Source organism: Coptis chinensis, chromosome 7, assembly GCF_015680905.1.
Source record: "Coptis chinensis isolate HL-2020 chromosome 7, ASM1568090v1, whole genome shotgun sequence".
Lineage (NCBI taxonomy): Eukaryota > Viridiplantae > Streptophyta > Magnoliopsida > Ranunculales > Ranunculaceae > Coptis > Coptis chinensis.
In genome coordinates, this window is record NC_141462.1 from 95,558,312 (window position 1) to 95,625,879 (window position 67,568).

General features: G+C 35.2%; 4 protein-coding genes, 1 long non-coding RNA gene and 1 pseudogene across 12 annotated transcripts; 4 read left to right on the forward strand and 2 right to left on the reverse strand.

Moving 5' to 3' along the window:
* The first annotated feature begins 20,136 nt into the window (after nt 1–20,136).
* Nucleotides 20,137–22,880, forward strand: CYP79A2 (phenylalanine N-monooxygenase-like protein). Its single transcript, XM_086570996.1, has 2 exons — nt 20,137–21,320; nt 22,097–22,880. The coding sequence occupies exons 1-2, from the start codon at nt 20,265–20,267 to the stop codon at nt 22,724–22,726; spliced, it is 1,686 nt and encodes a 561-aa protein (XP_086427122.1). The 5' UTR covers nt 20,137–20,264; the 3' UTR covers nt 22,727–22,880.
* Nucleotides 22,881–25,270: 2,390 nt separating this feature from the next.
* LOC147490235 (B3 domain-containing protein Os07g0679700-like) lies at nt 25,271–37,660 on the reverse strand. 4 transcript variants are annotated; one of them, XM_086570024.1, is made up of 13 exons: nt 37,446–37,593; nt 37,223–37,366; nt 35,842–35,923; nt 35,657–35,758; nt 34,850–35,502; nt 34,630–34,726; nt 33,880–34,054; nt 33,636–33,712; nt 33,107–33,526; nt 32,056–32,105; nt 31,272–31,385; nt 31,096–31,163; nt 25,271–25,340 (listed from the first exon to the last, which is right to left on the reverse strand). In XM_086570024.1, exons 2-13 carry the CDS (start codon nt 37,339–37,341, stop codon nt 25,333–25,335), a joined length of 1,965 nt encoding a protein of 654 aa, XP_086426150.1. In that variant the 5' UTR covers nt 37,342–37,366; nt 37,446–37,593; the 3' UTR covers nt 25,271–25,332. The 4 variants fall into 4 exon arrangements, with proteins under 4 accessions (XP_086426150.1, XP_086426147.1, XP_086426148.1 ...); XM_086570021.1 differs by lacking the exon at nt 25,271–25,340 and adding an exon at nt 27,903–28,973 and having other exon boundaries at nt 37,446–37,660; XM_086570022.1 differs by lacking the exon at nt 25,271–25,340 and adding an exon at nt 27,903–28,973 and having other exon boundaries at nt 37,451–37,646.
* A 4,053-nt stretch (nt 37,661–41,713) lies between these two features.
* Nucleotides 41,714–42,256, forward strand: LOC147490236 (protein FAR1-RELATED SEQUENCE 5-like). The gene has a single exon (XM_086574832.1). It carries the CDS (start codon nt 41,714–41,716, stop codon nt 42,254–42,256), a length of 543 nt encoding a protein of 180 aa, XP_086430958.1.
* A 5,496-nt stretch (nt 42,257–47,752) lies between these two features.
* LOC147490237 (uncharacterized) lies at nt 47,753–50,534 on the forward strand. The gene is made up of 2 exons (XR_015202517.1): nt 47,753–48,744; nt 50,042–50,534. It is a non-coding gene; the product is annotated as an uncharacterized LOC147490237 (long non-coding RNA).
* A 393-nt stretch (nt 50,535–50,927) lies between these two features.
* On the forward strand, nt 50,928–55,254 carry LOC147490238 (cation-transporting ATPase). 4 transcript variants are annotated; one of them, XR_015202516.1, is made up of 8 exons: nt 50,929–51,588; nt 51,683–51,800; nt 52,233–53,339; nt 53,686–53,748; nt 53,831–54,051; nt 54,242–54,351; nt 54,492–54,712; nt 54,927–55,254. XR_015202516.1 is itself a non-coding variant. In XM_086573271.1 (7 exons), the coding sequence occupies exons 1-7, from the start codon at nt 51,517–51,519 to the stop codon at nt 54,601–54,603; spliced, it is 1,803 nt and encodes a 600-aa protein (XP_086429397.1). In that variant the 5' UTR covers nt 50,928–51,516; the 3' UTR covers nt 54,604–54,919. The 4 variants fall into 4 exon arrangements, 3 of the variants coding, with proteins under 3 accessions (XP_086429397.1, XP_086429398.1, XP_086429399.1); XM_086573271.1 differs by lacking the exon at nt 54,927–55,254 and having other exon boundaries at nt 50,928–51,588; nt 54,492–54,919; XM_086573272.1 differs by lacking the exon at nt 54,927–55,254 and having other exon boundaries at nt 54,495–54,919.
* Nucleotides 55,255–56,492: 1,238 nt separating this feature from the next.
* On the reverse strand, nt 56,493–60,666 carry LOC147490239 (U-box domain-containing protein 62-like; annotated as a pseudogene). Its single transcript, XR_015202894.1, has 8 exons — nt 59,898–60,666; nt 59,483–59,792; nt 59,301–59,382; nt 58,740–58,797; nt 57,624–57,715; nt 57,286–57,385; nt 57,168–57,234; nt 56,493–56,613 (listed from the first exon to the last, which is right to left on the reverse strand). The product of XR_015202894.1 is annotated as a U-box domain-containing protein 62-like (transcript).
* Between the last annotated feature and the right edge of the window lie 6,902 nt (nt 60,667–67,568).

The window sequence follows — 67,568 nt, forward strand, 5'->3', positions numbered from 1 at the left end:
TCTTTTAAGTTAATTAGTTTCATGGAGTTGCATCCGTTTTCGATTTCATGTAAATTATTCGATCTCTTATGTTAGTTTCATGTAGTTGCATCTAGTTTCGATTTTCAGTTAATTATTCTTTGAGGTTAGCTTGATTTAGTTGCATTCAGTTTTCGATTTTCCATTAATTATTCTTTGAGGTTAGTTCAATGCATTTGCTCTTAGTTTCCGATTTTCACTTAATTAATTTATGACGTTAGTTAAATGCATTTGTATCCAATTTTTGATTTTCCGTTAATTATTCTAAGGTTAGTTGAATGCAGTTGCATCCAGTTTCCGATTTCCCGTTAACTATTTTTTAGGTTAGTTCAATGCATTTGCATCGAGTTTCCGATTTCCAGTTAATTATTATTTTGGGCTCGTTCAATGCATTTGCATCCTGTTGCCGATTTCCCGCAATTTATTATTTTCTGAGGTTAATTCAGTGCAATTGCATCATATTTCTGATTTTTCATTAATTATTCTTAGATGTTAGTTTAATGCATTTGTATTCAGTTGCTGATTTCGCATTAATTATTCTTTAAGGTTAATTTGTTTCGATGTATTTGCATTGAGTTTTCAATTTCTCGTTAATTATTCGTTGAGGTTAGTTCAATGCACTTACATCCAATTTCCGATATCTCGTTAATTATTATTTGTAGTTTGGTAAATGCATTTGCATCCAAACTAGTTTCCAATTGCGCGTTTATAATTGTTTGAGTTTAGTTCAACATTTGTATCAAGTTTCCGATTCCCCCTTAATTACCTATGGTTGTGTGTAATAGCAACTTCTATTGATTCTTATGTAGTGTCCTTGCAAACATGACATTAAAAAAATAATAAAAAATTAAATTAAATTAAACATGATTTGCTATATGGTATATATCATCAAAGAGACAAAATTATCTATTTTACGATAATAACATAAATCCAAATTAAAAGGTTTTTTGTTAGGCTTTTTTATGGTTTACAATATTTAATCACATTGAAAATGGAAACACATTAGTCTTTAGGCTTTTAGACATATCTCAAATGCTATTTAGGCTTAGGCTTTTAGAGAAATGAGAGATCTAAAGTGCTACACCGTGGGATTTGAAAAAATATTGTGTTTCCATTAATGTGCCTTGACCATACCATGGTAGCAACATTGAACAGTTGGTAAGAATTGCATCTCATGAACAGTTGGAGAATCAAGTTGTTGAGCAAATATATTTTATAGAATATGCAAGTATAATTTTATTTTTCTTAATTATATTTGAGTGTTTAGAATGAAGAAAAAGAAAAAATGTGAGAAAAAGCATGTGATAGCATTTTCTCAATATTTGTCTCTTTTTTTCTGGTAATAATGTTTGGTTTTTTTGGGAGCATATGTAAACTTCCAATTTTCTCACCTATTTTCCCGTAATTAGGCAACAAAAGTTGGAGTCTCTATGAAAGCTCCAAAAAATAGAGTCAAGAGGGTATAACTATAATATATATATCTCATTTTTTTTTTTTTTTTTGTAATAATGTTTGGTTTTTTAGAGTATACGTAAACTTCTAATTGTCTCTCTTATTTTCCCGTAATTAGGCAAAGTGTTTTACAAAAGTTGGAGTCTTTATGAAGGCTCCAAAAAATAGAGCTAAGAAGGTATAGCTATAATATATCTCTCATTTTTTTTCGATAATAATGTTTGTTTTTTTTTTAGAGTATATGTAAACTTCCAATTTTCTCTCCCATTTTCCCGTAATTAGGCAAAGTGCTTTACAAAAGTTGGAGTCTCTATGAAGGCTCCAAAAAATAAAGCCAAGAGGGTATATTAATAATATATATCTCCTTTTTTTTCGGTAATAATGTTTGGTTTTTTTGGGAGTATACGTAAACTTCCAATTTTCTCTCATATTTTCCCGTAATCAGGCAAAATGTTTTACAAAAGTTTGAGTCTCTATGAACGCTCCAAAAAAATAGAACCAATAGAGTATATCTATAATATATATCTCCTTTTGTTTTCGGTAATAATATATGTTTGGTTTTTTTGGGAGTATACATAAATTTCCAAATTTCTCTGCTCCAAAAAATAGAGTCAAGAGGGTATATATATATATATATATTTCAGTAACAATGTTTGTTTTTTGGGAGTATACGTAAACTTTCAATTTTCTCTCCTATTTTCCCATAATCAGGCAAAGTGTTTTACAAAAGTTGGAGTCTCTATGAAGGCTCCAAAAAATAGAGCCAAGAGGGTATAACTATAATATATATCTCCTTTTTTTTTGGTAATAATGTTTGGTTTTTTTGGGAGTATACCTAAACTTCCAATTTTCTCTCCTATTTTCCCAGACAAAGTATTTTACAAAAGTTGGATTCTCTATGAGAGTATGAGGCTCCAAATAATAGAGTCAATAATCAAGAGGGTATAGCTATAATATATATTTTTTTTTTTTTCGGTAATAATATTTGGTTTTGGTCAGTGGCGGAGCCAGGAGTTTACCCAAGGGTGAGCCAATTAGCACTACAAATTTTCAGCACAACTCAATTAGAGTGTACACGTGTTTTTCTTGCTTTTCTCTTTAGTGTAATATTTGTCAGTCTATTGCTTTCTTTTAAATGCAAACAGACAATTATTATTTTATTTTGTCAATTTTTCAAAATCAAAATCATTTATAGTTCAAGTAACGAAATTTTTTAATATGAAAGAATAGTCATAACTCAAACCTACTGTACCTCATGGGAGTAAACAAGATCATGAATTGCAAAGAATAGTTCATTAAGTTGTTTTTTTTGTTAATTAATAATCTTTTACCTATAAGGAAAACTCCCCAAGCAACAGTGTTATTTCCATCAACCAGATTTTTCGCTTTCCAATTTTGCCCTCGTTCAAAATTTCTATTTACAATGCTATAATCTGATTTTATTTGTAATTTATTATATTTGATAAGAATGAATATGTAAATGTAATATTCAACTCTAACTAGAGTGGTCAACAATTGCAGCTGGGTTGGAATTCGATGGGCTTTTGAGTGGCCTTTGGTTGCAAAAAATTTAAAATCAATCTTACCACATGGACTGTGCTTTTGTTGGGCTTGCTTTCGTGGCTTAGTTAATTGGGCAACTCTTAATTTCACGCTCATAGAGCGTGCCCAAAATGCTAGTTTTTATAATTAAGGTGTACTATCTAATTGTCTATACTCTCTTTTTTTTTTTTCTCTCATTTATGTTCTTCTTTTGTCAAGCCCCCATATATTGAACAAACTTACAGAAGCACACCATCAAGTACCATATTCAGTTGAAGTGTATGTGTGATAACCCATGTGCCGTGTTTTCAAATGCTAACTAATAAAGGACGAAATGACTTTTAGACCCTTACCATATCTAACTAGAGACACTCATTCTATTTTACATTTGATAGGAAAAATTGACAATACAAAGACTAATGGTATGCTCAAGCCCACAAGGAAAGGGAAATTCTCAGTTTTACCAAGACTAATCACTTTTTATACCAAAACTCAAGGTGAGTCAGGGCGTACCCTGGCCCCCTGGCTCCGCCGGTTTTGGTATAGCTATAATATATATCTCTTTTTTTTTCTGTAATAATATTTGGTTTCTTTTAGTATGTGACTATGTGTAAACTTCAAATTTTCTCTCCTATTTTTCCGTAATTAGGTAAAGTGCTTTACAAAAGTTGGAGTCTCTATGAAGGCTCCAAAAAATAGAGCGAAGAGAGTATAGCTATAATAGCTTATAATATATAAAAATTTAGATTTTTTTTAGAAAATTGGGACTTGGTTTAATTAAGCTAATTTTAATTTTTCCAACAAATTGTTTTAATTAAGTTTTAAAAACCGTTTTTTTCAATTGGGAGAGCGATCTTTGTTTTAATAAAAAATAATTCACATTTTAATTAGATATGCTAGATTTTCCCTTTTCAATGGTGGAGGAATTCCCATTTTAATAGGAGAATGATTCTTGGTTTAAAAGCTAGAATTTATTTAATAGAAAAGGAAGTTATAATAAAATTCCGCTATAAAAAAAGATTATCGTTTTCAAATAGGAGAAATTTCGTTTTAATAGGAGATAATTGGAATTTTAATAGAAAGCTCGAAAAATACCCCTTGTGGAATCTTTTGAAAACAATTATATTTTTAAAAAAAAATTGGGACTAGTTTTAGTCGCTAACTATTTTTAATTTTATAACAAATTGTTTTAAATTAAGTTTTAAAACCTGTTTTTTCAATTGGGAGAGAGATTATGTTTTAATAGGAGAATGATTCCCGTTTTAATTAGATACGCTAGATTTCGCTTTAATTTTCAATAGGGGAGGAATTCTCATTTTAATAGGAAAGGATTCGCTTTTAATTAAAAGTGTTAGAATTTGTTTTTAATATGAGAGTAAGTGTTATAATTTTGTTTTTTGAAAATTTAATAGGAAATGACGTGGAATTTTAATAGAGCTCGAAAAATAGCCCTTGTGGAATCTTTTGAAAACATTTATATTTTTTTTTTTTAATTGGGACTACCGTTTTTTCAATTGGGAGAGAGATCTTTGTTTTAATAAAAAAATAATTCACATTTTAATTAGATATGCTAGATTTTCCCTTTTCAATGGTGGAGAAATTCCCATTTTAATAGGAGAATGATTCCCGGTTTAATTAGAAGTGCTAGAATTTATTTAATAGAAAAGGAATTCTCGTTATAATAGGAGATAATTCCCGTATAAAAAAAGATTATCGTTTTCAAATAGGAGATAAATTCTCGTTTTAATAGGAGATGAATGGTGGAATTTTAATAGAGCTCGAAAAAATACCCCTTGTGGAATCTTTTGAAAACATTTATATTTTGTTAAAAAAAATTGGGACTACCGTTTTTATCGCTAACTATTTTTAATTTTATAACAAATTGTTTTAAATTAAGTTTTAAAAACCTGTTTTTCAATTGGGGAGAGAGATTATGTTTTAATAGGAGAATGATTCCGGATCTTTAGATTTTCGCTTAATTTTCAAAAGAATTCTCATTTTAATAGGAGAAGGATTCCCCTTTAATTAAAAGTGTTAGAATTTGTTTTAATATATTATCGTTATAATAGAAGAGAAATTTCCGTTTTTGAAATATCTTTCGTTTTAATCGGAGTTTTTAATATTAAGATATAGATATATATCTAAGAAAGTCTACAAGAGCATCATGCATACTGGCATACTGGCCCAATTGCGCTTTACGGTCACTATATGTATGCACACAGGCACACTCTCAAGAAAGTGAGCAAAATTGCTATGAGTGCTAGAAAGTAATTGATATTATTAAAACAAAAGAATAATATAGGTTACAAAAGAAAATAAAATAAAAAGTACGTAGCAGCATAAGGCCAATCAACAAGCTAGCCTTGCTTCTCAGTTAACAAAACAGTAGTAAGTGCTATTTTGATTTTCAAGATTGGCCAGAAATCTTGGCCGTACGTATAAGCATCATTAAAATTGATATACACAGAACGCATATCAAGGTTTCCAGTTCCAGCTTATAGCCTCATACATTGCTTGTGAAGGGAGCATACAACAAAGCTTAATGAAATTTTCCAATATCGTATCTACCGGACGTTCACGTAACTGATTCAAGTTTCTTTACGATTTTGTGCAACATATAGGTGTTCTGGCCCTACTTCATGTTGGCAAAAAAAAATTCCGTGAAACTGAATTTTGTAGAATGTGAAGGCATGTAACAAATATTGTAAAGAGGGAAGCATTTCGTGATATCTGTTTGAATATCATATATTTCGACAATTTTACAGATGAAAAGGTAAGCATCTCCATCCCAATCCGGGTTATTTATGACATGTGATACCTTTTGCAAGGTTTGTTGGTGGAGGCTTAGAGCTGACAAGGTTACTAGTGCCGGAAGATTAAATTGTAAAGCTGCCGTGAAGTTTGGTCACTTGGCCTGGGTCTAAGAATTTTTTTTCCCTTGTCAGGACTTGAGAAACTTTTATCAAAAAAAAAAGAGAAACTTTTATTTTTAGAGGAATGCTAGCGAGCCCATGCTTTGCTCATGGGTTCGGGGCCAAGCCACTAAAAGACAGATAATGTAGAGTTGTAGACCTTAATACCATTTTAACCTGTTTTGACTTTTGATAGGTAGTTTAATTGGGCACTCATCAAATTGGATTGGGCAACCCTCTAAAAAAAAAAAATTTTTTAAATTTGCCATATTACAAATTTGCCATCAAAGTCTAAGCCCAACAACCAATTCAACCGGTCTCGCCATAACAAAACCTCCGGATAGTTTGAGTATACACTCAAACGATATCACAATGTCGTTTGAGTATACATCCACGTGGTCTGAGCCTGTCATTTGAGAATTGGCTCCTGGAATCTCCATGGAACGATCTGATCATGTCGTTTGAGTGTACACTCAAATGGCTTGAACATATTGTTTGGTATCACATGCAAGTGATATGGCTAGGTCGTTTGGGGCTGCTATGGGGCAACCTTGGGGAGTTGTTTGGACTAAAATAATTGAGAAATTCTAAACCAAGGAAATTCTTGATTAACCAATGATTAGCCCGATTAACTAATAAAAATTGATTACATACACATCAATTACACTTTTCTTATACATAAACACCGAACATTTTTCTTATAATACAAAATCATTAATCGATCATAATTGTACAATAATTTATTTAAACAATGATATGCAAAATTGAATTAGTAATGATCAATTATCAATGTTTCGACCCCCACCTACGTGGCGAACGTCTATTGGTAGGAATCTCCATTTTATTTGTTTTAATTGGCTAAAGCTCAATTTAATATTTGGATCAATGTACATAAAAAACCTTAGCCACATGGCTTACCATTTATGTACATTTATGTCTAGATTAGTTTTGCATCAATGAGATAATTATCAATTAAGAGTTATGTTCAACACTTGAGCTACAAGAAATCTCTACTCTACTTATATAAATACCAAACTATTTTTCATTCGGAACTACGTTCTTGAGACTTGATCCCATATTGCATAAGGTCTGATCTCATCATTCCCCACCATCATTTTTCTTTTTACTTTAACTTTTCTCGTTCTTTCGTCTTTTTTCATCAACACTTTGGTGTTTTGATCATAAACAAACACATCCCAATTGAATTAGCAAAATTGAAATTCGATTTAAAAAATTGGGTTATGAACAACATAATTAGTTGCACCAACATAATTACATGCACTCTGTACTCTTTATCTGTTATGGCATAATATCTATATAACCAAGTTAAAACATGTAATCAAACATGCCAAAATCTAAAATAATAATTTGTTTTATATATAAACTTGTTATTTTTCATTTTTTTTTTCAATTGTGAATCATAAACTAGTTTGGGGTTTAGGGTTTATGGTTCAAGGTTTACAAATTTCGTACTAACATATTTCACTCAATTATTCAAAATAATAATTTGTTTTATATCTAAACTTGTTATTTTTTATTTTCTTTTTCAAATTGTGAATCATAAACTAGTTTGGGGGTTTGGGGTTTGGGTTTTAGGGTTCAGGACTAGTTTGGGGGTTTGGGGTTTAAGATTCATGGTTTATAAATTTTGTACTAACATATTTCACTTAATTATTGAAATAATAATTTGTTTTATATCTAAACTTATTATTTTCCATTTTTTTTTTTCAAATTGTGAATCATAAACTAGTTTGGGGTTTGGGGTTTAGGGTTCAGGGTTTACAAATTTCGTACCGACATAAAAAAAAATTTAATTTCAAACATATTTCACTCAATTATCCAAATCTAAAACAATAATTTGTTTTATATCTAAACTTGTTATTTTCATTTTTTTTCAATTGTGAATAATAAACTAGTTTAGGGTTTACACACATATTTCACTCAATTATTCGAAATATATCAAATTTTTAAATATCTCTACATAAAATACTCAAGTTTCTCATTTACTCCTTACTCCTTTTTTCATACTCAATCAAATACTCAAGTTTCTCATTTACTCCTTACTATTTTCATACTCAATCAAAACCCAATCAAAATCCTAAATGGAACACGAAGATGAAGAAGAAGCATTTAAGGCAATGCTTGAGGTGCAACAACAAATTAGATAAGGAGAAAATAGAAGAAATGTTGAAGGTGAAGAACAACTAATAGAAAGTAAAGAAATGGCAAAAAGTGTTGAAGGTGAAGGTGAAGAAGTTGAAGAAATAGAAGATGCGACTAGTTGAGCAAATGAGATTCCGAGAAATCATCGACGACAAAGGCAAACAAACCTAAATAATGAGGTAACACTTGATTAGAATGAATACAAAACACTTGATTGAATGAATGAATGAATCTACAAGAGAGCATTAATTAGAATGAATGCAAAACACTTGATTGAATGAATGAATGCAAAACACTTGAATGAATGAATCAACAATATTTAGAACCCGAGCATAAACAACACCTCTGGGTCATTTGGGGACTCTAGCAACCAACATGGCTGGGTCGTTTGGACCTTCTATGGAACTACATGATGGAGGTCATTTGGACCCTCTATGGAATTACATGATGGGGTCGTTTAGGAACCCTATTGGCCAATGTGGCTAGGTCGTTTGGACCCTCTATGGAACTACATGGCTGGGTCGTTTAGACCCTCTATGGAACTACATGACTGGCTCGTTTAGGAACCCTATTAGCCGATGTGGCTCGGGTCGTTTGGACTAAATTTAGTGAGAAGTTCATTTTTTTTTTTTGTGACTTTGAAATCCCTCATTACACAAATTATTTTAGACTATTGTTTTATTCTATATGTAGGATCATTTCCCGCTATCCGAGAACCAATCCTCTGCAAACTCGAATGACATGGATTGTCAACCGATTTTAAATGATACAACAGAAATATTTACTACGGAAGAGGTATGATGGAGTAGGCATTGATTTCATTTTTATTTTTTATTTTCTAAATATAATTTTATTAGTTTATTAATAATAGTTGTTGTTTTTTATGTGTTTAGGTATTTCATACACGTAACAAGGTAATTGGTTGGGCAACCGCTAGAGAAAAACAAGTTAATGTGATTGTAGAAATTAAAAAAGTCGAGCATATATGCTAAAGAAAATCGAGTAGCAAGATTGAATTTGGCTTGCGAGTGGCGGGTGTGGGTCACAGAAGAAGGAAGGCGAAGGGAGGTCTAAAAAGAGAAAGTCGGGAACCAAGAAATCGGGATGTCCATTTAAGTTACAAAGTGTTTTCCAACATGGCACTATCGATAGTTGGAAAATATAAATTAGAAATGGTATTCACAACCATATATTGGCGAAGACCCTTGAAGGACATGCATTTGCTACTCGTCTGACCGTTCCAGAGTTCAAGTACTTGTTAGAGATGAGTAAGTGTGAAATAAAGCTTAAACAAATTTTGGATTCCATCCAGAATAGGTACTATAAAAACATATCTAGTATATCCCAAGTCTACACTGCAAGGCAGAAGGTGAGGAGATTATATATGAACGGTCTCACACAATTGCAGAGATTGCGTGAGTTGTTAGCAAAAGAACATTATTTTGAAGAGTTGAGAGAGGATTAAAATACCAAGGAGATAACGGGATTGTTATGGGCCCATCTAGAAGGTGTTAAGTTGGCTCAAAAATTTTTCAACAGTTTTCATGTTAGACGCTACTTACAAAACTAACAGGTATCGGTGGCCTTTCGTAGAGTTTGTTAGGGTGAGTTCAACGTGGAAGTCTTTCACCATGTGTTAGGTGATGCTTCAGTCTGAAATAATAGTCGACTATAAGTGGGCCATGTGTTATTTTAGTGGCTTGCTTGGTGACATAAACCCATCCGTGATCGTGTCTGACAGGGACTTGGCCCTAATAAGTGTTGTTGATAAAGTTTTCCCTAACGCACACAAGCATCTATGTAGATGGCATATCGCTACGTGCGTCCTTTCAAAATGTTACGATAATTTTCCAAGCACAGAACTTGTAGATAAGGCCCAGTTCTCGTAGAACACTGTAGTCAAATCAAAAACAGAGGTTATTTTTCAGCGTAGATGGGATGCTTTGGAAAAATATTATAGGGTTAAGTACTCTAATTTTGTTAGTTATTTCCGAGAGACTTGGTTTCCTCATAGGAATCAATTCGTATGTTGTCGGACTGACCAACACATTCACTTTGGGAGTACAACGACCAATAAAGTTGAAGGGTCTCATGCTTAAGTGAAGCGTGTACTAGGAAATGCAAACTATCATGATTTTTTGAGTATGTTTAGCTTAATCCACCCGATTCTAGAGATCCAGATGTCCGAGATTAAAGCTACCTTCGAGAGGAGTATGATTGTAACTCAGCACCACCACCAGATTCCTTTGTTTCATGAACTCAGAGGCCTTATCTCATGCAAATGTTTGGACTTGTTATTTGAAGAAATATATACCCACATAAAATGTGTTAAAGATGGAGAGATCAGGTGTTAGTGCTATTTTCACACGAGCCATGGACTGTCATGTGCTCATTAATTAATTGAGTTTGAAGAACAAGAGTGGTCCATCCCTTTGACTGCTATCGACCCTTTTTGGAAAACATTGTCTGCTTCTCCTAATATGTCAGTGGGTGTTGGTCCCGATGTTAGACCTTTGATCGACTTGTTCATGAAAAGGTTTGCAATGGTTTCTGAAGAAGAGCAAAGGATTATGATTATGAAGCTTATGGAGATTATCGTACCATAAAGTACATGGCTAGTACCTCCTTGTGAGGAAGCAAAAACTAAAGGTCGGCCGAAAGGTAGCTGCAAGAGAAAGCTTCCAACTGGATATGAGAACTCTTCAAAGCGAGATCCATCTTATTTTGAACATTCTCAAAGTGACCATGAGGAGTGGGTCTTGTCATAACAAAACACTACGCCCACCCAAAACACCCACACAAGGAAGTCTTCTCCAAAAACACTAACCCAAAACACCCATACCACACCAAGAAAGAAGCATTCTCCAAAAACAATCACCCAAAACACCCACACCACACCAAGAAAGAAGATTTCTCCAAAAACACCAAAAATAACCACACCAAGAAATAAGGCTTCTCCAAAAACAACCACACTATAAAATGTGAAAGATGAGGTAGACTTTGGAAAGACGATGAGTCCTAAGGATTACGGGTTAGATATTTCTGAAGAAATGCACAAATATATTGTTAAAGTTAATGACCCTGTTGGTGATGGCAACTGCGGTTATAGAGCTTTATGCATTGCATTAGGAAGAAGTCAAGAAGATTGGTCGCAAATGAGAAAGGACTTGTACAAAGAGTTTATTGACCACCTCCCCCTTTATTGTACTTTGTACAGTCAAAATAAGGTTGTTTATGTGAAGAAAATAATCCCATATGAAGAAGGTTACGCACCTTTAAATAAGTGGATGAGCATGCCCTTTGTTGGATACCTATTTGCTTTAAGATTTAATGTTTTCCTCCTGTATTTAGGAGCTCGTCAATGCTTTCCTTATCATGTTGTTGAGAACCCAAGCAAATCCTGAGAGAGTGAAAAAAGTGTTGGGTAGCGCACATGTTGGTGGAAATCATTTTGTCAATGTTGAACTTGTTCAAGATTGTTCGGTTCCTCTAGTAATGCGTCAATGGCTTAGAGATCAATATGATATTGATAAAAGTTAAAATTTGGCATTCACAACAAAACAATTGTAGTTTATGGCATTGAACATTCTCAATCTAAAATGGGAAGACAAGCCCGTTGAAGACCTAACAGTACATGTTATCAACTAAGTTGTTCATATGTTGTCGATATGATATTTTGATGTAACTTGTAAATTCATTTTGACATGTTATTTTGATGTAATTTGTAAATTTATTTTGACATCTTATTTTGATGTAATTTGGAACAAGTGTAATTTTATTTTATTTTTATGTTATTTGGAAATAATGTTTGGGCTTTTATTTGATTTGATTTGGAAAGTGATCGACTAAGTTGATTCGAACGGCAATCAAGTGATTTGAAAATAATGTTCATATGTTGTCAATATGATATTTTGATGTAATTTGGATTAAGTATAATTTGATTTGATTTGATTTTACCCCAAACGACATGGTCAAGTCGTTTTACCTTTGACCAAACGATCTAGGCTAGTCATTTAACCTTTGAACCAAACGATCTAAACTGATCATTTGACCTTTAAGCCAAATGGTCTGAGCTGGTCGTTTGAGAAAAGTTCTCTGTTTTTTTATGAAACGATCTGAGCTGGTCGTTTGGGAACTCTCAAGGAACGATGTGGCTGGGTCGTTTGAGAATTCAAAGGGACAACATGGCTGGGTAGTTTGGACAAAAAAAATTAGAATTTCATTTTGTTTTTACAACACTTTTATATCCATACAACCACACAAACATCCATTCATTCCAAAATTCATTCATTCAAATAACAACAAATTCCACTTAACATCCAATCATTCCAAAATCAAAATTCATTCATTCCAATCACCACACAAACATCCATTCATTCCAAAATTTATTCATTCCAATAACAACAAATTCCACGTAACATCTATTCATTCCATAATCAAAATTCATTCATTTAATCTATCCATTCCTTCCAAAGTTACAAATTACAAAGTTAAGAAAGTTACAAACCCTAAACTGAAACAAATCATGAATTATAACGCCCACCACTGTACTTGCACCTAGTCAAGTTGTATGCGTGTTCAAAGGAGGACCTTGCTTCCTCTGGAATATTATCCACAACCAATTATATACCTCTCTCTAGCATGCGACTAGTTTCATCGATGATGTCGTTCTATCGAAAAAAATGAAATCAAGATAAGTTACCAATCGAATGCAAAAATCACAATTAGATAAACTCAATTAAAATCACAATACTCACAATTGGTGTACAGTTAAGAAGTGACTCTATGGAGAAATAAATAGGAGCACGCTCAGGGTTTACTAATCGAATGTGATAATTCCTCGCATACCAAATCATGTAGTTTGGATGACACTCCCTTGGATAAGATGAGATAGGTTCCCGATTGCAGGGTTGGATCACGTGATTCTGCCATGACTCCCAGTAAGTAGGCCCAATATTGGTCCATCTCACCTCATACCCGCGACCTGCTACAGTTCTTGTCCTCTAATTTAGTGTTAGAGGATCTACGGGTATAAGCTCCATGTGACCCAACTGACACACAACCCTTGCGATAGCGTAAAGCTTGACAATGTTGAAAAAACATATCAATCCCTAAAAAAATACAATATCATCGATCGGGCTTGTAGCTCTGACATTATTGTATGGATGTCAATCAACCTTAAACAAAATCAAATATGTTATTAACAACTCCAATGATCAATTACTAAAAAAAATAATATAAACAAACTTAAATACTTACATTGAAACAATTCATATTATCAAGTATCGCTCGATAACGTTGCAATGCATGCGTTGTGTCATCATAGGGCAGAGCGACTACATGTGTGTCTATGAGCACGCGCCTGAGACAAGTTATAGTCCATGTTTGGGATTGGTCTGACTACCGGGAAGTACTCATAGATCCACGCCTAGATATATATATATACACAAATAGTTAACATATTGATAGAGTAATAAAATTAACATTAAAAATAATCTCTAAAATACTAAAGTTTTACCTATATAAAAGTCATATAGCCTGTAACCCCTTTCACCTTCGCACATGTGGCAACCCCAAGACCTCTATACAAAAACACCAAAATTGTTGCCCCCAATACATACTCTTCTATTTCACTAAATTTCAACAACAACCTCAGATAACATAGAGGCACTCCAGTCAGACTTGTTAGTAAAAACGGCACATCCAAAGAAAAACAAGATAAAAGCTCTGACAGCCCGTTGGACTTCCTACAAACTTAAGGCCTTCTCCACCACCTTCCCAGCAGTGTTACATATGAGCTTATCATGAACCTTGTTAGCAAAATGCTTCGAGAGAAATTCTAGCCTTACTTTTGAAGTGAACTTGGTAACTTCCATCTCCGCCTTAATCAAATAAATGGGGAGACCCTGATAGGGTTATATACTAAAAGCATTACTTTTGTATTAACTCTAATTCTTTATATTTTTGATGAGAATCATATGGGCAAATATTATGCATATTATATATGTTATTAGTTATATACATGTGTCTAATACTTTATGTTGTAAATAATATGGTGTGAACACACAGAAGAGATCATATCATCAGTACCTTATAAAGTATAAGTAATCGTTCACAACCTAGATGGATTTGGACAAACCATTGGTACGGTTGTAGTATAATATAGTATTAGTCTATCTTGACTATAGGATTACACTAGTACACTTTGTGTGTATTGAACAGGACCAAGTAAGGTTGTTTCTCTTTATACTAACTATATAAGAGAACAAACGCCTCTGTTATTATGGATGATTGTCCTCCTAATCCGGATATAATAACGGGCACTTACATGCATTGTACATTGCTTTAAATCATCAATGAGTGAGATTCATTTGTGAATCAACAAACTCGATGGATTGGGTAATGACATTGTGTGTAAGGTTTGTTGTTGATTATAGAAGGAATTCATGTCCCGCAAGAAATCGGGTTGATGATGTCCCCTTGAGGAGCTCAAAAGATTGTCATGTAAACCCCGCAGTGGATTTATTCTAACATGACAATGAGGTTGAGTGGTACTACTTAAGGACATAAGAAGTTGATTAATATAGTTGTCGAAGAACTTGACTTAATCAAGCGGACATTCGATATCTTAAACACGGAGAGATCAACGAGCATATAATATGAAGTCCATAAACGCTTAACACGTAATTTGGGATTAGGCGGTAGTGCAACAATGACCTTTAGTGGAATAAGTCATTTGTTCACGGACTTGGGCGTGTGTTCAGGCTTAACATGGGAAGTCCAAACCCCGTCGAGGCCCAACCCTAATTTCTCCTCATGGTCCCTGTTGTAGCCTATAAATAGAATACTCTCTCGGCTGAAATTCACTATTCCTTGGATTATAAAAGAGACAAGGAAAGATAGATCCAAAATTGGATCTAGCTTTGTGAGAAAGAAGGGGATTGGTAGATCATTGCCCACACAACGTCCTAATCTATTCTAAAAGAATACAATAGAAGATCAAGCGGTTGATTGTTGATACGGATTCATAAAGCTTGGATTCTCAGAGTTATCTAAACCAGATTCAAAGATATGTTTTCTATCCAAAACCGTGAACCCAATTGATTCCACTACGCGTGGGTTCTCGCGGTTTGTAGAAATATTCGTTCTGAAAATAACGGTTCCCACAGACCCCCGGTGTAAGAGATTTACCGATTGTTGTAAGTTCAACTCACTATCCCCTTGCACCGCTCTTCCTCTAACTGTGACTCCACAGATTTGCACAACATCGTCCAAAGTCACAGTCATCTCCCCAAATGGCATATGGAAGGTGTTGGTCTCCGGATGCCACCTCTCCACAAACGTAGAGACCAATGGTGGATCCATATGCTCGTGATAACTTGATACGAGATCATACAACCCAGTCCTTCTCAGCTAGTAGGCAAATCTCATAGACTTTCTAAATTCATTCATGAAATCCTATTGGCACAACTTCGCTAAGTGTGAAACACACTTCAACGCTCCGCGATCCTCTTGAAACAACCAAGCACACATTAGACTCAATGAGCAGAAACAAAAGATTTTGTAAAAGAAAATCAAAGTACTAAAGAAAATCAAAATATTACCCTCTTCTCCCAAACATCGCGAGCGACATGCATCGCATAGTCATACAACAGCTCTGACTCATACGGGCTACCCCCATACTCACCACTTTTGAACTCCAAATCATTATTGGATTTTTATTGGATTTTCTCACAAAATCCAATACTAGAGGTGCTTCTTCCACTGGTGGTACGACTTCTACCACATTTTCTTCTACATCATCATCATGTTCCTCCTCCTCCTCCTCATCCCCATTGTCATCCTCTTCATCACCCTCCTCTTCCCCCTCCTCACCCTCCTCATCACTATCCTCTTCCCACGATCCATATTTACATCTAAACCTACATTGTTATGGCTATTTACACTATTTACACTATCTTCACTCGGAACTTCAGGAACCTCTTTTTCTTTGTGGTCCCCTCTACGCAATGATGTAGTGGCGCCCTCTCCCCTTTTTCTCTTTCTTTCAACCGCTAGAGGAACCACCACCAAACAACTTCTTCACACCATTGAATATAGTTTTCACTACATTCTTCACATTCTTTTATCGAGGACCCATTGCTACAAAAAAAATAAAACAAGTATTAGTAATTATAATAAGTTTAATCAAATCTAAATCATTTCGAGCTAAATTACAATTCTTTCGACATTACAAGTGCCACAAAAATCCCAACAAGAATTACTTTGCAACGAAACAAATGTCATAATTGGTATACCACTAAGATTATTAAAAGAAAAATTAAATACCATTAAATTCAAACAATTTCCAATATCATTCATCTTGAGACCTACTTTGAGTAGCATAGATATTAGGACATAAATTTTCTTCTCAGAATTTTCAATCAAGAAAGCAGGATTTATCTCAAATAGCCGTCCAATATCCTTTTTATTGCAACCCAATTTTTCAAGAAAACACATCATGTCATGCATTCTACTCCAATCATATACACTTCCATATAACAAATGCCCCACAAACCAATCACTACTAACTCCTAGATTCAACTTTTCAAGAACTCTAACAAAATCCTTATTAACACCACCAACCAATAACAATGGACTACAACTTACTAACTTAACAACAGTAGGTGCACTCAAACCCAATTTTTCATAACCCCGAAGTTTCAAAGCTAAGACTCCCTCACTGTACTCAAAAATATCTCTCACCTCTTTATACATTCTACCGATTTTATTATTCATCTTGTATTGTATAATAATCAACAATAGAAACCACAAATTGCATTGTATAATTTATCGTTTTGGAGTCCTAACAACTTGCATTGTATAATTGTCAACAATATAAACCACAAATTATTCAACAATTAATACAAAGAATATTCAAGAATATTTTTTTAAAAAAAACATTCAAACGACCTCACTGGGTCGTTTGGGCCATTTCCAAAATGACCTCACTGAGTCGTTTGGTGCATCTTCAAAATGACCTAACTGGGTCGGTTCAATGTTTCTCAAACAATACTTCATTTTGTATAATAATCAACAATAGAAACCACAAATTATTCAACAATAACAAGTTATATAATTGATTCACAAAATACCTGTAGTAGACGAGTGTTGCCCAAACTCAAATTAGCTCAGAGCAAATGAGTGTTTTTAACAATGTCGCTTTCTTAACAATGGTTCACGTTCTTAACATCAATAATAGTGGTTGCCCAAACTCAAATTAAAACGGTGAGAAAAGGTACGGTTTTTTGTTTTTGGTTTTTATTTTTGATTTTTGGTTTTTTTATGAGTGCGCAAGAAAGATGATACCAGTTGAAAAAGTTTTCCCGGTTATGCGCGATTTAGGTAGGGGTGTATTGGGCTTTCTTTTGGACTTCGCTGTTTGGGCTTGGGATGGAGGCTACCCAATCCAATTCCTGTGGCGCCCAATATAGAACTCTTTTAATATCTTCAATGAATGCATAACAGTACCGACAACAAACACTCTACCGAACCCTCATCTTCCCAAGACTAACTGGCAACAAATAACACAGAAAATGACCTCTCTAACCTAAAAGAATCAACTTGTGTTTGCTTCCAATTCAATCAATCTCAACAATTCTACAAAGTTAAGTTATGTGAATTAAAGAGGCTATTGAAACAATGTTTTGGTGTGTCTTTTTTGAATTGAGAGAAGACTATGTATATCATTGATTTATATAGATTACAACTAGGGTTCAAATAGGTAACCACATACAAAAATAAGAAACCATATTAATATAGGAAACTACTAATGTTAGTCGAGTTTAATGTCAGAGAAGACGGGCGAGTGCCCATCTGTAGGGCACTAGATATAAGTGTGCACCTATTAAGTTAGTTATTTATTATTTCAAATCAAATATTTGAAGTTGGAGCCTTTTATTGATTTCGCAATGGTTTCAAGAGTTTCATGGTTTGCAGAGAGTGTGTTAATACATTCATTTAGCAATCATTTTGAAATATATTAATTCTTTAAAACAACTTAGACCTTTTAACTCGTTCATTCAACAAACTTTTTCTTCATGCATGTTAATGCATTAATTCAATAAATAGGAATATGGGATAAATTGAGACATGTACTAGAATGAAAATATTGATTTCTTGAAGTTGTGAGAGAGATAATGTTCAATTTCTCTAGGATTTTTATTTGGTTTGTAAACTATATGTAGTTTTAATTTTAATTTGAAATAATTATATGTTAAAAATTCCGAAATTAATATAATGTTCAATTTCTCTAGGATTTTTATTTGGTTTGTAAACTATATGTAGTTTTAATTTATGTTGGAAAAGGAAAGGAAAAAAATAGTTTTAAAAAGGCGTTTGTTTACCCAATGGAAAGGAAATGGGCTTTTCCATATGGAAACAAAATCATAAAGAATGAAAAGATTTTTGTCAAATTTTTGTGGAAAGGAAAGGAAAGGAAATAGATAGATAGGGATGGGACCCAACAATACAATTATTCCTTTCCATTTTGATTAACTTTCCTTTTTCCCTTTTACCAAACACATACCATTTAAAATTATATTCCATTCCATTCCATAGTGGACCACCCATTTTATTTTTTCCTTTCCATAAGTTTAAAATTGGACAAACGACCCTTAACAAATATGAAATATTTTATATGTTAAAAATTCGAAATTAAAAAACGGATATGGATCGGATTTTGAAAACATAAAATCCAATTATTTTTAGGAAAAAATACAAATATCATTGCCAAATCCGGAAAAATATCGAATCGGAATTCGGAAAAATTGAGTTTTCGGAAAAAAGAGACACCCCTAGCTCAGAGAAATGAATATAGCTGCAGATTTTATTGCTGGACAAGAAAATGACTATGTAACCAATTACTTTGTCCCTTCCTTGTGCTTAACTCTCATGTCTATAACTGAGGAGGGTAAGAATGGGAGGATGTACTTAAGATTTTAACTAATGCAGGTTGGGATCAGCCATAACCCCCTACTGATCTATTCAAAAAAAAAAAAAAAACCATGCGTAAGGCTTATTGGTTTGAGTACTGATGGCTCACTACCTTGCTAGGCGGCGTGGATATATAGTCAGTCGTAATTATACTTTCTACCAATTTGTTTTGGACAGTCCACATGCTGAAATGCATCGTATCAATCTGTTCTTCTAAATAAAGCTTTTCAAAATGAAGGGGAGACTGGTGAACAGCGTGTTCTGCGTGTGCTATCTCAGGTGTCTGCTGACGTTAGTTCTAATGTACTTTCTACATTTTTCTGGTTCAACTATTACCACTTTATTACGATTTCTAAATCAAAGAAGGCAGCATTGCAGAATGACTGATATCATTTTTTATTATGGGAGTTATATATCTCTAATACAAAGATTTATAGATCTTAATTACAATAAATTTTAGAAAGATCTGAAGTAGGTAAAATGAAATTTTTGTTTGGTAGGAGGATCAAGTTCCATATTCAATTTTAAAGTGTTCGAAAATGTTTTCTTATACTAAACGACTGTAAATATAATTCGAGAACCAAGTTTTTAATTTGGTATGAGGTTTTTTCCTCACATTTTTTCTTATAGTAACTATTACATGAATTCCAATATACGATCTTTAATAATGCTCGTTGAGGTCAAGCCCTCCTCTAGTACCATGTACGTATACTTCAATCAAGTTTAAGGTTTGCAGTTAATTAATGTGCTGATTATTAGTGAATTATAGAATCAAACGTGAACCATGTTCTATACTATGAGTTGAAGCCTGGAAGCTAATGTAAATTTCTTAAACAAGGGTTAGTTCACCAGACCCACGGATTTCACGAGGCAACTACTACTGAATTCCATGCAAGATAGAAAAAAATGCTGACCCAAACCAGAAGAGCTACTGGAAAATAAATTTTAGAAAAATGGCAAAAAATCAGAAAAGGTTAGTGGTGACCCACATGTGCAAATTCTCACGTGAAGTCCGTGTAATCTATGACACCTTTAATTCTACTGTCTTTTCTCCATATAAATCAGAACTTGAACACAAACTTTCTCAGCCATCTGGCTTAAACTATAACTCGTACATGCAAACATAGCACACAAAACGTACAGCTTTCACCATCCAAAAGAAATATTTTTCCTCTCAAAAATTACAAGTATCTTGGAACAGCAATGAAGAACAACACATCTACCTTCTCCTCTTCCTCCTTTCTGACTCTCGGGTGGGGGTCAGGAGACGTAAATGTGACCGGTCTAACCAGAATGTTTTTGAGTGCTACTCATCCTACAACTGCACTCATACTGTTAGCATCAGTTATCATATTCTGTATCCAATTTGGATCCAAATTAAGGCATAAGAAGAAGGGCCAACTTCCTCCAGGCCCAGTACCATGGCCTGTTATTGGTAACATTCCTGAATTACTTACCAAAAGACCAGCATACAAATGGATTGAAAAGCTTATGAAGGAAATGAATACTGATATCGCATGTATTCGACTTGGAAGTACACATATTATTCCAGTGAAGTGCCCTATCATTGCTAGAGAGTTCTTAAAAAAACAAGATGCTATATTCGCGTCGAGGCCCATTACAATGGGGACCGAATACTCTAGTCGCGGGTTCTTATCAGTTGCAGTTGCACCATGGGGAGATCAATGGAAGAAAATGAGAAGAGTGGTAGCATCTGAAGTGCTTAGTCCAGCTAGACTAAGGTGGCTTCTTGAGAAAAGAACCGAAGAAGCCGACAACCTAGTTCGATATGTTTATAACCAATGCATGAACACTGGGCTTAATGATGGTGCAGTCGTTGATGTAAGGACAACAACTAGAGCATATAGTGGAAATGTCATTAGAAAGCTAATGTTTAACAAGAGATACTTTGGGAAGGGGAGGAGTGATGGAGGACCAGGAGTTGAAGAGCAAGAACATGTGGATGCACTCTTCACAGTTCTTTCGCTCCTTTACGCCTTTAATGTATCGGACTATCTGCCTCGTATGAGAAGATTTGATTTGGATGGTCACGAAAAGATCATGAAGGCCGCAACTAAGATCGTTAACAGCTATCATGATACTATAATCGATGAAAGAATAAAAGAATGGAGAGATGGAGAAAATGAGTTTAGGTCTGTCAAGAAGGAGCCTGAAGATCTTGTTGATATACTCATTTCGCTCAAGGATGAAAAGCAGAAGCCATTGCTCTCAACGGATGAGATCAAAGCTCAATCTGCGGTAAGATTATTAGCTACTTGAAAGTTTATAATATGCATGAAACACAGCTGTCCAAAAACAAACAGGAATGATACACTAGCCTAACCCATCTAGACACTGGCCTAACCCATCTACTAATGATAATAATTGATTTACATAGAGATACATGTCTCTGTGTATTGCAATACAAACCAGTATTATACAAATAGTGAGTCGCAATTGTAGATCTAAAAAGTAGGCACGTGTAGCACTACTCAAAAACAAATGCACTTGCAACAGTAATGACTTCATATGTTGATGTTTATGTTTCATGTTTAATTAAAACTTAATTACAGTATGTTAAAGTGGAATGTTTTACTTAAATAAAAAAAAATCACAAACTAAAACAATTAGTTAGTTATCTGATCAACTATAGGTAGTGATTCCTATAACTTCATTTCTTGGGAAAGCACGATCATATCGAATGCATATATGTCCAAGACTCCAAGTTTGTTCATATTTTTATTTTTATTTCGCTAATCTAAGTTATAATTAAGTTCATATAGTTTGGTTTTTATTGCTTAATCAAGTGAGCGTCTGTCTGTCTTCAACTTCTCTCTCATTTTTTCTTAATACCTTTTCTCCTTCACCCAACCCTTTCTTTTCCCGCAGCTCCACTCACTCTCCACTGCCATACAGTATACTAGTTTACCAATTTAATTTATTATGCAAGTAGTACTACGACTTCCATGCTACCATACGAACATCTGTACCTAAGCACCCAATCTGATAAGTTAATTCTAATGTTTAATTTGCAGGATTTGATCTATGCATCGGTAGATAATCCATCAAACGCGGTGGAATGGGCCATGGCAGAGATGATCAACCAACCTAAACTTCTCCAAAAAGCGGTAGATGAAATTGACAGCGTAGTCGGAAAGGACAGACTTGTACAAGAATCTGACTTTTCAAAACTCAACTATGTTAAGGCATGTGCTAGGGAAGCATTTCGAATCCACCCTATCGCTCCATTTAACCTTCCACACGTGTCGCACGTTGACACAACTGTTGCTGGATATTACATACCAAAAGGTAGTCATGTCCTGTTGAGTCGGCCTGGACTCGGTCGGAACCCTAACGTTTGGGAGGAACCGTTGGAGTTCAAACCGGAACGCCATTTGAACGGATCGAGTGAGGTCGAGCTCAGTGAGTCAGAATTACGGTTCATATCGTTTAGCACTGGGCGACGCGGATGTGTTGGGGTGCCACTTGGATCGGCAATGACTGTTATGTTATTAGCTAGGCTTCTTCAAGGGTTCACTTGGACTGTGCCATCTGGTCAGTCAAACATCGATCTATCCGAGTCGACTCATGATCTATTCTTGGCTAAGCCATTGCATGCCCATGCAAAACCTCGTTTGCCTGCGCACTTGTACCCAAGGAACTAAATAATTCCTTTTTCAATTCTCTTTTCCGTTTTGTGGCAATGGTTTTTCATACTTGAACATTAATTATATGGAAATATGGGATAATGATGTACTCAATTTTTGTTGTATTATGGAAACTGATCATGTTATAATAAATTTTTATTGTTTCAGTAAATTGTTGTCTAATTAATCATTTAAACCAAAGCACCAATACTCATGATGTCGATCTCTCGAATCCACTAGATGGGAAATTAGGGCCTAATACACACAAAAAACACGTTTTCTAGCTAAAAAACACTGCATGCCTTTAACTTTATATATCGATCATATTAATTCGAATCCTTGCATAGACCATAGTTGGAATGGTAGGCATTTAATATGAGGGATCAGAGGCCATCCGTCCCCTGACGCCGTTTATAGGGGCGTCCAAACATGTATTTCTCAGGCACACTTGAAAAAAATGGAAAAATAAAATAGATTCCCGCCTCTGAGTGTGGTCTGGTCTCCCCTGCATCCCTGTACACTGTTTATTTCGATGTGTGGAATTTTAACTTTTACAGTTGGAGTTGGTCTAAGTAGTTTGATGGACATTGTGCAGTCACAAGATCCTTGATCGTTTGGCATATATACCAATAATCAATTTTGGACTGTCATGGATGATACCTATAAAATAGTAAGAACGCAATTACTTGTGAAAGTGGTGGAGCAATACATCAAAACAAAAGCATAACAATAAGACGAAAGTTACTGTAACTCCTTTCACGAGAGATAGATATATCAAATATGTTTCCTTGGTGCTGCTGCTAGCACTTCTGGTAAGCAACAAGTGAATGGCATGAAACTTCAGAATTATAAATGACATTCACGTACAGAGGAGGAAGTAGTGTTTTGTAAGGGATAGGGTATGTAGAATTGTTCCCAAGTAAAATAGAGAGGCGAAGCAGGTGCCGGACTAGACACAGTCCCAATTTTCTCCCACTTACATTTACCACTAGGTTTTATTTTTAGAGAGAAGATCTGTGTGTCAAAGGACCAAAATTCTCTCTTGAGTTTCATCTTTAAATGTGAAAGATCAATCTCAAAATCCAAGAGCAAGAGTAGTCTTCATTAATCTTCATTTCCCATATGTACAGTAACTTGGATCCCGCAATTCGAGTACTAGTTTCGATAGCTGTATGCTTGGGCGAACACTGATTCTTAACGATGCCAGTGATACTCACAAGTCACAACTTTATGTTGAGAAGAAATCAACGTAACGAAAACTAGCCTCATACCACCTAGTGGATCTTCACAAAGAAGCATCTGTAGGAAAAGGAGGGGTTTGTGCCTACCAAGCAATTTGGGTCAAGGTGAATGAGAAGTAAGTCTTCCTCATGCCTGGAAATCATGACTGCAACAAGATAATTGGGAGCAAAACCTGAAACTCTACCCTGTCGAAGAAATTGGAACTGGAAATGAGCATTTGCTGGGGGAAGATATTACATCTCTCCCACTAGTCGTTTTCAAGCACTTCTTTATGTTTATAGTTATACTTTTTTCTTTTTTTTTCCTCAGTAGTCAGTAGGGGGGGGGGAGTACAAACGTACAGGAGTTACTTACAGTCTACGCACACACAAAACATATAATAGACATGCTCTGGAACCTCCCATTTGGTTATCCATGGGGTTTTACAATAAAAATAAGTTGATCATTGTCTTGAAGACTGACCAAGTACTTTGCCAATTGGTCTGCTATGAAATTGGCTTCCCTCCAAACTGGAGTCAATTTGTAGTAGTCTAAGTGTTCTATGCATCTCTGCCATCGCTGCTTCATACACCAAGGTACACTTGAAGTTCCAAAAGCATTAACCGCAGATGTCGAGTCTGACTCCACCCAGACCTTCCTCCAATTTCTCTGAATAGCATACTCTACTGCCTCTAAAATTGCTAACATTCAACAATGAAATTTGTCTAATGACCAATATTCCTGCAAAGAAGCGCTTGGAACACACATTCATTATTTTAATTCTAAAGCACGCACCATAGCCCGAAGGGCCAGGATTACCACAAGAAACCCCATCGACAATAGCTTTAATTTTATGATGTCATCCTCGGGTGGGTACCATTTGCAATCCTTGATCCTAGGTGCCCTCCGTAGCTTGTCTGGCACCTCCAATTCTTCAAGATACAAGACTCACTACCCCCTCTATTCATCTGACCTGTAGCAAGGCAGTAAGAGAAATGGATATTAGTCCTCAATTGTGCTTTTCTTTGACATAGACTCAGCTGTTCCCCTTCAAAGATGCATCAATTTCTACTTCTCCAGTTGATGACCATGCCTGCTAATACCGCCGACACCCACACTGCTTAACGAGAGAACTGCTTCCTCTATGTAGCCTAATTGCCTCCGAAAAATTTGCAAAGTTTGTTGCCGTTACATCCAAACTGAAATCCAGCCCATTCCCATAACTTCTTTGCCTCCGTACAATCCCACATTCCCACAAAATATATATGTTGGGTGTATCAGCCGCATTACATCCCATGTAGCATCTGGAAACTAGTTTAACACCTCTTTTTTGGAGAGCCTCATCAGTAGCAGCACAGTTCCTCAATAGCCTTATAGATACCAATCTCGTCTTCCTCAGCTCCTTATTCATCTGCATTTAATCATTTATTCAGTCTCTCTCTTGAAAAATTAAGGGACTGAGAGTTAGAAGAGAAAGAGGGAGAGATGGAACAGGATCTTTTCACACGTCTCTTAAAAACTAGACCCAAAATCAGTAGCAGTCTAAAGATAGATAGAGACAGAGTTCAAGAGTGTGTTTCAGTTTGCGAAAAAGGGAAAGGTAAATTTCCATGTTTCTCCTACATGAATCTAGTGAACTCCCACCCAGTCCGCCCAGCTTGCTATTGTGTTTCCATGATTAACCGTTAACCACTCAGGTTATACAACATCCAGCAGGGTGGCGGGTTACTACTGGGTCAAGTTTCAGACGGCAACTAAAATTCACCCTCGCAAAATGCTACTTGCAGTTTTGCACTACAACTTTGAACATCAAACTCGCTTTTGAAGATTTCCCTCTTCTATTGTCCTGTTACAATTCATTGCCAAACAATCTTGGATAAAAAATAATATTAGAAGCAATATCAGTAAGAGTGTTTCTAGTTGGAACAATGTGACAAATATTCAAAGCAATATCAGTAAGAGTGTTTCTAGTTGGAACAGTGTGACAATGGCATCCAAGGAGAGCTTATATCCACTGTTCTAAAATCGGTTGGAACAGTGTCGTTGACTAAAGGCGGACCGAATGCCTCTAGGCGGTCCCAGTCAAGTTTTTTTTTTTTTTTGAATCGAAAAATAAAGGCCCGTGTAGGCTTAAGATTTAAATGAGTTTAAAATACTTAAGTCTAATGTAAATTATGTCATTGTAACAAAGAGTATGTTTTTATATGAAGTTAATATTCTTAAACTATTATACATTTTTGTAATAAGTATTTTTTTTGTGTTTATTTTTTGAATTATGGTAAATGATTTTCTTTATTTCTTGTAGTATGTGTATATTACTATATGCCGGTAGTGTTCCTTAATAAGTTTTTAGAACACTGCTTATATCTTATGAAAGGAATGGAGTTTAGGTCGTGATTTTTGTCTTTGCGATAGATCCCCCCTGCCGGTAGTGTTCCTTAATAAGTGCTGGCATAAAATGAAACAAACAACGTGAAAATGAAACTTCAAAAAAGATGATTTAAACAAGTAACAGGACATTCATACAGGAAGCAGAGTATTGGTGGTGTATGGGAGGACGTAAGAATTTCTATTCACTAGCACTGGTTTGGAATAACACACCAGATGAGACGCGGTTTAATATTTAGGCAGGGAATCTTAGTATTAAGGACCCAAAATCCATCCATTTCATCTCCATCCTCTTCCCTGCACCGATTTTGCAATAATCTTCTAACTAAGCGAAGTGGAAGAATAAATTTTAAATCCCAAGAACAAGAGTAGTCTTCATTTATTTTCATTTCCCAAACGTAGTGATTATACAAGCCTTCTTCGATGAGATATATACGTCCTCTTGATTCTTCAAAATGAAGCCAGCTACAAATACAGTCGCCTAAGCCGAGGGGGGTGAGGCAACTGCCTAAAACATGGTGATTCCACATCGAAACGAACCACGTATCTTTCTTCTCCTCTTACAGTACAATACACCATTCCGCACTACACAATTACTAATTTCCCTTGCATCAGGGCAAAGATCAAAATCTTTTGTTATTTCCCAACTACGACTCTCCGACGAGTAGATTTGGATCTGGCAACTTGAGTACTCGTTTTGGAAACGGAGATCTCCTCCCAGAAAGCGCTTACTGATGATGCCAGTGATACTCACAACTTTATAATGACAAGACTTTAAGGGATCAAAAACTAGATTCATACCGACTAATCTAGCCACAAAACCTGATCCTGGTTTTGCTTTCTGAACATCCACTAGAGGTAATTTTGTGTAATCTTTGGTTAATGGATTACATACAAACACATCGAGAATATCACCAGCATATCCACCGTTTTTCCTCAAGGAAAGGAGGATGAGACCGTTTGAAGCATGTAGAACCCTAAAAAATATGGAATAACCATCCACAACATAATTACCAAGAAATATAAATGAAAAACATGAGCTATGCCATCTGTGATGCCTGAATACGGTGACTGCCAAAAGATACTGGGTAGCAAACTTGAAACTTTACCGTGTTGAAGATAATAAACAGTGTCGCCAACAGAAAGAGGAACTGGAATGAGTTTTAACCACTGCTTGCAACCTTTTACTTGTACAACATCTGCTGGGGGCAGATGTAAGAGTATTTCTTCTACTAGTTCGTCGTTGTCCAGCACTTCCTTTATCTTTATATTATATCAGTATCCTCATACTCTTCCTTAGGGTGCCTCCATTTCTTCATCATCTCTCTCTTGAGGAATAAAATAAGGGACTTGGGAGTTAGAACTAACGGGGAAGATGAAACAGGAAATTTTCACACGTCAAAACTTAGAAATCAGTTGCTAAAATCCTGAAGATGGACAATTTTCCCTATATTTTCTGAAAATCAAACAAGCGGAAACCACTTGGTAATAGATTGCATCAATACGTTCAGATTGCTGACCGCCCCAAGTTTATGACACTCATAAAAAAAGTAAAAGTTGAATTTATATAAACGAACTCATACAATCAAGGAACGTTCTTTGTATTTTTAATTTTTTTTTCTATTTCAAAATTATACACCCTTACAGACATGGCAACCGCTGAACCTCCCAAACCAAACATGAAATGCCCATTTGGGAAAAACCACAAAAAAATGTATACATACTACATCACACGTTACATCCCAAACTGCACTCAGATTACAAATACCAACAATAAATAAAGAGAAAACTAAACTGTGGATTTTAAAAATAAAAATAAGTTAATCAAAAAAAGGGGACCTTCAAGCCGGATCATTCCTGGATTCGTCAGGCCCATGATATCCCTCATCACCTCCGCTCTCACTCTCCTGCTCCCTCGCGCTGTCTCGCGCAACTGTGACATAATATCCCTCATCTATTGGTCGTTCCTCGCTCTCTCCAGTAACCTGTGGGGGTGCCTGGGAGCTGGAGGCGGCCTGTTGCTCAGATGCCAAGCTCGCAAGCCCATTCTGCCTAAGATATGTCTCTAACGGACGAGTTGCCACTTGAAGAAGACTGACCATACTTACACGCGCTGACCCTGTTAGTGGATCATCATCACGGTCAGGATGACAATTCAAGTCTATCTGACCCTTAGCAGTCTCAGCTTTCTCAGTTGTGTCTTTAATCTGGTCACTAGACTCCACCATATTTGCTTGTTTGATTTCATTCTCTGAAGAATCTACAGCCAGTAATGCTGATCTTGTTGCACTCTCAACTTCCACTTCATCCTTGGGATACCAGATTTGGTTTTTGCTATTGGCAATTTCTGCCTCCTTTTCCGATTGGCGTTTCTTCTTGCGCATCATGAGAGTTTTGAAGCGGCGCTTCACGGTCATGCACACATTACATGTACATGTGGGCTTGTGCTTGGGTCCTTTCCCACTGGGAGGCTGGATGCACACAATACAAGTGCATCCAGGGCGATGGCGGGGATGTCTAGTGGTGGTCGCAACAAACGATGCACCCAAGTCAACACTGCTGTCTCCCAGAACAGCTGCAGTAGCCAGAGCATCTAGGCCAGAAGGCTCATGGTCATGGACTGGCTGGCTTGCAGCAACCCTTCGCTTTTTGAAATCTGTGCATTGAGATTTACAAGTTACATAATAACTCCTAAAAGGTAAGATGGGGAACAATACTAAAATCAATACTTATATGGTCTCCTCATCTTCAGATACGGTATGATGCACAAGAAAAATCAATAGCTGAATCTGCTATTCAGTGAGGTCAATGAAAGGTGAAATCCGAAGAATTTGAAATGATCCATCTTCAAAATAATATTAATGAAAAATAATTACTGTCAACACCATAATGATGGCACCTACCTTGAAGGTATGATTCTTGAGGCACTCCGACCACATCAGACATCAAATTCTCAAAATATGGAGGCAAGTTATTGCGTTTTGAAATTGTATGTAAGGTGAATATATATCATATATCAGATATATGAATGTTAAGATTGATGGATTGTAAAACGAGGTCAGATCAATTTATTGATGGAAGTCTGGCAGTAGCTCCAGTGACTACTATACGAAAGCCAATTGAAATGAACCTGCCTTACGTAATTCGGGCAAAAAAAACATAGCCAAGAATAAGAGGCAAGCATGGTGAGACTTTCAAAAAACAATCAATATGGAGTAGGACTTGAATAAAGTCAGTAACGCAAGAGCAGAACAGACACAAATTACTTAGAATGGGCTGTGATGGAAGAATAAATTCCCTAGGGCCTTTGTGACATACTTGAATGAAATAGATTTCTCCAATTGCTGCCAAACTGTCATAGCGACCTGCTTACTAAAGCTTAGTTTTGTAGTACTGAGCCATCTGAAACCCAGACTATCCACCTTTGATAGGCATCCCCACATTTTCTTCAAGCAACCACTTGAAAATCTCTTCTTTTACCGTGGTATTGGAAAAGAGAAAGGAAGTAGAAGGTTTGACAAAGTGATCCTGAATCCTGATAGGTCTTAACTTTCACCATCTTGAAGAACATATTCCTCTTCCACCAAACCAACCCTCTTGTTGAATAATTCGATAAAAAGAGTCCATTCTTCAGTGCTCTACTAGGCCTTCCTTTCCTAAGTATCTACATGGACAGCTAATCACCCAAAATATTCCATACGTCAGTTCATTGGTCACTGCACTTCTTATCCATCAGCTTTACAAAAAACCACTCATTTATGTGTGTATTCTCATAAAGCCGCTCTCCTAGACTGTCTTTTTCTGAATCATTTCAAATTTTTTTTAGTCTGAAGCAACTTTTCAAATATGCAGCTATCTCTCTATTCTCAACGAACAATATGACAATAAAAGTAACATCCTACTAAAACAAAGAAAATAATAAATCAACCACCTTTGTATTCCACAAGTGCCCCTAGACGAAAGTGTATGTTATTATCCCTTCCAGTTCTGACGCCTCTAATGTGGTCGCCATTGAATAGCCCTAGAAATAACTTACTCACGCCCCCCTTATTAAATTCATCCTTGACTAGGACTATTTCACCATCATTAACAGATTTGAACATCAATGAAGTACTTCCTATTTATCTGTATTGTACAATTTGCAATCATGAAGGGACTATGGTTGAGGAACATGAGGCATTTGGAGAGCAGATCTTTACCAATAGAGATCGTAATTATCTCGAATAGAAGGCTGATTTTTCAATTATCAGAGATATTGAAGGTGTGGAGAGACGTATCTTTTAGGAGCTTCATTTTCAGATAGGGTACCCTGTTGGACAGAGTGTAGCAATGACCTACTGATTTTTACTTTTAGCTCTATTTTTGTGTGTATTTCGGTTCATGATTGTTTTGTTAGATCTCTTGTTCTAACATAAATACTTCATCCTACAACTCTAATTTTAGATTTATTAATATAGAATACTCCACCTTTACCAATGTGAGGACACATCTTTACACATATATCCCATGCCGAATCAAGAATCAAATAACACGATATCTAGCATAGAAAAATCAATCAATACTCACACAATGCTGAAAGTTAAGGAAGTTTCATCAGGTGCAAGAACAGATAAGAAATTAACATTCAAAAAAAAAGGGAACTCTAAAATTCCATTTCAAGGAAGAAAACTCAATTTCTAGGGAAAAGGGTGTTGGTAGTTGCATTCCCAATTTAATATTAAGATAAAGAAATAATAATTTTAATAAAAAATGAAAATACAAAAAAAACTACATAATACCCATATTTAGTCTGAGCAGATTTTCCAATTCCACTGGGCTCAATTCATTCGGTACAGAGCACACACACCTGCAAGTAATTTGGGAACTAAAAAGGTAAAGACTACGTAATATCGCATAGAAAATCTAAATCAGGCATGTTAAACAAATACTCATTATAATATTAAAAATTCCTTACCTTTTTGTGTCCCAAGCATTGTCAGAACATGTCCACTTTGCAGCCAAAAGAACATCCACAGGCAACCTACGCCATTTTGAACAACTGTCGCACTGAGCCCATTGGTCTTGTCCACTGAAAGAGCAAGTTAAGTATGTCCAGCATTAGATGAAGATATCCATCTACATCTATGAATCTTCGACTAAAATTCTTCAAGAAAGCAGACAAAAAAGGATTCCAATGGAGTAGAACAAGACAACCTCCATCGACATTATACTGGCCCCATACGCAAGAGGATGGTAACATGTACATAGTCGGTGTCACCAATATCAACTCCAAAACTTATAAGAGTTTTGAAACGTTTGACAAACCTAAGATAACCCAAAGAGATTGAGTTTCAAATTAGAGGATTTCCTAGGTGGACCGATGGTAATCCACCAAACAAACAGATATTCCACACAAACTCAACAGGCAGGAATGACTTGCTTTCTTTCTTTGATGAATCCAGTATCACAGACGTCTTAACTTTATCAGTAAAATAAGGAATCACAGATGGAACTAAGGTTATGAAAAGATATATTCACTGAATATTTAGTTATCTACACATAAACATCCAAACCACTGTAAAGAACTTAAGTACAAGTTTGTCCTTAATGAAGACTTCGTTCAAAATTCTGGCTTATAAAAGCATATATAGATTCTCATATTTATAAGCTAAAGTCATAAAACAAACTGAAAATATGGATCATCCAAAAGGATCCAACTAGATTCTCATAATTCTTTCAATCTCCATAGAACTTCTTACCCAGATGACCTTAATGTGAAAATAGTCTTCTTTCCAAAAACCGGCGGCTCCTGTGTAATGCATGAATCTGTTAGGATGTGCAAAGACCAAGTCTACCACACACACACACGGAAACAAAAAAGATTGTACAAACAAGCTTTTAAAGTTGTCAGAGTTTCAGTAAAACAGTGAGAATGTTTGTCGTGACTTCCACGTTTTAACTTGTAATTAGTTTCAACTTCCCTCGGGAGAACTATAAGGATAGGTGAGCATATGTGAATATTAACTTGGCCAGTATATTGTAAAGGACCCTTTGCTCTCTTAGTAACTATAAAGTTTCTAGCATTCACTGAGCAAGAATATAAACAAGTTCAAATTCCAAAGACTAGTTCTTAACCAAGACAAATTTATTTATTAATAAGAGCTCCTTTACAGGAAAATATGCAAAAAAATTTGGAAGAATAATTTGGCGATCCGCCTCCACTCTTAGAATTTCACACCATTTTCCAGTTACAACTTACAACATATTCCAAAGGCTTTTGAATTTTCAAGGACCAGATAAGACAAAATTCATTACAATTGAATCTAACCATTTAGCAGTACTCATTATAACTTAATAAAGACTATTATACATGAATTACATTCCAATTCTAAAAAGGCTCTCCAACAAAACAAAAAACAAACAACTCTCAGAGTTGTAACTTGAAAATATTCAACAGATCTGCAGGCACAGTTGCAGAGTTATACAGCATAGATAAGGTTAGTTTCTTTGACATCACGGAGATGTAGTCAATATAGATAACTCATACGATGGATTCTACACAAACGGGACAAAATATGCCGAAATTGCAAAGTTTTATAACTTGGATGAAGAAAGTTTTTCAAAAATCACAAAGAATAGTTCTATAACGTTAATCATATGAATTAGACTAGTTAGATGAGATAAAACAAAAACGCAGTATCACAAAATGTAAATGTACACATAAAATTGGAACCAAAATGACAAACTCTTTTGACAAAAAGTAAAAGTTAAATGAAACAAGAGAAAAGTTAGATAACATGTTTTACTTACTTCATATTCCTCAAATTCAAAGTCCTCAATCCTGACTATGCTAGCCTTGACACTTGGCGGGGGGCGGAGTAAATCCTGTGCCTCTTCCCACGTAAGCTTCAGCTGCAAGGCATCTTCACTGTCTATGAGCAGTCTCTTGCTTTTAGAACCTATATTGCGACTTCTTCTTTTCTCTGGAATCAGTGGAGGTTGCAGTGACAATCCCTCACATGACCATCCTCCATGCTTCTCAGTTTTGGATGAAGTAGAATCCCCATCAGTTGGGTGCAAACGCTCGGAAAGAACATTTAGGTGGGGATCTGTGCTTCCTTTCAATGACTGTAGAATACCAGGGTATCCACTCATTACCGGTAGGTTTTCAACAACACCCGGAAAGAAAGATTGATTTGGACCATTAGCAACCGCAGATATTTGAGTATCCTGTTTAATTAGTAATTTTGTACTAAGTATTTGTTTGCATCTAGTAGAAAACTTGACTATCATTCCTATGTGATATATCGGTACAGAAACAGCAACTAGTGAAGAGTACCTTCAGTGTCACACTGTTGGATGCCTTCCGAAAGCCCATAACAAGTTTTCCCTCAGGGTCTAGCCTGCTGAATGTTACTGAAAAGGAAAATACAATGGATAAAGGGTCATATGTAACAGTTACTAAGAAGACTGATGAACTAAATTTCAATAAAACATTAAAAAAGAATTCCCATGCATATCACAACTTTAGTAAAATGACATAATCAGGAAAAAAATTGAGGTTAAAGTCGCGTGCTAAATACCAGTATCACCAGCTTGTAACTGCATGGACTGTATGCATGGTGTCACACCTTCTAATACGTACATTCTGCTGTTGTTATTTGGCCAAAATCGAAACTGGAACACCCATTCTTTCCCCTTTACATCTTGAATCCTTAAAGGAAGGCCTTCTGGCTGAGAAATAGGAGGAAAATATGCCTGCAAAACCAGACAGAAAAGAGAACTTCTCACTAAGAAAGAACTCTGAAATATTGGCAGTATATGAGCTTGTGCCTGACAAGAAGCCAACAAAGAGTAACTAGCTGCTGCAATATATCGATATCTGAAATCTAAAAACAACAGTTGCATCAAAGACAGTCCTTTGTCATCGTTTATGCACTGAGAAAGGAGTGACAGATAAATATAGTTCACCAAAACCTATTCCAGGTCAAACAATGGTCAATGGGACAACGACAACAACAACGACAACAACAACAACAACAACAACAACAACGATTTATGATTTACTATTAGATCTTCTTCGATGTAAACCAGCTTCTGGCATCTTTGGCCCTAGACCGTTCACCGTTCCAGTGAGACCAAATTACACCAAATAATTATTGTCATAGTAGGCACCCCAAATGTACAACCCATTCCAAAAGTGGACCTACACAATTAATTGTTGGATACTAGTATTGTGTGACTGTTGTGCTAGAATCTGACACATCTCTTTATTAAGCACTACAACCTTTTGGACCATCTATTGCAACAACACAAAATAGGTAGGAACTTACCTCAGCACATGCTTTCGGAAGAACCAAACGGCCAATTCGACCTGCATCACTGGCACTCAGAACCTTCTCAAACAGTGGCACAATGGTGGAATTCGAACTTGAAAAGAACATGGTCAAGGAGAATACAGTGTCCGTACAGAACTACAGATTGGTATGCATAGATGAACCTGTATATAATGAAGCTAAACTAAATACTAATAATTCACAAAGGTATGGATACTCTCCAGATATTTGCTGCAGTTCTTGGTCTGTGATCCTTGGCCAGTATCGTGGAAGCAACTGGTTCCGCCCCCGTCCTTCAACAGGTGGCCTTGCAACACGCAGCTGTGGAATGTTGTCTTTTGATGCCTCTGGTGCTGTCCCAAGACCCATCTTTGAGGTCCTGGGGCGGGACCTTTGTCCTTGGAAGGAAGCCGACATTTTGTTTTGTTCTCTTGCGTCAATAACTGCGCTAGCAACGGACTGCGCAAAATTTGCACTCCCTGAAGGGGCACCTAGAGTCATAGTCAAACATGTTTGAGCTAATGACTCGTACATATTTCTGACACCAAGAGCTTCTTTATGGCTATTTTGCTGTGCAAGTTGAGTTGATCCAGTAGACGCTACATTGAAGTTTGAAAAGGTTGTTCCTGGTTCTCCAACCAAAGATAAAACTTGCTCTCTTTTGATTTGTCCAGGAGGCCCATTTGCATCACCTTTTTGAGGTCCTAGCAAGCTATCCCGCTCCCTATACTCCATGTTGCCTGATGGCATTAGCTTTCCAATACCAATAGCATCACAATCCATTTTATAATCCAAAGAAGTGAGTTGCAATTCGCCAACATTACTGGGTGCTGTCGTAGTGATCCCATCTGGCTTTTCATTGTTGGGAATCTGCATAGAAGCTTCAAAAGTTTCAGAATATGAGGCTTACAAGTTAGGGCACAATTCATTAGCACTTTGAACGTGTTACTCGTGAAGAAATGCAAATATTAATGACATTACATAACCGTGAAAAGACATGAAAAAATTTACAGGAGAATCTTACAGAAGAAAGTTCCGAACACTTAACGCAGCTGATGCACTCTACACCACCATTATCAGTTAGCACAAGCAACGCCTTTGAAGCAATACATCCACAATGAAGACGCTGTGATTACATAACTCGATTAGACATTTAGACATGTAAGACGTGAGTAGATAACATGGATGGCATAGTAAGAGTTTAACTACCTTGTTACAAGTATCGCACTCTCTCCATCCAGATTCTTTTAAGTGAAAATTATCACAGAATGTTGATTGCTCATAAGCTGACCTGGAATTGATCACATATGAAAAAGAATAGAAGATTATCATAACAGGGGGGTAAATGATTTATTAAAATCTTGGTATTCTGTTAAGTAAAGAAAGCATAACCCCAGTAAAAGTGAAATCTTATTATCTTCAAGTACACTAGTCTTAGTGTCTGTGTTTTGGACCTTGTCGGGTGGGGGTTGGGTCAAAGCAGCTAGCTGCTTGACTATGCTAGCTACTGTTATGGGTTGATGTAATTGGTGCTAGCTGATTATATAAATAAAATTAATCGTTTCCTAAAACAGAAAAAAGAATATATTAATTTGATCATCGCCAAAACAAAAGGAGATTAAAATGATCAGTTTGCGGGAGGTTGTTAGTATTTACTCTCTTGAAGACATTATAATAAGCAATATTGCTCGTATCCAGCATAGCCACAAGCATAAAACATGTAAGTCCCTAGGCTCAATGAAATGTACCAGGAAGTGCAGCTCTATAAGCAATAGAGGGAGCATTAAAGCAGTTACTTAAAACAAAGTTGAGCAGAGGGATGAGCTCAACTGCTTTTAGGTTGATGCTGAATGAATGTAACACAGGATCAACAAAGATAACTAGCTCTAAGTGCCATGGAACAATTTAAAACCGTTAACTTACATGAAGAATTTGATGGAAAAGGAACAGATAGATTAAAAATGCTTACTACTAAACCCCCACATGAAATTCTTCTACAATATAATTTATATGCCAGATTGACACAAAAACAGGATCTTATGATTGTGATGCAGTATCTACAGTAATTCCATATGTTCATTACATAGTATGAAATATGAATTACCCTACATAATAAACCATTAGAAATAAGTGTTCTGTTATCTCATGGAAACTACAGAATACCACGCCACAGAAGCTATGTCCTTCTCAATTGACAAGTACTCAGGCGTTGTTAGGATTGAAAAGTTCTAACATGAAATCATCAACACGAACGTGTTGCTGCTAGTGTCGTTGTGTTTGATACCGACTTTTCAAGATTATGAAGTGTGGATGCTATAATTCGCTATAGTATAATAAACCTAGTAATAGGATAATTCTTCTCCCATTTTTCATGTTAAAGTAAAATCATCTGATTTCATTTCTATAACCAATATCATTAGATCATAAAAAAAAATGACAAGTAGTAGAAATTATTTATTAGGTGGCGGAAAAAAAAATGTTTAGGAGCTAAAAATAGACACACGTATTTAGCAAGCAAAAAGTCCATGCATTACTAAAACATGATCAAACGTGAAATTAAAATTAAAAAATAAAGAAACAAGAATTTTACCCGCACTGATCACAGAGATTAGCAAATCCACCAGATCTCAATCTCCATCCTTTTATCCATTTAATCGACGACGATGTAGCTCCACATGTAACGTTCATGCAACAAACTCTCGTCTCCATTTCTCACTCAATCTCTTCTCGAATTCTAAAAAAAACAAACAACCAAATAATCACAGTATTTCAAATAACAAGATTAAGAAATAATTAGTAAAGAAAATTATTACCTTACATGTAAATTACATGACGTCAGTTTGATACGTTAGTCGGATCTTGTGAGTTGATGGGAAGGATTTGCTGTGCATGCAGAGAGAGAAATGAGAAATGAGAAAAGAGATGCATGCACACACGAAGAGAGAGTAGTGAGAGTGGTTTCAAGTTTCAAGTTTGAAGAGAATATGAGGAGTTGTCTGTTTGTTTACTTTCTCTCTCTTCAACTGCCTGCTTAAGTTGTACTCAACAACATTAAAGATTACGACGGCGTGGGGACAACCCCGTATGCTACGCCACTATGGCTACTACTGTTTTTTTTTTTTATTCAAATGGAATTTTACCTAATTTGACCTTCGAATTTGACTGTATTCTTTATTATTGTTTGGTAGGCCCGTTATTCGTCCACTATGCCATTGTGATTTATGAGCTAGACGTGGATTTCACGTCTTGGTTTCTTTCAGGTGGGGTCTCAAATCTTAAATGGGTTGGGTGAAATTTCTCTGTTCAACAGATTCAAGGGATGGATCATTGAATCCAATACTTGGGAGAGGTCTTCAGTTGGAGTCATAGGGGAATCAGGTAGGGTTCGTCCTACTTGTGTTCCCAGTGATTTGAACGTGAATTTATGAGGGGGAAAACATGGACGTCATGCAGTCATGCCCGCCCTTGCCTCTTTTGGGGAATCAAATAGGGTTCGTCACTTCGTCCTAGACGGTCTTGGTTGGTGGCCTCCTTTAATAGCTTGACCACCTTGAGCTTGTGGATGAGCGGCAACTAGTTGATCTTGCTCAGCAAAAACATAATATAAAAAATCAAAAATATATATCCCAACTGTAGGGAGACATATATTGCCATCAATATATTCGTGACATGTGTAATTGTCATTAGGACATTTTCATATCGTAAAAGACTAACTTATTGGATCATTACAATTGGTAGTTTATAAATATCAAAAGTCATGAGTGTAAAAAAAATTATTTTCAAATGGTTACAAAATGAACATAAAAAAAATACATTACATAGAGCAAAAATATTTTATCAATCGCTCGTTTTTTTATTAATATTAAATATCATCAATGAATCCCCATTGGAGAGATGCCCTTAATCATATCGTAAGACATTGGATCTCATTCAATTCATGGTTACAAAATGAACATGACCAAAGGGGGCAATAATAGCTATCAATGTAATATTAAATATCATACATTCGTTATCATAGAGCACCATTACGATCGACCAGAATAGAATCTAAACAACGAACTACATTCGACTTGATTCCAGTTCGTCAGAGATAACTGGATAAGTAGGCAATTCGATCAATCGAACTCAATCACAACATCATTCTCCCCAAATTTCCTACACACGTAAAAGATTCGCCCAATTAAAACCTTTATACCAATCATTGAACAAAATATTAGGATATAAGGGTGATCGTTTGTAGCAATTTCCGAGTTTGATTTTTTTTTTTTTTTTAGTGCAAGGAGATTTATTATTTTTCAATTTGTTCCTTTTATGTTTATTTTATTCTTGTTTTCAGAATAAACAACCCCTAAATTTTAATTAAAATAATATATACACCTTCTCCATCTAATTTAATGAGATATATTTTTTTGAGTATATTTTTGGAATTTATAAACTTATAGGTATCTCTCTAAGCCCAATAGAGTTGAAGCCCAATCCAAATTAGTAACCAGTATTAAGCCTTGCCCAGTAGATTTGTACTTTTTTTGTTTGGTCACTTAATTTGGTTTGGTAGCAAAATTTGGTGTTTTTGAGACATCACCAATAAAGATGCTCTAACAAGTTAGCTAGTAGCATTAAATCTTACCCTAAATGTTGTAGTATAAAAGGAAACAATATTTTGTTTTTGTTTTGTGTTCTAAGAAGACGAAGAACATATAGGAGGTGTATTAGCCTATTAGGTTATAAGATTTACATTTAGTTTTAAAAAAAAAAAAAACCCTCCTTCATAATTCAATATGTGTATCGGTCAATCTTTAACAAATATGATTATTGTGTTGTACAATTCATTATCATATCATTCATTTCAATAAAATACTTAAAAAAAAAAACTATTTATGGGTATCTCGCTTTTAACAAATATGATTAATTTGTACCTCAAAATACTAAAATGAAACTATTTATGACTCGTTTTAATATGCTTAATTTGTCACACAAACCCCCACATTTGTCACTAGTTTATAATAAGCCCTTCATATTTGTTAACATCACGATTTTCCTCCTGCGCCGTTTGACTTCTATTCTAGTGTTGTTGGTATTTCACCTAATACCAAAATTACTCCTGAATCAAGGGTATAACGGGTATTTAACAATAGCTCGTTTTCAAGTGTAAATAGAAAAAAGACAAAATGTAATAACGACTATTTTTTAGCAGTGATTTTGGAATACTAACACAACTAGGATGTAAACTGGTGACAAATAAGGGGGGTTTAGGCAAATTAACCAATTTTAATATCATATACCAAATGGTTGCTCTCCTTGGTGGGAGATGCTTACATATCCGGTTATAATGAAAGATTCGAAATCAAGCTAGCGTATTTTTAGGATTGGCTTTTGTATACATGGTGTTAGAATTTGAGTCATGATTACAAATGATGGATTACTGAACAATAGTGAGTGGAGAGGTATGGTTAATGTAATTGGTAAAAAAGGTGATGATTGTATATTTTGTGAAACATTCAAATATGCATTTTGGTATGATAACGAGTTTGTTATTTGCCACTATAATCATCTCGTGTTTAGTGAGTAGTTGTTTCCCGACTAGTTTTTTTATTTATTTGTTATTTTTTAATTTTATTTTCTTAGTTTATTTTCTAGAAACAACCATATGAATCATATTAATAATTTGAGGAAACACATTTTTTTCACTTCACTCGCATTCTAACAAAATTATCTATCGTGAAACAAATAAATTTTGATCATAAAAACAAATTATTAAACAAAAAATGAATTAAAATAAAATATGACATGGTTGGTTTTTGTCTTAGAAAAAAAAATGTCACCTCATAAAATGCAATAAATCCCGTTAGTTTATCTATTTATTGGAAATTTTGTTAGTTTACCTAGTTACATGTAAAATTGTAAAGGTAATTGTTCATAGCAATTCTACGACGTTAGTTTACTTATTTATTTATTTTTTGTTTGGTAGTGCGAGGATATATATATATATGGGCTCGCTTCGTATGTTAATTTAGTATGTCAATTTTGTATGTCAACGTGGGATAGAGGCACAATTACTGTAGCCATATTATAGGCACAGTGAATCCAAACCATTGATCTGTAGCAAATTCTACGGACATAGTATATTCCAAATTACCAAAACGAAATAAACGAAATTTCATAAAAACAAAATTTTACGAAACAAAAAACACGAAATAAACAAAAAATCGATCGAACCTTCTTCTCCAAAATTAGATCGAGAATTTTTCTACCCTCTTCTCTCCATAATTCACGAGTGGGTTCTCTCTTTGGGCTGTGTGCTTCTTTCGTTCGAGGTAATTTCTCTATTTATCATTGCCACATCGACTTCTCTATTAACGTATTGTTTTCACAATATCGGTATATTTTGAATTTTGAGGAACTGAATGTTATGGAGTAATTGGGTAATTTTATTGATTGTGGTTGGCTAATGGAACATTCTGCACGAGTTATTTGCAGGAATTGACGACTCCATATTGATTGATGAAGTTGGAGAGCAGGAATAATATAGGTCAGGTGAGCTAATGTTTCAATTTTATTTTCGATTTCTACCAACGAATTCAATAATGTATTTATTGTACTGTGTTTGTTTTTTTTTTTTTTTTTATGTGGACACATTTATTTGCAGTACCCGAGCCTTCTGCGACATTTTCTTTATCTGTTCAACCTCCGGAGTTTGAAGTGGCCGGAAGTGGAAATTGTGAAGCCACCATGTTTGGGAATGTGTTTTGAAACTCTTGAGGCTGCAAAACAATTCTATATAGATTACGAAAAATCGTTTGGATTTAGTCCCGTAATTCAAAGCTCTGAAAAATCATTTTCTCATTCGAATGAAGTTAGTAGTTGTCAAATGACTTGCAAGTAATTTGGGATTTATAGAGATCGAGAAGGCAAAAATAAGAATGTGGATGGAACTGAGAAAGAAGTGAGGAAAAGAAGCACAAATACAATTAAATGTGGGTGACTTGCTTCAATGAGGGTAACAAAGCAAAATAGTGGAATCTGGAAAGTGGTGAAATTTAGTTGAGAGCACAATCACAACCTGGTTAGTCCGTCAAAAAAGATGCGTATGCCTGTTAATAGAAATATGTCTGCTGCAGCTAAGATGTTGATTGACTCATTTCGTGATGGTGGTATACATGTGAATAAAGTTGTTGATATACTTGACGGAGTACAAGCTGGTTTTGATGATAGGGATTGTTGGAACCATTTGGGCCCCTCAAAAGAATACAAGAAACCAGTGAGAGGTGATGCTACCGCAGTGATTCATTTTTTAAAGAAGAAAAGTATAGAGTATCCTAATTTCTTTTATGCAATACAGATAGATCATGAAGCAAGGATTATTAATTTTTTCTGGGTAGATGGTCGGTCGCATACACAGTTTCAATATTTTGGTGACGTGGTTTTTTTTTACACCACATATCGTAAGAATGTATATGAAATGCCATTTGCCCCATTTAGTGGAGTTAACCACCATATGCAATCAATCCAATTTGGTTGTGCACTGTTATTGGATGAACAGAATAGTGGGTTTTTTAGACTTAACTTTGAGCTATGGGCGGACGTGCCCCATCTGCAATTATCACAGATCAAGATAGAGTTATGACTCTAGCTGTTGGTACGGTATTCCCTAATACTCGACATAGATTCTGCCTATGGCACATTATGAAGAAGTTCCCTGAAAAACTTCCAAATTATTATTACAGGAGGTCAAAATTCAAAAAAGAATTCAAACACTGTATTCAGCAAATATTTATTCCTGATGTGTTTGAAAGGAGGTGGGCAGAATTGATGTCTAGTTTTAAGTTGGAGGAAAATGAATGGCTTCAAGAGATGTACAAGATTCGACACAAATGGGCTCCAGTTTATCACTTGGATACTTTTTATGCCGGCACTTCGACTACCGGGAGTTCTGAAAGCATGAGTTGTGTTTACAAGAACTTTTTCACATCTACGACAACTCTTAGAGAGTTTGTAGTGAAGAATGATAAGTGTTTGATGAGGATTGTTGAAAGAGAAAAAAAAAGAGGATTATATTACTGAACACTCAAATCGGATTATAGGCGGTAATTCCTTTCTCTTAAAGAGTGCAGCAAGTGTATATACAAGGAATATGTATGATAGGTTCGAGCAAGAATTGAAGTTAATAAACCGAAAGTATGTCCGCATGATGATGATGAAAAAAGTACTGACGACAACAGAACCTACACTTATAAGTCGCGAGTTATAGGTGATGAGTGTGAATGGAAGGTAAAGTTCAACCCAGCAACAAAAGAAGGTAATTGTGAATGCAAAACTTTTGAGTGTTTGGGGATACCTTGTGGACACCTCATAAAGGTATTTCAGAGTTGTGATATTGAGATTCCCGAGTACTTTATTCTTAAGAGGTGGATGAAAGGGGCAAATAAGTATAGAGTTGAGTATGACCGTGGACTGGTAAGTGGCCATGAGAACTCTGAGGTACTGAGAACTACTCAACTTCAAATGGTTGCTAATCAATTGGTTTATGAAGCTACGGAAACTAATTCGGCTTACCAATTAATGCTGCAAAGACTACAAGAACTGTCAGTGGAGCTCAAGAAACATAAGGAAGTTGACCCTGGTGTTTCTGTTGTTAATTCATGCACCATTGCTGATAGTTCAGCACCGCCACTTGATGACCCATCCCAAGTTTTACTTTTGAATCTTAACATCTCTCAAACAAAAGGAATAAAAAAAGTCGTGAAGATTTATAAGAAAACTAAGGACAGTGGTAGAATAAAAGTGGGACAAGCATGCATAAAAGCCAAAGCAAAGACATAGAGGAGATGTACATGTTGTAGCAAAGTTGGTGTTAACCATGACAAACGAAATTGTCCTGAAAATCCAAACAGAAAGAAGGGCCCAAGTAAGTATAATATTGCTTCTTTAAGCTTAATTCGTAGTATCCTATCTTACACAATTGTCTTTAAAACTTGACATTTTTCATTCTTTTTGCTTTACAGTATTGGATGGAGAGTTAGAGGACGAAGACGACAGCGATAAAGAGAACAAAGACGAGGATGGGGAGGACAACGAAGACGAGGCCACAAATGATGACGAATATGATTGAAGCTTGTATTTTCTGTATTAGAAAGTTGATTGTTGGAGCCTGTGTTTCTCTTTTTGGAGCTTGAAGCTTGTATTGGAGTGTGGAAGTAAAAATGTTGCATTGGCTGCTTGTAATGCTGTTTTGGATGTTTGTACTACTTCCGTTGGGCGCAAAAGGTTTTGCGAGTTGCATGTTGTGGAGAAGCTTATGTAAGTGTTTATGATGTTTTGTTCATGGTTTTATGGATTATAGATGTTTGTGTAAATTGAATTGTGAAGGGAATTATGAATGGTTTATACTTATGTTTGAAGAAATGTGTTGCTGCTTTGCTGTTGTTGCTTGCTGCTTTGCGTAATAGATGTTTGTTGTTGTTGTTGCTGCTTTGTGTAATAGATGTTTGTTGTGCTTTGCTGATTTGAGGTTTCAGAATTCGGTTGTTGCTGCTTTGCAAGAAGCTGCTGAAGCTTATTTGGTGGGGCTGTTTGAGGACACGAATCTCTATGCCATTCATGTCATCAACTTTATTTGGTGGGGCTGTCAGAGTTCTGGAATTGTGAAGAAGTTTTAGTGATTTGAGTTTTATTTGGGTTTTAGTTATTTGGGTTATTTGGGTGAATTGTCAGAGTTTTAGTAATTTGGTTATTTAATGAATTGTCAGAGTTTTAGTAAATTATTTGTTCATTTTGGAACCCGTCAGAAGTTTTACCTGACAGAAGTTTTAGTAAATTATATGAACTTTATCGAAGATGGTGTTAGCAGCTTGTACTAGAGGGAAGGCCTAATTTTATTAGAGGTTGCATATTAGAGGGAAGGACCAAAAATGAGATCTCTTCGGTACTCATCTGGGTAAAACTCTACGAGATATTGGAATATCATTTGTTGCAAGTCTTTTGGAATGTGTATGGACAAAGAAACTATGAAGAAAGAAAGGCTTAAATTATGCTAGTCTCTGTTGAGATGCCCCTTGAACTTTCAGTTTCCTTCATCTTTAAAGTTAAAAGTGGGATCTAAAATTCTAAATAAGAACAAGTCAATGTCAGTGCTGAATATCCAATAAGTTTGCATAGCGTGCAAGCTGCAACTGATTTATGCATATTACAAACCTTATTCAAGTACCACAGTAAAGACTTGTGCTACAAAACCTGCTAGAAGAGCTTGAACTAATGCGTCAGGATCAAACTCTGACAAACTAATACGTCAGGATCAAACTTGTACTTGTGCGTAGCAGTGTGAGTGTCGTGAGGGGAGTCAGGTATTGGATGACGTGCAAAGGAGTTGTCACAACATTGTCTAAACTCAAATCCTGCTTCACCTAGTCCTCTTGAATAAACCATAGGACTTTTAAACAAGAATTCAAAAGGACAAACACATTGTTTCCCATTTGTCTGAGATCTGCAATACAAGCCCAACTACAAGATAAAAGGGAAAAATTTGTAGGTCACCCACGAAATTTTTGGAAGCAAAATATGCAACTAATCCAACACTAAAGATTAAATAAAACTGGGGGACAAGATGCATTAATCTGTAACCATAACCAAAATACCACATTCACATGTTTTCAACAGAAGTAACAGAGAAGAAAACAACATAAATGTATAGTATCTAGAATGGTTGGCCTAGAACCTCATAAAGCTAAACTGAAAAGACTTAATCAACCTCCTCAATCTTAGGCCCTGCACCGCTACCACCAGCTGAAGGAACATCCTCATCCATGCCACCAGCCATGTCAGCACCCGCGCCCTGCCCTTGGACCAAAAGACTCCATTTTCTTTACTACATTCTTCCAATTCATACCGTCAGCCTCAATACTAAACAAAGACTCCAAGAAACTCATTTAAATAGTTCACTTACTCCCTGACGAAATTCAGCCATCAATCCCATAAAAGACTCATTCAAACAACTCCCTTGTTACATCGTAACCAACATAATTACATTCACCACAAGTTCACAAAAAAACGCAATACAAAGAACTTGAAATCAACCACTCATCTAATTTTACAATGCAGCTCGAATTCTTTCGACAAACCATCATCGTCAATTTCAACTGTAATTTTGATTTTTTAATCTTTTTTTGAAGACGAGGAAGAGGTGACTATGGAAGAGCTTGAACTCGCTGCCAACTCAATGTTGCGCCTTAACAAAGCTAACAACGTATCCAACCATTCGAAATCCTCCCACACTCGGTGCAATTCAAGAATTTTATGTTTATGTTTTCATTTTCATTTTTCTTCTTTGTTGTGTTAACCTTTCTAAACCCCGCGCAATTCAGCTGTTTGCATCTTAGATTCTCTAGAGGTACTAATGACGATGCTCTCGCATCTTCCAACCATTGGAAGTCTCTGCGAGCGCGATAGGTAAAAAAAAATCCCAAGAGATTGGATTTGGCTTGACTGTTTTAGGATCCTACTTCCACGGCATTTTCGAATGCAACAAGGGGTAGACAACCAACAACATTTCTATGATGAATGAGTGTTATCACCACACCTATTGCACAGAGTTCTTCCCATCTACAGTAACAAAAAATGTCAAAATTGTGGAAACAAGGGCATTGCGAACAAAGTATAGTAGCAACTACAACTCAAAGAAATTGTTATCCATTTAAGCAAGTCACAAGTGTAAACGTAGAATAAGGCTAGTCAAGAAAATGCGTAAGGAAATTCAAAAACTATATCTACTGTTGCACCGAAATTAATTTTTTTATCACTAATTTTGAATTTTTGAAGTCTATCCAGTATCAACGTTTCAACCAATAAAGTTAAATTGTAAAACTGTCCCAAATTGCAATCGTTTACATGCATTGAACTACAGACACTCCATCCAGTTGTGACAAGGTGACACTTTGGTTGGCTTATAAGAAGAGAGTAACAACAGGATAAGAAAACTGGAACCTCAACAGCAAGAAGAATAGCAACAAAATGATTTAAATAATGAAGGCATTTGTTTTACGTGCGTTCTTACAGCGGTATATATGGCAAAATGTTCATGTATTATCGTGCAGAATGCTCCATTAGGCAACCACAATCAATAAAATTACCCAATTATTTCATAGCATTCAGTTCCTCAAAATTCAAAATATACAGATCTTGTAAAAACAATACGTTAATAGAGAAGTCGATGTGGCAATGATAAATAGAGAAATTACCTCAAACGAAAAAGCACACAACCCAAAAAGAGAACCCATATATTCGTGAATTATGGAGAGAAAAGGGTAGAAAAATTCTCGATTTAATTTTGGAGAAGAAGGTTCGATCGATTTTTGTTTATTTCGTGTTTTTTGTTTCGCAAAATTTTGTTTATTTCCTTTTGGTAATTTGGAATAGACTATGTCCGTAGGATTTGCTACAGATCAATGGTTTGGATTCATTGTGCCTATAATGTGGCTACAATAATTGTGCCTCTATCCCATATATATATATATATATATATTGGCTCCTAAAAGGACCTTAAATAAGGACCAAATCTAAAACAACTACAATGTGCCTCTACAATCTAAAACAACTACAATGGTTTGGATTCATTGTGCCTATAATGTGGCTACAATAATTGTGCCTCTATCCCATATATATATATTGGCTCCTAAAAGGACCTTAAATAAGGACCAAATCTAAAACAACTACATCTTCACCTACAAAATGATTTAAAACCGAATCTTTTGTGCATATGATCTACTAACCATAAAGAACATCTTTACAAAAATTCAACTCGTTTTATATCTTCTAACTTAGATAAAAATTATTGTCTATTTTTGAAAAATATCTAACGGTTAAGAAATGTCTAGTTTTTGCAATCATCTTTTGCCAATGTTAAAAATTGTCAAACGAGTTGAATTTTTGTAGAGACGCTCTTTATAGTTAGTAGATCATATATACAAAAGATTATGTTTTAAATCATTTTGTAGGTGAAGTTGTGGTTGTTTTAGATTTGGTCCTTATTTAAAGTCGTTTTAGGAGTCGGGCTGTATATATATATATATATATATACATTTCCAAAAAAATTCGTTTGCGTTTATTTTATTTTTGTTTTCAGAATAAACACCCCTAAACTTTATTTATAAGAATATATACACCGTACCCCCTCTCTATCTAATTCGAGATATTTTTTTCAATCCATTTCTTGCACTTTGTCACGATCGATTATCTCAGTTAGGCTGTGTTTGATAGCCCTCTTTGCCATGGCAAATCATGGCAAATGCGATTTGCCACTGTTTGATACGTTTTCCACTCGGTGGCAAATTTTCTTATGATTTGCCACATTTTCTGATTTGCCACCAAAATGAAGGTAAAATTTACATTGGGGGGAGCTAAGCAAATTTTGCCACGCCAAAAAAACACATGGATTTGCCAGAAAACCAAAAAAGATTTGCCACCTTCGTCTCTCCTTCGAAAGAGAACCAGAGAACTCTGATTTTTCTAGGATGAGGAAATCACTTCATCTCCTTAACAGGATCGTTCCTCTATCTCCTTCTCTCTTTCATCTCCCCTTTTACTTTTCTTCAACAACCTAATTGATTAGAACTTGAAGCTCCCATCAAGATCTTTGGTCAATATTCTTTTTCTTAAACTATTCAATTTTACGCGGTTTCGTATGTTCAAAAATGGGCATCGAGTGTTTGATGATATAATTGAAAGTCTGGAATATATATCCATTGATAGTAGAAAGTCAGGGGTATGGTGTGCAAAAACTGGCGAAGCCCGCTCTTTAGTTTTCTTAATAGATCGAAGTTTGTTCATAAGTTGTGGCTAGAAATTTGTTAGTATCTATTTTTTTTTTGTTGTAATCGTTAGCACTTAATTGTTTTTGATATTGTATCCTGGTAGTAACCTCCCCACTTATTAAAGCGTTAGGAGTTGTGCCCAAGTTCTTGAGATTGATTGGTTATAGATTTTGACATTGTTTTAGTTGGTGGTGGCAGGGATAATCAACTAAAGATATTTGGTGATTTTTTGTCTGAGCTTAGGAAGTCGAGAGCTTGAGGAGGTGAAAAGAGCAACTTCTTGGACAAGTTGATTTCAATTCTGTTGAAGGTATTGCCCATTTTCCATTCATAATCTAGTGTGCATTAAGATTTGATAATATTTGTTTGCGTTGTTGCTTTTATAGTTGAATTTGTTAGGAAATCATGTACAAAAATGGGGTAAAAAAGAGATTTATTACACTGTTCTTCCCAATTTTAGAAATTGCCTCATATCTGTTCTCAATTTGTCACACACAAGAAAGGGGGAGAAAATGAAGTTTGTGCTCATACAGTGGCTTTCCATTTATTATGATGAGTTTGTGCATTTTATTCTTCTCGATTTGGGTTCTTATTGATAGTTTTTTTGTTATTGAAAGTGGATTATACATACCTTGATTACCTTCTAATGAACTACATTCTTTTTGGTTGTTGCATTTGATTGTAGAAATATTAGAACCATAAATAAAAATCCTTGGCCTTGCAATTCTCTCTCTTGGTAAACCTGATCTTGTTCTTATAATTCCCGAAGCTGGAAATACCAAGGGATTATGGTTTACATTGAAAGAAGGTAGCCATTACAGCCCACCTCATTCAGAGTTAGCAATAACATTGTCTCTAGTTTTAGGTACACTAACACATTTTGGGAAACTTGTGTAAATGGTAAGTTCTATATCTTGGAAGTAACCTCCCCTCTGGTTAAAGTGTAAGGAGTTGTGCCCAAGGCATGGCTCGATATTCATGTAGCAAAAGCTTGGATCAGACCACTAGATGGAAGGATCCTTCATTAAGCGCATTAGTGGGTGTTGACTGTGTGTGAGTGTGTTGAGTGTGTGAGCTGTGTGATGTGGGTGGGTGTTGCAGTGGTGTGGTGTGAGTGGTGCGAGTGGTGTGAGTGGTGCGGGTGGTGCTGCTGGCAAGTGTTTTTGTGTTGGTGAGTGGTGCTACGATGTTGCAGGTGCTAGTGGGTGGTGATAGGTGTTGCAGGTAGTGAATGAGTGGTACTAGTGCAGTGTTTTGAAAAAACAAAGGAAATAGATCGTGTTTTTGAGTTCCATTACTAAAGTGGTTTTGACTTGAGTGTGGTTATATTTGTTACCATATTCATTCTACTTCTTCTTGTTGGCTGGTGAAGTTGTAGTTATTTTTTATTAATAAATGGAATCATCGATCTTGTGAAGTAGTTTATTATTTTTACTATTCTTTTTGTAGTTGTACTAGTATAATATGTTTGTGGAGTATTCTAAATTTATATTTATGTAGCTGTAACGACATTTCGACCAAGTTCGTATTATTAATTATCCTAATGCACTTTCATAACTTGTTATTGCTATTTTAAGTATATTGACTTAATTTGTATGCATAATTAGATATGGCAAGGTGTTTGACAAATGAGATGGAGAGTGTTCTTATCGATACATTTCATAGCAAGCTACTTTTAGGTCATAAGAATGAGAACGGATTTCTTCCAATATCAAAAGGGGAAACACTCCATAACACATTTGGTATTGACTTGACTATTATTGGTCATGTAACTATGCGAATGAAGATCACCTTACAGTGGATAGCACGCGATATTGATAGAATAACTACTATGCATGGGTTTGAATGGAGTTATGAAGAACAAAAAATTATAGCTAGCAATGAGATTTGGGATCAAGCAATAGCACAAGATCCGAGTATGGGAAACTATAGAAATCGAATCTATCCAAGGCACAAAGACATTTTATGTGTTTGGATAACAATGGTTGTTACGGTCCATTGCACTTTGACATTTTTTATGGTTGTTTGAGAAGACATACTATGGATACTATTAAAATTGAGTTGTATTGTCTTTAATTTGTATTTATTTTATATTTTATACTTTATTTTTTCTTTTTTATACACTTAATTGAGTTTGAAAACCAAAAAAAAAAAAAAAAAATCAAAAAGTAAATAAACACAGCCTAATGGGCGAACAATGTCAACACCCAATATATTTATCGATAGTTATGCTCAAGTATTTTAGCTGTATACCTTCCAACATGCATAACTAGATTTGTGACTTGAACATGCCACATAAGACACATACACTAGAGGGACCGAATCATCAAATGTAGGCTTAAACCAAATTGAGATTTTGGTACATTTTATATTTTTATGGCAAGTCTTTATATATATATATTTTTAGTGTGATATAGGTGAAACCATATACAAATACAATAAATTTACAAATAAGAGTAGCTATAATTTTTAAATCTTAAATATTTTAAAAGCATAAAAATTGAAAAAATAAAATATTTGCCACGACAAATTTGGACAATCAAACAGTAACTAATGGTTGCAAATCAGGGCAAATGATATTTGCCACAGTATTTGCAATTAGCACATAGCAAATTGTTTGAAGAATCTCATATCTCGATGCATATAGGCTAGATCAACTCGTTTGACATCACGGTACATTGGTACTACCCGCCTACCCGGGGACCACTTATAAAATCTCCGAAAATTTTAGGCGGTAAAAAGGGCACTGAAATTAAGACAACAAAGAGTAAATAAATGCGAGGGAAGATTTGCCTTATTTGAATTTCGAAGGCACAACACATTTAGCGCTTTTGCAGAAACAAAAAAAAAAAAGGAATCTTTTTCATTTGTTTTTTAACCAAACCAAACGAAACGAAACCCTTTTGAATTCAAATCAAATAAACTCATCCTTTTATTTCACATTTCACACCAAACTATAAAACAGAGCCGCGCTTCCTTCTTCTCATTTCAAGAAAACAATTCAAAAACAAAACAACCCTAACCCTAAATCTCAAACAAAACAATCCTTATTCTTCTTCTTCTCTGGCTTCGGGATTGGGAAATGATGGAAGAAAGGCAGAGTTTTGGATCTGTGGTAGATTTAGTAACCGAGACATCAAGATCTGGTTTCAAGGTTTGATTTTTATTTTATTTTATTTATTTATTGAGAATTTGAGATTATTATTTGGGAATTGTTTTTTTTTTTTGATTATTTATTATTTGTTTAGTTGATGAGAGAGAAAAGAAGTGCTTTGGATATGGAAGGGAATAATGATTCATTAGAGCTCAGTTGTAAGAGGACTAAAATGCGAGATCTTGAATCTGTGTTTCGCTCGGAAGACAATGGTATATCTTTGTTCACAATTCGTTTCAATTGATGAATAAATTGTAATTGTGTCTCAAAGTTTATTGTTTGTGAAAAATTTCTTAACGAATTAATGGTTGGTCAACCACTCCTAGGATAGCTGGTCTAATTCAGTGACTTCCATCTTAATTATTCTTTGAATTGTCAATGGTGTCGACAGTGACCGAAACGACTGATGATTATCCAAATGGGCATCTATTGGATTACCCTATGTTATGGATATGAAGACCTTAGAGGGAAGAAGAGTGACAGTTGGTTTATTGTGGGTGGCTTTAGATATTGATCTTGTAGTAGAGTCTAATTTAGAAGTGACTTGTCCTTCATTTTCTATTGTTGATTGTAACTTCAAACGTTAGTATTATATGAAATTCTGGTTTAGTTTTTGATTTCTGAAGTTAAGCTTGGTAGTGCAGGAATGGAAAAGCATAATTTAGATTCATTAAGGGACGTACCAATCAAGGAACGGTTTCATATTGGTAAAAACGAAGAGACTTCTGGAATTACTAGAGAACATGGGATCACAATGTCAGACGGATTCCGGGCAGTAACGACTGGACAGAGCATACTATCTCAACCATCAATAGCTGCTTGTTCGAGATTTCAACGTGTTGACTATGATTTTACTCATATGGGTCTTAACACAAAAGCTCAATTTACATTTTCAAAGAATGACCAAAATCATGACCCTAATACTGTATCATCAAGAGTCATGAATCTTGATGTAGATGAAACTTCTAACTCGGCAGATAAAAACCCGTTTTATCCTTACAAGGTACCTGGTTGCTTGAAATCTTCCGCGGCTTCTGAGTGTGGGAGCTCAACTGGTCCATTGGAGGAGAATGATTCGTATAAAGTTTGGAATGAGATGAAGCGGAATGGTTTTCTCTCATCTGCACATGGAGGCATACCAGTGCCAGCACCACGTGGGAGGAAGAAGAGAAGTGACCCCTTAAAGAAGAAGATGGAACTCGCAAAGAGAGAACAGATTCATCGGTTCACAAAGGTTGCTGCTCCTAGTGGTTTGCTTAATGGATTAAACCCTGGAATTATAAACCATGTGAGGAATAGTAAACAGGTTCGCTCCATTATTGAGGCTCTGGTGCGATCAGAAAGATTTGGAAACAGTAACCAGGGTAGATCGGCAGAAAATCTGAAAGGTGGAATGAAGGACAACAATGATAAAGGGAAGAACCCAGAAAATATTCATGATACAGGCACGTCTCAATTTGGTGTTTTCACCAAGCCTGAAAATACAAATATCTCATCTGGAAATAGGCAGACAAAAGAGTATCCATTATCCTCTTCTGCACTTATATCTGAGCACAAGGGTGGATGTGGCAACTTTGAAAATGCAGAGAGACTGTTTAATAATGAAAATTCTGGTCCTCCATGCCTGGCATCTGATTGTGGGAATGAAATGCTTACCCTGAAGTTATCATCATCCATAACTACAGCTTCAGAGAATATGTCTAACGAGGACTCCGCAAACAATGCAAGTGTGTCATCTCTTTCTATAAAAGGTAAGATTGAGATAAGCCTTTATTGATCAAATGATCAGTTGAAGAAAGTCCAAACATAAAATGGATTTTCATTTCCTATGTGCATGGCCAACTATAGTTGATAGACTATTAGTAATTATTATTATTTTTATTATTAATTCAATTTTTTTAAAAGTAGCTTAGTAACTTCGGTCCAGAAGAGACCTCCAGTTGACTGCCATGGCCCGCAAAGATAAAATTTTAATCGACTATTGTTTTTCTTATATTCTATGGACTAGACATTTTGCCTGAGGGTTTTTGAAGACTAATAAGATGGTGCCATCGTGCTAGTTCTGACAGTTTGTTATTTCTATTTATTGGTTATTAGCTGCAACTGTAGCTTCTCAGTGGTTGGAACTTCTACAACAAGATATAAGAGGACGTCTTGCAGGTGACTATCTGCATTTCTCAAAATGCAGTTTGAATTTTGAAAACATCCTATATAAATATGTTTTTTCCTTATTTACTTGCAGCCCTGCGGCGTAGTAAGAAGAGAGTCCAGGATGTAATTCAGACAGAACTGCCATTTCTGGCATCAAAAGAATTCTCATCTACCCAAGAGAGCGACCTTTTCTTCAGGCAACCTCCATTGAGTAGCTGCCCCAACACTGCAACTTCAAATATGCATCGAGCAAGATGGACATCCCTTTTTGATCAGATGGATAAAGCACTAAATGAAGAGGCAAAAAAGCTTGTAAGTTAAACGTAGAATAGTTGAATTTACATTTCCCAGAAAATTGATACAGGAGGAACACTTTTTTGTTTTCCTTTTTGAAGTGTTTCTTAATAATGTCATATCACCCCTATGACCCTATTTTCCTTTACTCTATATTCTCATTAATTACAGAGGCAAATATTAACCATCTCTCGGGGAAATTGTACAGGAAAACAGGCTGAACCAAGTAAAGGAAATGCAGCTGCAATGTGAGCAGGGTCTGCAATTTGAGAATTGGCATGCTTTGCATGCACTTGCAAGATCAGAAATTGCTCCCAGGTACAGTTTCTTACATGAAATTACAAAACTTAATGCTTTTAGCCTACGTTATACTATTAGGCCTTGGTGGATAATGTTTGTTCTCAAATTGGTTTGCATATAGAAAAAAGTTTCTCATGAAGTTTTCTTCTTCTTTTTAGCAGGTCAGAGAAAGAAAATATGGAGAAGAAATTAGCTGTCAGGGCAGCCGCAGCTTCCATTTACTCTACCTGCAACTTTGTTAAGGCCACAGAAGATGTGTCCTGTTTTTGATCCACATATACAATCAGCATTAACGACAGTAGCTTTACATTTGATCTGATGCTTAAGTCTGAGCATCAACACCAGTCTCAGTGTTGTGCATTTATAAGTTATTGACTTGGTAACTAGGTTTGCGTTTGTTCCATTGTAACATTACAACCTTGTTGCTCATTCATGTTTTTTTTACTTTCCCTTCTGCTAAAAGTAGATATTTAGTGTTGTAAACGTAAGTTGAGGCATTATTCTTTAAATGGAATAAGCACCAATTTCAGTGTCCTCCAAGCTATTCTATTATCTTGTTAAAAGACTGCTCGTTTTATGTTGATTATGTTCAGGTGTACTTGCCATTGCTATTATCATGCAAAGGATTTTCTAGGGAACACTCTTAGATGGACAGGAGCAATTTCAGGTTCTGTGTGTCCTCTCCGTTCTCCCCAACTTTTAATAGGGCAGCTTGTCCAGAGAGTTACAGTGACATTCTGCTTAAGAGGTGACCTTCCTTCTAGTTTGATTGAGTTGAAACCAATTGTTTGGAGCATTTACAGACACAAGGCTTGTTCTTGGATGACTGGCGGGTCACTGTTTAGGAATTAATTGATGTAGTTACCTGAAATGTTTTTTCTTGTTTTCTATATTCGAAGTGTGTAAGCAGCAATCTGCCAGCAGATACAGTGTCACACTACCATGTCACCTGAGAGCACGATTTGGGAAATGCCTAAAGTTAAATTCACCTATATAAAGGTAGTCAGGGACTCAGGGCTCATAACTAGAATGCCACCCGCCATAAACAATAGGCAGATAGGCACGTAGTGACCCTGTAACAACGTGATGAATACATAAACTAAGTCGAGGATCGATAACAAAAAAAAATCTGATTAAAACCACCAAGACATTTGAGCTGAACAAACTTCAAGAAAATCTATTTTCATGTAATCTTCTTTTTCACTCTTTTTCCTCTGCTGTTTTTAGCTCTACCCCTTATCATGGACGAGAAGGAAAATGGTGAAACTCGCAGGAAATGCAAGAGCAAGATTTTAGTTGCCCTTAAGTAAAGATGAAAATTGGACCTATAGTTTTTTCCAGTAGTCAGAGCCATGTGAACTGGCTTTAATAATTATTATTGTTTTGTTCACCCATAGTGTCAGTGTTCACATTGATTCGAGATAATCGCTCCGTCATATGAGTTTTCAAAATCTTTTATTCCCAAAACAAATATGATTTGAGTTTTACAGACCAGATTTAGTTTTGCAAGGAATAACAAGAACCACACTTGACATGATTGTTATAGAAAATTGGTAGTACTGTAATTACATGCTATTGCTGTTGACAAGAGTAAGCGTTTGGGAACCATGGAAGAAAATAAATTGAACTCAGAGAACACATGATAAAAGAACCAAGAGAAGGGAACTAGCATGCAGTCCAAGAGATTCTTAACCTGCAACAGGCTGATTGCAGAAGTGCAGAACAACTTCAAGGTGTTAGTGGCGTCAGATTCCATGCATGCTATACAGAGTATCAACAATGCAGCCCCTCCTTTGTACTGAATTTGAGAGCATCTCATTTCTTCATGTATTTAGGGAAACTAATCGTTTAGCTGATCACCTAGTAAGTGATACCATCGTTAAAGAGGAGGCGGCTAGTAGGCTGTACACAAGATTATCTTAGTAAAACAGGTGAGGGTCCTGTCAACCCTAGCTTAATCTTAAAAAAAAAGATATTTCCTGTAACAACATTGATTACAACATTGTTTCGGAACTATGATTACAACATTGATTTGATCCAGGATCCCTTCTAACATCCCTTCATCAGGATCACCTGGGAAGCCCTTCTGACTATAACTCAACATTAATCGCTTGGCTGTTGCGTGTGGAAACTCTATGACCTATTGTATGCCCGAGTGCCTAAAGCCAGTTTGGAGTGGTCTTACTTGACGCCATGTTTGATGAACTATCAGAAACCTTGGCTAAAGATCGATACTGTAATTTCACACTCTCAGCATTGTCCAGTGTTTTTACAACGTACCTGATTGTCATTTGACAAAAGAATAATAGTTAAAAAAAAAACACTGAAACGATGCTATAAAGTACATTATAGAGGAAGGATCAATAGGAATCCCATCAAGGAAATACTCGGAATAATGACCAATATTCCTTCAACAAAGGATCCCCCACAGCGGCAGAGAATAATAGTTCCTTGAAGTACAATAAGATGTGAATGCATTTGTAAGTCCATGCCTTTTTTCCAAATTTATTTATCCTTTACAGTGTTAGGCCATTCACTAACAAAAAACACAACTCAAAAATATTGTACACAAAGTACTGGATAAGAAAAGTAAATCTGGGTTGTCAACAGATGAAAATTTTGATTGCTATTAAGGTCACAATGAAGAACACAATAAAAAGCTTTATAAAAATATTATTAATGCGGATACAATCAAGATGATGAGAGCAAGACTCAAGAAACCAAAATTAAGAATTTATGCGAATGCACAGTTGCACACAAATATAAGCCCATAAAAATTAAAACACATGTAAGCAAAAAATAACTAACCATCCATTCAAACATTGTGTTGTTACAACAGCTTCCCGTCCCACAAAGCGTAGAGGTGTCCTCTTGTTTCCCTGCTTCCAATTCTTTCAGTTACTACAGGTCAAGTTTTATAAGACAAAGCAAGCATACATACTTAAATCCAACAGCATACCTTGATAACTACTCTGTCAGTAACTGCAAAAGGAAACTGAACACCTTTACCTCTTGAGAAATACATTGAGAGATCACCACAACTTGACTTGTCCTGCACCAAAGAGAATAAAACTGAGCATCTAGTGTTTTGTTAGGAGTTCATTTCAACTGACTTTTTAGACAAGGGGGTTCCTGCTGTTTGCTTAGTTGGGGGGGGGGGGGCACTTATCTGCTGTATGTTTTCGGTGTATTTGCAATTGCACACTTGGGCCATCCCCATCCCACTATATTATTTTGTCTAATATATAATCTACATTACCAACCAAAGAGACAAAAAAAAGAGGACAAACCTGTTCAAACCTTTCTCTTCTTTTCTTTGATGCTCGGCAAGAACTTAACTCTTCTTCCCTAATTTAAAATGCCAGAATTGCAGAACGGAGAGCTGTTCAAGTTTATGAAGAATGTTACATTTAGAATTAGTAAAAGAGAAAATAATTAAAATGTCTATTGCATAAAGTGATCGAATAGCCTTGTCATCTGAAGAATCAGACCAGGTAAAGTTATAGCAGATAACTGGAAAACCACTAGTGAATAGATGCAATTGTGCAAGTCAGCCATTTTAAGTTCAAATTGAGGTTTGACGATGAGCTTATGCATGATTGGATGACACTGAATCACCAATTTCTAACAAATCACATATCCACTACAACAAAATACAACCACCTTGGATGAACAAAAGTACCAGATGATACAAATGATGGTCCAATTGTCAAGCCTAAGGGTGCCAACCTGAAATGACGGTCCAATTTCATAAACATTGGCCACACTTGAACAATCTTCCCAAGCTAATGGCCCATAATACCAAATAGATGGAACCTTCAAGCGAGCAAAAGTAGCATAATCCCCTTCCCCCTTAAGAGGGAAGAAGGGGAGAGATCTTAGCATAGATATGAACAACTATCAATGATTTACTCAAATGTTAGTGTGTCAAGTTCTCTTGCATGTAAAGTGCAGGAGCTAAGCATCACCACAAGGCCATGACATTATCCAACTGCCTGATCTGCTTATAAAATGACATTGTCAGGTCCACTGCATATGCCTTCTTTAGTAAAAACCTTTTGTTATAAATTAAAATGGGTTACATAAGACCAAACATGACTTTATCAATATAGTAATCCAAGTGAGAAATGCACAAGTCTTTCACCTTTAATAAGTTAACATGCTACAATATGTCAATAAATGACCAGGGATATGGGTATGGACACGGTTAGCAATTGCAGAGTCAAGGACCAGAAAGAAACAAAAATCTAAAAGTCAAACACCGAGAAGGCGAGATCCAAGGATAAAAGAATAATGAATTTTATGACTATACAAATTTTATTAATCATAGAAAATCTAGAATAGAGCAATAAGTGATATTCATATTCTTCAATCTTAGATTTACAATGATTGATAAACCGACTTACAGAGATTTGGTGCTACTGAGTCTTCCGTAACAGACTGTTGACAAGTATAGCACACTCTCTGCAATTGCATTGCAGGGATGAGAATGTACACCAATAACCAATGACAGCATATCACTCAAAGAACCCAATAGGGCTATATTTGCTACCTTAAGTAATTAACATAAATATTCATATTTTTCGACCATTTTTCAGTTAGAACGATTGGATATACCCAAATCAAAACTTTAGTATCAAACTACTGTTCATGCAGACTCTTACTGCTCATAGTAGCAAACTGCTAGAATACACATAAGATCCCTAATGAATACATAAGGGGTGTTGTGACTCTGACACGGCATGGACACACTATTTCACATTGAAAACTGACGTATACAACAGCCATTTTATAGTATCTGAATATTGTAGTCTAAGAACCAGACTGCCCCAGGCCAACACAGCTATTAGCAATGCTGGGGTGTAATATCTTATTAAGGAAAAGTTTTCAGTCTGGCACAAGTTATACGCATGTGAAGGGCTAGAAGTATTAAATACAACAAGAAATGCCATAGGACAAGAACCCACCATTTTAAAAACATGCTGCAGTCCACCACTACCAAATGAGTGTCCACACGGCAATATCATGGCATCATCCATGAGAGTTCCTCTGTACAAACAATCAGCATACGGAAACAATCAGTGTCGGGCGTCATGCATGTCACAGCAAATACAGGTAAACAGAAAGAATTGCGTTGAGGCGGACATACGTTATGGGATCCGAAAGAATTGTTCTCAGAGGCTCGCCCGATTCTACTGACAAAGAAGCCTCCTTCCCACTGCTAAATCCACACCCGTTCTCACCTCCAATTTCCTTCTATGCCAGAGCAGACCCTTCTGGTCCTTGTAGAAACTGTGAATAATAAAGATCAGGCTCCGCTATGCTAACTGCATTCTCAAAATGATTGACCCTCCCTTGCTGGTGATGTTGACCACTTGAACAACTCCCTCTAATATTGTTTGCAGAATGAACACCATTAACATTATTACCATCCTTCATCAACACTCCTCTACTCGATCCTAACAATAATATATCAACTCTAACTAAGCATTCATATATCCAAAACAACAAATACATAACAATTATAAAACATACCAAAATCACTATACATTAACATCTCTCACCTAAAGAAGATGATTGCTTCTGCAAGTTCGCCTTCTCGTTATTGCCACTACTGTGTACACTTCCACTACTATTATTATTGTTATTAGTATTCTTATTACCAATACTATTATTCTCCAAACCAACTAAACCCTCCACCTCACCATCTCCCTCATCATCATCCTCATCCACATCATCATCTTCTTCTTCCTCATCACCTTCTGACCCTTCACCGCTTGGCGTATCAGTACTCCCCTCATTATTCCAGTTCAAATTCTCTCTTCTTTCTCTATTAATCCCTGAATCCTCAAAAACATTCATATTTCTTCTAAACTCTGAACTCTGTGTCCCAAAATACCTCTCCCCTTCAATAGAAAACATCTTCTCAGTCACAAAACCACTCATTTCTCTACCTTTCCTTCCATTTTCAACAATTCTACGTTGTGGAGAAGCTCCACAGTTGAACTGTAAGGTCTCATCTTGAAACACCAGCTGTGAATTCAATCCATTTTCCATTCTTTGCTCTTTTACTAACTAAATTTGTTCAGTTACACTAATTCCCCATCAAATTTAGTGAAATGGAGCTTGTTATAGAGGTTGAAACATCGAAAGATTGGATCTTTTGAGGAAATGGATGTGTTTTATTAAGTTAATTTGAGTTTAAGAGGGTGAATTGATCAAGTGTGAAGACATTGTTGTTGACTGTTGAGTGAGTGCGTATAGTGGAATTGGGGGAAAAATTAGGGCAAAATGTTGGGGAAAGTAATTAAAGTCAAAGTGTTATGAGTGTGTGTCCCTAGAATCATCTAACGGTTGGTTACTTTTTATGCTAAATACAAACATTTGTATACTCTCCTATATACTGTACAGTAGTTAGTTGTTCAATCTAATCTCATGGGCTAAAACACTTGCAGAGTTTAAAATTTAGATTGAAGAAATCAGTAGAAACAACAGCATCACCATTTCAACACTACTAAATCAGTAGTAACATGATCATAGTGCAAATTAAGACAGTATGTTAACCAAAATAATCTCTTAAAAAAATTGTCATGTCCAAATCCAAAGCCCCCTGATCAAAATCCTGGCTCCGCTAGATGTGCTGATATAATAAGTTATTGCTTTGATTGATCCAGAGTGAAACTTGTTTGCACGTTAACCTCAAAGGCTCAATCACAATTGTGTTGCAACCATAGTTTAGGATTTCGGAATTCCGAAAAATCTAAAAACCGAAATTCATCAAATTTCAACTCTATTATATTTGGAATTTCGAATGATTTCGAAATATTTAATATTTCGACTTTATATTTGGAATTTCGGTTTTTTGAAAAACCAAAATATTTAGTGGAATTCCAAAGTTTCGTTCGGAATCATGAACACAGGTTGCAACTGATATATTTACTCCACTGCATCGGTTCAACTAATACTAATCAAATTTTAGCATGCGAAAAAGAGCATGAAGAAGAAATGCATATGTAGTATACTAGATTACTAGTACTAGCTGGTTCACTAGTCTCATACTCTCAACTCTCAGGAGCATGTACAACAATACAAGTACACCTTGTAGATTTATTTGCATTTCCTGTAATATTCAAGTGAGCGGAGCAAACGTTTTTGGGAGGGGTGAAAGTACGTGGGATAAAAGGTAGTTTGGTAGATTTCTGTCTGTCTGTCCTCACCTATCCCTCTATCTCTTCCTCTTAACCAAACCCTAACTCTCTCTCTCTCTCTCCCCACCCACAAACTCATCTCTCCCTCTCTCTTCTCCACCCTCCGCTCACGCCTCCATTGCTTAGCAGTTATCTAGTGTAATCAAGTGAGTGGAGTTTCTGTCTGTCCTCAATCTCTCATCTTCCCTCTCCCTCCTTCACTCTCCGTCACTTTCCCTCTCCCTTCCTCTCCTTCTGTCCTTCACTCTCCGCTCACGCCCCCACTGCAATGCAGTATATTAGTATATACTAGATTTTGAACCCGGGCATACGCCCGGGATCTATTAAATATTTTGTGTGTTGAAAAGGCTTTACAAAATGTCTCACACAAATTTTCGAATAAGAATATATTTTTATTGAAAATAAACCGAAATACGTTAATGAGCAACGATTATGGTGCATAAGTACTTGGGAACTAATAAGGGATCAAATTGATATAGCCTCTTCACTTTGTGGTTTAGGATATTAATCCATAATTTTCAAATAGAATTATCTTAAACTCGATCTAGCTTGTATAATAGTTTTCTTAGATTTATGGTGATTTAGATGCAAATTTTCGAATCAAAATATATTTTTATTGAAAATAAACCGAAATACGTTAATGAGCAGCGATTATGATGCATAAGTACTTGGAAACTAATGAATCAAATTGAGATAGCCTATTCACTTTGTGGTTTAGGATATTAATCTGTAATTTTTAAATATAATTATCTTAAACTCGATCTAGCTTGTATAATAGTTTTCTTATATTTATGGTGATTTAGCGGCAAATTTTCGAATAAGAATATATTTTTATTGAAAATAAACCGAAATACATTAATGAGTAGCGATTATGGTGCATAAGTACTTGGAAACTAAATGATTGATCAAATTGAGATAGCCTCTTCACTTTGTGGTTTAGGATATTAATCCGTAATTTTCAAATGGAATTATCTTAAACTCGATCTAGTTTGTATAATAGTTTTATTATATTTATGATGATTTAGCGATAAATCATCACTATTCGACTTACGTACTAATGTGTACAAATCACTAAAACAGATTGATTGTTTCCATATCCTTAAAGAATACACTACTCCCACTTAAATTTTTTTATCACATGAGCGTGTCCTACGAACGGGTGCCGTTATATTAAATTATTCTAAAAAATATTAGCAACTATGCATAACTATGAGATATGAAAATTATATTAATTACTCATTTAAATTTCTTGTACCACTCTCTATAAAAATGAAGTATCAAACCTTGATAAAACTCATCGACTTTTTTTTATTGTTAGTTTTAACAATAAAAGTTTGATTGAAGTGTTGTGAGAATGCCCAATGTGGCAAAGATAATATTGCAGCTACTTGAATAGCAATACATTCCAAATCACAATAAATGAATTATGATTAACACTACTTAAAATGCAAAACTATATTTGTCGAGACATTTATTCCCTCTACATATAATACAAATATATTTTAGGGTTATTAGTTCAATGCATTTATATCAAGTTTCTGATTTTCTATTAATTATTTTTTTAGGTTAGTTTAATGTAGTACATTGCATCCAGTTTCTAATTTCTCATTAATTATTCTTTGAGGTTAGTTCAATGCAGTTGCATCAAGTTTTCGATTTCCTGTTAATTATTATTTGAGATTAGTTCGGTGCAATTGCAACCACTTTATGATTTTCCGTTAGTTATTCATTAAGGTTAATTCAGTACAGTTGCATCTGGCCGGCCAGTTTTTGATGTTTCATTAATTAGTATTTGAGATCAGTTCATTGCATTTGCATCCAGGTTCCAATCTCCCATTAATTACTCTTTGAGGTTAGTTCAATACATCCAAGATCCGGTTTCGATTTCCGTTAATTGTTTTTCTAGGTTACTTCGATAGTTTACAATTTCTATACGGTTTTGCATACATGTAAAGGTCTGTTTTTATAAACTCACTTTCATTTTGGGTTCCTAATTTCTCGTAATTACTCATGTGAGAAGAAAAAAGCGACATTTATGCTTTTTGAGGTCAGTCTTGATGCGATTACATCCGACTTCCAATTTCAGGTTAACTATTTTTTAGGTTATTTCAATGCATTTGCATCCAATTTCTGATTTCCCGTTAGTTAATCTCTGATTTTAGTTTAATAGAGTTGCATCCAATTTTTGGTTTTTCGTTAATTATTCTTTGAGGTTAGTTCAATGCAGTTGCATCCAATTTCTGATTTTATGTTAATTGTTCTTTGAGGTTAGCTCAATGCATTTGCATCAAGTTTTCGATTTCCCATTAATTATTTTTTTAGGTTAGTTCAATACAGTTACATCAAATTTATAATTTCCCGTTAATTATTCATTTAGGTTAGTTCAGTGCAGTTTCATCCATTTTTCAATGTTTCGTTAATTAGTCTTTGAGATTAGTTCATTACATTTGGATCCAGTTTTCGATTTTCTGTGAATAACTCTTTAAGGTTAATTCAATAGATATGCATCTAGTTTCTGATTATTTATGCTTTGAGGTTAATTCGATGTAATTATATCCGGTTTCTGATTTTCCGTTAATTATTCTTTGAGATTATTTCAATGCATTTGCATTTAGTTTCCGATTTCCCATCAATTATTCTATAAGGTTAGTTTAATGCAGTTGCATTCGGTTTTTGATTTTCTGTTAATTATTTTTTGAGTTTAGTTCAATACATTTGCATCTAGTTTCCGGTTTCCCATTAATTATTATCTGAGATTTGTTTGATGTATTTGCATACCGTTTTCGATTTCCCGTTAGATATTTTTCAAGGATTTGCATCCAATTTCTAATTTGCCGTTAGTTATTATCTGGCGTTAGTTTAATGCAATCACATCCAGTTTCTAATTTCTAGTTAATTACTTTTTGAGTTTAGTTTATTGCATTTATATAAAGTTTTTGATTTTCCGTTAATTACTCTTTGAGCTCAGTTATGTATTTGAATCCAGTTTCCGATTTCCTTTTAATTATCCAATGTGGTATGTAATACTAACTTCTACTGATCCATCTGTAGTGTCCTTGCAAATATGACATAAAAAGTAAATTATGCTTGATTTATTATGTGGGATCATCGAAGATTATCCAGTTCCCGATTTCCCATTAATTATTATTTAAATTATGCATGACTTACTATGTGAAATCTTCAAAGATTATCTACGAACAGGTGCTGTTATATTAATTATTATGAAAAATATTTGCAAATTTGCAGAACTATTATATATTAATATTATATTGATCACTCATCTAAATTTCTTATAACGTGAAAACCTCACTTTTCATTAAAAAAAAGAACTCGCCTTTGATAAAACCCTTCAACTTCATTTTGTTGTTTAATAAAAGAAGTTCGATTGAAGTTTTGTGAGATTGCCTAATAAGATGAAGTTCATATATATTGAAGCTACTTGAACAACAATGAGCTCTCAATCATACAGAAAGAGATAATATAAATACCATTTTAAATGTAAAACTATACTTATCGAGACATTCCCACAACATATAACTCAACTATGTTTTGAGATTAGTTCAATGCATTTGCATCCCGTTTATGATTTTTCGTTCTATTTTGAGGTTAGTTCAATGTAGTTGCACCAGATTTCCAATTCCCGTTATTTATTTTTTGAGATCAATTCAATGCAGTTGCATCCAGTTTCTGATTTTTGATTTCTCGTTAATTATTCTTTCGGTTAGTTCAATACATTTGCATCCAATTTCCAATTTTCTGTTAATTGTTCTTTGAGGTCAGTTCAATGCATTTGCATCTAGTTTCTGATTTCCCGTTAATTATTCTGTGAGATTAGTTTAATGCATTTGCATCCAGTTTCCGATTTCTCGTTTATTATTTGATAAAGTTGCATTTGCATTTAGTTTCCGATTTTCCGTTAATTATTGTTTGAGGCTAGTTCAATGAATTTGCATCCAGTTTTCGATTTTCCGTTAATTATTTCTTGAGGTTAGTCCAATGCATTTGCATCAATTTTTTTTTAGATTAGTTCAGTGCAGTTGCATCCGGTTTCCGATTTCCCATTAATTATTTTTTAAGATTAGTTTCACGCATTTGCATCATGTTTCCAATTTATAATTAATTTTTCTTTGAGGTTAGTTCAATGCAGTTGCATCTAGTTTCCGATTTCCCATTAATTTAATCTTTGAAGGTTAGCTCAATGCATTTGCATTCAGTTTTCGATTTTCGACAATTATTTTTTTATGTTAGTTTGATGTATTTGCATCCAACTTTTGATTTTCCGTTAATTATTCTTTGAGGTTAGTTTAATGCAGTTGTATCAATATTCAAATTTTCTATTAATTACTTTTGAAGATTAGTTTAATGCTTGCATTTGCATATAGTTTCCGATTTCCCGTTAAATATTATTTGAAGTTAGTTCGATGCATTTGCATCCAGTTTTCGATTCCCATTAATTATTTTTTTACGTTAGTTTCATTCAGTATTATATATTTTTTTAAATATTTGTCATTATTGTTTTGCTGTTATTATTATTTTTTTCATTTTCTATTATATATTTTGTGATGTTATTTTTTGTATAATTGTTTTTAACTATGTTTTGAGGCCGTGTTAAGGATATATTCGAAATAAGTTGGTGTTTTATCATATATACTAAAATTGTATGATTTGTAATAGGGAATTAGTTTCTACAAATTACCTATTTTTTAGCAATTTTTTTTTATTTGATCAAATATATAAGAATTGGAACATTAAAAGTGTTTGATTCGTAATAGGAAATTACTTTTTACAAATCACCTATTTTTTAGCAATTTTTTTTATTTGATCAAATATATAAGAATTGGAAATACACTTAAACTCTCTAAATATAAGAATTAGAAATACATTCAAACTCTCCAAAGAGGTTCCATGTACGTGTGATTATAGGCTATTAAAAAATACTATCTTTTATATTATAGTGCCACATAGGTGTGAGAAAAAACTAACTCTTATATTAGAGTGCCACATAGGAGAGAGAAAATCCTCCATGAGAGGTCTCTGCTTTAGTATATAGACAAGGTTTTTGACGACCCGGTCATATGGCCGAACTTGTTTTTAGAGTTCTTCTTAGAAGTGTCATTATTATGTGGTCGTAGGAATTTCCTTTTTAAAAACCTAGTTGTACACAGTGATTTCCTTCTTGAAAATAAAACAATCATTCAAAACAATTTATAACAACAATGGAAATCAACCTTGACTACTTGTAGCTAAAAGATAGAGAGAAACTCAAGTCCATGCTTGACATTTTCTTCAGACATTCGCTCTAAATTTGTCTAACTACATATTAAATAAATACCACATGAAAAAGAAGAACACATAACCAACTAACCATATATAAACATTGTTATGCTATGCATCCTAGATTTCTATGTGCGGGAGTTTGTACTTCTTCCATATACAACCAAGATTGCTCAATGTAGGACGTCTCATATATAGTTAAAGTGATTATCCATACATCGACTGTAATAGAGTACACACCTTTGCACATTAAGTTGGACTATAATAGAGGTTATATACATAGGCCAAGTAGCGAATTCAATGAGATAGATAAGAGAGTACTTCGGTAATAACCGCTTTGATAGAGATCTTTATTAGGGCCTTTCGTATCTACTGTAAAGCTTTCTGTATTGTGTCGTGTATAGGACTGTACTAATGACATTGTAGGGAGAGTCTATACTAAGCATAAACCATACTTCATTGATTTATATAGAGATGCTAAGATATTAGAGTTGCTGAGACTAACATTCTTGTATATCAATTCATGAAGCGTTTGAGGAAGCCATTATGGCGTGGTATTCATATCCCGAACCGGTCTTCAAATCAATGAGATTAATGAAAAAAACTTGCATGCTGGAGTTGCAAAAAAGGAAAAGTGTACGTTCAAGCATGGTATGTAAAATCTCATTGCAGAACTGATGTTTAGAAGTCCAATACCGTTTGGACTTAGAAATGACGTAGCTAACTGGTGGGATTTGGAAAGCTAAGTTGTTA

What these genes read in the sequence shown, in the direction of transcription:
- CYP79A2 (XM_086570996.1), top strand. Translation starts at nt 20,265, where the DNA reads ATGAAGAACAACACATCTACCTTCTCCTCTTCCTCCTTTCTGACTCTC. An exon ending in AGATCAAAGCTCAATCTGCG is followed by an intron (nt 21,321 to 22,096) that starts GTAAGATTATTA and finishes TTTAATTTGCAG; the next exon opens with GATTTGATCTATGCATCGGT.
- LOC147490235 (XM_086570021.1), bottom strand. Translation starts at nt 37,341, where the DNA reads ATGGAGACGAGAGTTTGTTGCATGAACGTTACATGTGGAGCTACATCG. An exon ending in AATCTCTGTGATCAGTGCGG is followed by an intron (nt 35,924 to 37,222) that starts GTAAAATTCTTG and finishes GATCAATTCCAG; the next exon opens with GTCAGCTTATGAGCAATCAA. An exon ending in AGTGTTCGGAACTTTCTTCT is followed by an intron (nt 35,503 to 35,656) that starts GTAAGATTCTCC and finishes GCTTCTATGCAG; the next exon opens with ATTCCCAACAATGAAAAGCC.
- LOC147490236 (XM_086574832.1), top strand. Translation starts at nt 41,714, where the DNA reads ATGCGTATGCCTGTTAATAGAAATATGTCTGCTGCAGCTAAGATGTTG.
- LOC147490238 (XM_086573271.1), top strand. Translation starts at nt 51,517, where the DNA reads ATGATGGAAGAAAGGCAGAGTTTTGGATCTGTGGTAGATTTAGTAACC. An exon ending in CATCAAGATCTGGTTTCAAG is followed by an intron (nt 51,589 to 51,682) that starts GTTTGATTTTTA and finishes TTATTTGTTTAG; the next exon opens with TTGATGAGAGAGAAAAGAAG. An exon ending in GTCATCTCTTTCTATAAAAG is followed by an intron (nt 53,340 to 53,685) that starts GTAAGATTGAGA and finishes ATTGGTTATTAG; the next exon opens with CTGCAACTGTAGCTTCTCAG.